The following is a 72,089-nucleotide window of genomic DNA, read 5'->3' on the forward strand; positions in this document are numbered from 1 at the left end:
GGGCATTTATACACAATGGAGTATTACTCTGCATTAAAAGATGACAAAATCATAGAATTTGCAGGGAAATGGATGGCATTAGAGCAGATTATGCTAAGTGAAGCTAGCCAATCCTTAAAAAACAAATGCCAAATGTATTCTTTGATATAAGGAGAGTAACTAAGAACAGAGTAGGGTCGAAGAGCATGAGAAGAAGATTAACATTAAACAGGGATGAGAGGTGGGAGGGAAAGGGAGAGAGAAGGGAAATTGCATGGAAATGGAAGGAGACCCTCAGGGTTATACAAAAGTACATACAAGAGGTAGTGAGGGGAAAGGGAAAAATAATACAAGGGGGAGAAATGAATGACAGTAGAGGGGGTAGAGAGAGAAGAGGGGAGGGGAGGGGAGGGGAGGGGGGATAGTAGAGGATAGGAAAGGCAGCAGAACACAACAGACACTAGTATGGCAATATGTAAATCAATGGATGTGTAACTGATATGATTCTGCAATCCGTATATGGGGTAAAAATGGGAGTTCATAACCCACTTGAATCAAAGTGTGAAATATGATATATCAAGAACTATGTAATGTTTTGAACAACCAACAATAAAAAATTTAAAAAAAAAAGAGAGAGAGATGTAAGAGGAAGAGGGGAATCCAGGATTGCAGGAACCAAAGATTTGAGACTTGATAAAATGAGGAGTGGAGTTGCTCTTAACCAATTCAGGGAAGATTTGAGGTAGGGAGTTTTGGGGAGAAAGATCAGCAGTTCAGTTTTGAGCATGCTCATTTTAAACTGCCTATGAAAGAAACATCAGGGGAGAGATGTAAAGCAGGCAGTTTTGTATTGAAGTCTAGAATTCAAGAGAGGTCTGCGCTGGAGATCTAAACTTTGGAATCGCGGTTGTGCAGATGACACTTAAAACCCTGAGGCTGGCGGGAGTGTGGATGGAGAAGAGTTATGAGAACTGAGCTTTGGAATCCTCAGAGGAAAATCAATAAGCAAAGAGAAGACTCTGTTTCCAGAGGGAGGCGTCATAAGCTGTGTCACATGCTGCTCACCATTCAAATAGGAGGGGGACTTAAAGTCGAGATGTTTGTAAAGGGGAGCTGAGAAATGAGGTTGTAGCTAGGGGGAAAGTAGGTCAAGATTGTGTCGTTTTGTTGAGGTGGAAGAAATTTCAGCACACTTGAATACTTGACAGGGATAATTCAGTAGAGGGAAGATATTTAATTATGCATGAAAGAGAGGGAACAATTGCTAGGGAAATATCCTAAAATAGGCAAGAAGGGATGGGATCTAGTGTACAGTTGGGGGGAACGAATTTAGGTAGGAGCAAGAATGGTTAGTCCTAGAAGCAAACGGAAGAGAGGGAAGGCAGAGGATATGGACACAAATTCAGTGCGTGGGCAGCAGTGGTGGAGAGAACATATGGACTTTCTCTGCGACTGCTTCCATTTTCCCAGTAAATAAGGAGCAAAGTCATTTGTTAGCTAAGAGTGCGAGGGAATGGGAGGAGTAGAGCAATTGGAGGAGAAAGTGCAAAATTATTCTCTTAGGAGAGGGAAGGGGATTGGATTGGGAAGTGCAATGGGATAGGTAGGCATGACTGGCCCAGATGAGGTTCGTGGACTTGAACATACAACATGAACGGTTGTAGCTTTACCCCCAGCTGTGTTTAGCTATCCAAGGGTACATTCAGAGTTGGGTGAGAGTTGGCTGTACCTAGGGTCGGGTTTTAGTGGAAAGTAGGAAAATAAGAAGGGGCCCAGGCATGGGAGCTGAGGCCCACCAAGGATGATACACCAGGAATGTAAGTTGGATAAGGAGGAAGTAAGGCATGGGAGGTTTACAGGGTAGGTAAAGAACATTGGGACCAGTGGATTGCTTGTCCTGGACTGGTACTGAGGTAGGATGGGGAAAAAAGTGGGTAGAAACGAGAAGAAAGGAAAGACAAGGAAACTATAACTTAGAATATGAAAGCCTTGTGTGACAATTCGTCATCCATTCACTCCCCAGGGCAGTTCTTTGTCCTAAGACTGAAATTTCACAAATTTCTGGGAGATCTACAAACCTTCACTCATGATCTTAAAGTTAGTGGATATTCGCTCACTTGTGAAAATTGTCATATACACTGTTAATTATCCCACTGATATATGTATTTTTAAAGTAGATTAAGCAAAAGGAGATAATGAAGGTGCTTTCTCAACATTATGAATTGACCCAAAATGGAAAAGATGTCAACCTAAGGGTTCTGAGAACTGCCCAAGCCACCAGAGACCATCTTGTGATCACCAGATGAATGTCATCCCTACATACTATTCCATGTCCACCCCTCACCAAGTTTCCTACTTATATTACATTTCAATAACATTTATCAAATCTCCTGATAGATGCAAATTAAGCTTCTGTTTATTCTCCTAATCTCATTTGGCTAAAATCTGCAGAGGTCCTGAATGTGAAGATTGTTATTCTCACATGTATTTTTGTACTTTACCACACATGCATGCATCCAGAAAAAAATACATAATGCTCTTCTGCATCTTTTGAAACATCAGGTAAATGGTGATCTGATTATATCCTTCTTCAACTTGTTTGTTTTGTTCCACATTGTATTTTGTATTATAGGGTCAAGGTATGCATTAGAAAATAAATGATGTGAGAAATTAAAAAAGAAGAACCCAGGAACTCCAAAAGCACTTGCAACTCTTAAAATGGCCTATCTACTCCTTACTTTGCTAAAGAAATCTTTGCTAAAGAAATTTCTTTATCCTTATCTGATACATGCTAAAGTTCTTTCCCATCAGTACATCAGGGACCCTGTTGTCCTGAGTCAAGGTCCCCCTATCGGCACCTCCTTGGACGCCCTCCTGTGACGTCCAAGTGTGAAGAGTTATAGTATTGAGCCTGAAGGAGAGGAGTTGGTAGATCCACCTTCCACGGTGTGATATTTGAAATTGAGTGGGGGGGAATGATAAGGTCCTGGATGATGGTGGGAGTGAGTGACTGAGGTTGGGTGGGGCACAGGTCAATGGAAGAGAGAAAGAAAGTTAAAGATGTCAGGCAGTGGAAAGCCATCAGGAATTGTGACAGAAGTAGTACTGGAGAAAGTCACAGTGAATCAAAACTTAAGATCTCCAAAAACAAAAGGGAATGATATATGAGTCTGTAGAAGCCTGTAAGGAGGATGATTATTAGTAAGTGGCAGCCAGGTATTGGGCTGTGTTATGAAGGCGGGTAGGAGGATGGTCTTTAAGTAGAACAGAGCCTTAGTCTAGCTCAGAACTTTGTTCTCTCTCTAAATGCTTTTTATCTTCCCCTACTATAAATAGAAGGTTCTTTTGGGTGAGGAAATAGGGCCACGTTCTACTTTCCGCCAGGCACAGTCAGCATGGAACATGATTTTTGTCACTTGAAAAATATAAAATTGTGGAGGAAAATTTGCTTGAAACCTCAAGCAAACCATTTAATCTTCTGAACCCGTTTCTGTGTCTGTAAATTACGATAATTATACTTCCCCTACTTCATTCAGGATTGTATGTACAATCAAATGACAAGTGAGAACGACATTGTAAGCTATATTTATATAAATGGAAGAGCTTGCTTTCACTAGCACTAACCTTTTTATTCATTTCTAATGAGTTTTGCCCCAAACAGCTTACTAAACGGATGTCTGTAGGATATTTGGGTTCATAATGTTTTTGCCCTTGTCTTCCTGTGAGATTTTTATGTAGCTCTCAGATGAAATCTCTGATGGTACCCCTGTAGCTAGCACTTCTCAAAGGTTAGTTGCACAAGAACAGATTCCATATCGGCCTTATCCCCCATTTTATTTTTAGTGCCCAACAGAATCCTCGACACATGGTAGGTGCCAAGTGAGTATTTATTGATTTACGCAACTCACCAATCAGATGGCCAACCCTTGGAGGAAGACTACCTTCCAGCCTTATTTCTAACTGTTTCCACTTTGAAATCCATGCTCCAGTCACATCAGACTCTGCATTTCCCAGAACATGACACGAGTATTTACTTCTCCATCTTGGACTATACCGCTCTAGCTACTGCAATTTCAGCCCTACTTTTTCAAGTGGCAAAATTCTACTTTTGTTTAAAGGACCAATAATAAAATAATCTGCTGGGCTCGGTGAGCCACACCTGTAATCCCAGTAACTCGGGAGGAAGAGTCAAGAAGATCAAAAATTTGAGGCCAGCCTCGGAAACTTAGTGAGAGCCTGCCTCACAATAAAAAATGTCGGAGGGGAGGGGGCTGGGGATATAGCTCAGTGATGCAGCACATCTGGATTCAATCCCCAGTACCATAAGAATTAATTAATTAATCTCCTTTTTGAAATCTTTTTATTGTCCTCATTAAAAAATCATTCATGGGGCTGGGGCTGTAGCTCAGTGGTAGAGCACTTGCTTAGCTTGTGTGAGGCTCTGGGTTCAATCCTCAGCACCACATAAAAATAAATAAATAGAATAAAGGCATTGTGAAAAAAAACTCTTTTTTTGTGGACAATTTTTAATTTTTTTTTAATTTATATATGATAGCGGCATGCATTACAATTCTTATTACACATATACAGCACAATTTTTCATATCTCTGTTGTATATAAAGTATATTCACACCAATTTGTGTCTTCATATATGTACTTTGAATAATAATGTCCATTAAATTCCACCATCATTTGCCACAGTCCAGCTGCAGCAAAATAACCGGGGGGCGGGGGGGGGGGTGACGAACAACTTGTGTACATTGATACAGCAGGAGTGGGAGCCGTTTGTTGTAGGACAGGAGGGGTATATATACATTACACACAGCTTGTCTTAATTAACATAAACTAGATACAGCAGTCAACCAATAAGGAATTTCCACACTTAACGGCTCGCTGGCGTTACTTCACAAACCACTCCCTTTGGCAAAACGCCAGGTGCCATCTTGTTTATAGACCCTAATAATCATTTCTAACCCCTCCCTTTCCCTCCAATCCCTCTGCCCTATTCCTCCCATGCTCTCCCTCCCTACCCCACCATGAATCAGTCTCCTTATATCAGAGAAAACATTTGGCATTTGGTTTTTTGGGATTGGCTAACTTCACTTAGCATTATCTTCTCCAACTCCTTCCATTTACCTGCAAAAGCCATGATTTTATTCTCTTTTATTGCTGAGTAATATTCAATTGTGTATATATGCTACATTTTTTTCTCCATTCATTCACTAAAGGGCATCTAAGTTGGATCCACATTTTAGTTACTGTGAATTGTGCTGCTATAAACATTGATGTGGCCCTGTCCCTGTAGTGTGCTGATTTTAAGTTCTTTGGGTATGGACTGAGGAGAGGGATAGCTGGGTCAAAAAAAAAAAATCATTCACAGACTGGGACCATAGCTCCGTGGTACAGCACTTGCCTCCCACATGTGATTCTCAGCTCCACATAAAAATAAATACATAAAAAGATATTGTGTCCATGTACAACTAAAAAAATCTTTTTAAAATCATTCACTATTTCTTCTCCATCATGTTATATTATAGTCATGAATATAGGTGTTTTTATTGTTGCTTTATTGGTTCTTAATGAAACAAGGTAAATCTTACTTATTCTTGTGTCCCTAATGGCTATTGCAGTACCTCAAAAATAAAACATGCCCAAGAAATGTTGGTTAGGTATATAGTTTGCAAGAAAGCTCTCTGTTGATTATTTTTCATATATTATCTTTAAAATTTTTGCAGTAGTATCCCATGATGATAATTACTATTATTATCTCTATTTTGCAGATGAGGGGAAAGACTTAAAGAGGTTATTCTTGTCCGAGGTCTTAGTAAGTGGCAGATCCACAGTTTGACCCTAGACAGTCTGACTGCAGAGCTCATACTCCTGAGAGCTTAGCGATTAAAATAAGATTTTAAAATACAGCACTCTCAACTTGAGCATCTCTGGTTCATGTTTCAAGATGCCAACTTTGCAGATCATTTTGTGAAAAACAGGATTTGCTGAAAATGTACCTTCCAGAAGCCTGCCATCTTCTCTCACATAGTACAGTTATTGCTGCCCCTCGACTGTATTTCTTTAGGCAAAATAAAGTCCCTTCTTTTAATCTCTTCTTGAAAACTTAATTTTTCAACTCCCAGAGTTACTGTGCCTCTAGAGAGAGGAGCAAAAAGAAGCAAAGCATGACAGAGGGATTGGATAATTAGAAAGAGTCCTGTATGGCTGGGTCTATTTCTGTATTCATGATTTGGTATGAAGCAGATTATTATTTTGGAAAGACATCATAATATTAACTGATTTAGGTAAGAATATTCAATGGATGCTAAAACCAATGGGTGAGAGTTTGAGGAATACAGGATATTTACGGAGTCTCAAAGCATTTTCCCACGTGGTAATTACAAAGGGTAAAAGAATAACTTCACAATAGAGAAACCTGCTGAAGAGCACCTTAAGCAAATGATGCAGTTGGCTCATGGGATGCATTTGTGTCACGTGCCTTCTGATGCAAAGCTCCAAGAGGAACCCAGCGTCAGTTCTGTGGTCCTCCTGCCAAGAGGGCATAGCTTGAATCTAATCGTGATAAAAGACCTGACAAAACCAAATTGAGAGGCATTCTATAAAACAACTGGCCTGTCCTCTTCAAAAATGACATGGTTGCAAAATATGAAGACCCAAGGACCATTCCAGATTAAAGGAAACTCAAAACGATGTGACGACTAAACCAAACATCATCTCGGATTTTTCTTTTGCCATAAACAACATTGCCAGGGAGATTGGAAAAATCTGAATAAGAGCTCTAATTAGGTAATAGTATTCTATCCTTGTTAATTGTCCTGGTTTTGTAAATTTTACTGTGGTCCTGTAAGAGAAAATTCTTACTTTTAGGAAATACACACCAAAAAATTTAAGGATAAAAAGATCTGTCCATATCTTACCCTTCAAGAGATCAGGGGAGAGAGTACGGAAAAAAAAGAGTGAGGTAAGGAAAGAGATATCTGGATAAAAAGCACCTGAGAATTCTTTGTACTATTCTTGTAGTTTTTTGGTATGTCTTTAATTATGATAATTTTTTTTTCTTTTTTGATACTGGGGATTGAACTCAAGGGCACTCGACCACTGAGCCACATCCCCAGCCCTATTTTGTATTTTATTTAGAGACAGGGTCTCACTGAGTTGCTTATCACCTCACCTTTGCTGAGGCTGGCCTTGAACTCATGATTCTCCTGCCCCAGCCTCCCAGCCGCTGGGATTAGAGGCGTGCGCCCCCCGCGCCTGGCTTATAATTTTGAATGTAAAAAGTGGAAGGCATTTGAGTCATTGAGTTTTCCCTGCTTCCCCTCATTATGAGATAAACAAAGTGACTTCATTGTTTCTAAGCCACTGTGTCTTCACACATTCATTGGGAAGTCCAAGGATGCGTGGGTTTCACTGAAATATTCTAAAAGCTTGTAACAGAGCACTGGATTTGTAACCAAGAAACTAAAATCCGAATCTCACTCCATCTCTGTGAGACCTCTGATACGCCATTTCACTTTTCCTGGCTTCAAATCGTGTCCATAATGGGAAAAGTTTGAACTAAGCAATTCTTCCATCCTTGCAGAACATTCATTTATGGTTCTCTGTTATCTTTGGGGCATTTAAATAACAATCTATTCTTCTGAATAGAATTCATGATGACTTTGTCTTATAGCAAGTTCCCCTTAAAGTAGCTAGCATCAGAGAAATTTCCACTTTTAAAATTTGTTGGTTTGTTGTAATCAAGGAGGAAAAAACCCCTAAAATATTCAACAAAAATATTCAACAAAAAGTCTTAGTGTGTGATTCGGTTTACTGTTCCTCACCTAGGAAGTTTTATAAGTTTAGGTAAACAAACTATATTAATGATGGCTGGGAATAATCGTTTTTCATCTCATAACAAATATGCTTTTCTTTCTTTCCCGAGTTCGGAATGAGCTGGTTTATTTCCAAAAGTTCTGGGCATGTGTTAGCAGCTCTCCGCCTCCCCTGAAGGCTAGAACAAATGGTCGTGTGGAAAAGGCTAGGAACATGGGGATCTCAGCCCGGCAACAGCATCACCCCGCAGCCGCTTTGCTCCTTAATATTTGGTGGAAGGTGGTTCTCAAGTCATTGCCCCCCCTCTTCCTTAAAGAGAGGTAATGAGGCTTGAACTTCTTGCCTCTCAGGAGTGTTACAGTGATGAATGGGAATGCCACTTGCAAACGGCTGGGAATCCTCTGTTGGAGAGAGATTTAAGTAACAAAGCATCCTCATCAGAGAACAGTCAGCTATTGCTACAAAGCCAGCGCCAAGGGACTGAGTCTTTTCCCATTAGCATGATCTAGAACGTGTTGTAGAAAACTTTGCATGATGAAGGAACAGATGACTTCCCTCTCCGACACTAGTTACTGTTGTCTTAGTTTTTATTTTCTTTGTAGCACTTGCAAGCTGTTCTGAACTAGTTATATGACTTATTTATTTATCCAGTTGCCCTTTAAGAACATAAGTTCAAAGAGAGTAAGAACCAAGCTTGTCTTGTTCTTCTGGTGTCCCCTGACATGTAGTAAGGCCCCAATAAAGACCTATTTAGTGATAAATGAATGAACTATAAAATCCATAATACAATCTTGCTATTCCTTTATGGTACAACTTCAATTTGTGGAGATACTTATAATTGCTCATTAGCATTTGAATTTCCAGAGCCAAATAGCAATTTCCCACAAATGTGTGTTGTTGTTTTTTTTTTAAATGTCACCTGTGGACCACAAATAAAGAAGTTTGCACGTGATGCTTAAAAAGTGATATCTCACATCAACGTGAACCTCCTAAGAAACTTCAGTATATTACCTGGTTGCAGTGAAGTGGATAACGAAGACTGTGAATTCTTTTCGGGCTTGGAATGTAATTTATCGTTTTATTTTTCTCGTGAACACCCTCTCACATCTTGTTGGGTTCCACTGCTATAAAAAAGGTATCAGTTTTATGTAAAAAAAAAATGAAATAAATGCTAGAGGCTTATACTACTGAAGGCAGAAAGTGGTCAAAGATAACCTTCACACTTCCTCTGTCTGTAATTGATTTTCATGTCCACAAAAGTTTAAAAGATGAGGCAATTTGTGAGTTACATCTTCAAAGAGCCACCTGTGAGGATTGGGTTCAGCCTCTTTTGTGCCGGAGTGGCACAGTCTGATGATCTGGAGCATTTCCTGAAATGGGTAGGGGGATGGATGGAGTCTCTCTCCTACTGATGGTATCTGTTCTTTAATAAGGTAGCAGAATGTTATAACTTGGATCTGGAATGTCCCCCAAAGGCTCATGTGTTGAAGGCTTGGTCACCAGTACAGCAATGCTCAGAGATGGAGCTTGGGGGAAGTAATTGGATTATTGGGGATTAATACATTGGTGGGTTCATAATTTAAAACACTATTGGGACGTGTTACAAACTATAGGAGAGGGAACCTAGTTGCAGGGAGTGGGTCCTTGGAGCATACTCTTGGGGACTATGTCTTGTCTCCTGACCCCCTTTCTCCCTTTCTCTCTCTTTGCTTCCTTTGGCTGCCATGAGGTGAGTAGCTCTGCTCCACCATGCCTTTTGGCCATGATGCCTGAAAGCAATGGAGTCTGCTAACCACAGACTGAAACCTTTGAAATCACGAGCCAAAATAAATCTTTGCTTCTTTACGTTGTTTTTGCCAGGTCTTTTGTCATAGCCAGAAAAGCTAATATGTGGACACTGGGAAATAGTCTTTGTTCTGGAAAGCTGTGCTTATGTGTGCATATGTATTTTCTGTGAGAATTCTAGGCGAGTATTTCTTTGCTTATGGTCATGGTATTGCTACTTTGACCTTCCTGAAGACTGACATTGATGGTCATCCTCATTATTCAGAATCCTTCCCTGGCACCCCTAATCTTGCAGAATGAAGTCTCAAGCCTTCAAACCAGCACTTACTTTCCCTCATAAACCAATTCCACCACAGCATTGCAGTTTATAAACATAGGTTCTGGGGCTAAATACCTGGTTCTGCATCTTGGGTGACCTTGAACAAACTGCTTAACCTTCTAAGCCTCCTGTTCCCTCCTGTGTAAAATGGAAAAACAAAAACAATGAAATTTGTCTCATGGGCCTATTTTGAAGATTATAAATTAAATTATGCATATAACACACTCACCATTGTGCCTAGGACATTTCTGAGGCTCAATAAAGATTTGTTATTTTTACCACCTCTCTCCTGACCTACCAACGGAGTTATTTACTGTAGTAAGTGCTTTTGCATACTCCATAATTTACATTTCCTTTAGACTTTTTTGCCTTGTGCTCACTCTCCCAAGTTCAATTTTTTTTTCTGTTTTCTGAGGCCCTGCTGCAGTGTTGCCTCATCTATAAATCCTACAAAAATAATTCCTTCCTTTTCTGCTCTCCACAGTTCTAAGTGATTGCTCCTTTCTCTAAATTCCCTGAAGGCTTGTTCTGAGGTGAAAGTGGCAGCCACTTGAACTGAGAACACTCTTCTGGTTGCCCACTTAGGTGGCTGAGATCTGGAGAAGGTTTCACTCTTTCCGATGAATCTCTGGGAGGAGGCGATGTCAACCCCTTTACCCTGCTGCTTGCCCTGACCAATAAACAGAATGACCCGTGATCAGATGCCGCACATAGTAGATGCTCAATAAATATTTATTCAGTGAAAGGACCTTCCTGTGGTTACCACACGTATACCTCCATCAGAAGACCTAGTTTGATTCTAAATTGAAAGTTCTCTGAAAATGTGGATAGTAAGGTTCAAAGGACCCTCTGAGCTTTTTTTTGTCTGGGATGATAAATTCATTATGTGAGATAAATTTTGACAACTTATAAATTGAAGTTGATTTCAGGGATCCTGTATGTGGGAACTGAATCTTTTAAAACCACTAGTTCTCTTGTCCCTGACAGCCATCATTTTCACTTGTGACAGAGATTCAAAATTATTTCATAGGAAGCAGAGTGTTCTGGCATTTGAAAGGATTATGATGGATCATTTCTATCTTGCCATCATCTCCCCTCACAAGATGGCAGGAAAAAGATGAAATATGCCATATTTTGAAAAAATGTCCCTTTCAAGAACAGAAATGGGCTGTTGGGGTGGTGTAACTTGTGGTCCAGAATGATAGATCTCGGCAAGGTGTAGGGAAAGAGAAAGCAGAAAAGAACTTTCCACACACGTCATAGGAACTCACAGCAAGTTCACCGTAGCCAGAATTATATGGGAACACAGATGATTCTCCCTCAGGACTGAGAGGATAATAAGGCTTGAACAATCTTCCTGATGGTGAAGGGTCAGAACATTTGGGGAGAAAGCTTAAGTTTTCCTAGGTCTAAAATTCAAAACCGAGTTCTAGTTTCAGCTTTTCCATTTGGTGGTTGGGAGAGCTTAACCAAGTTGTTCTCTTCCCCTGGCCTCAATTTCTTCCTCTGCAAAAGCATTGTGTTAAACTAAATGATGCATTAAGGTTCTTCTGACTTTTTTGGCCTCAATGAGACACCATACAGTAAGTGAAGAAAGCAGAACTCGCCTCGTACATCATGAAGAGTATGCCACACTCAGGGTTCATAGGGACAGCCAGCGGGGTGTGTCCTTCCAGCCAGGCATCCCATGAGCACAATTATGGACTTCATTGTCCCCCCCACCAATGAAAATCCAGAACCCCCACCTCAGAATGTTTCTGTTATGCCCCTTTTTTAGTATTTTATTTAAAGACAGGGTCTCACTGAGTTGCTTAGATCCTCGCTAAATTGCTGAGGCTGGCTCTGAACTCACCATCCTCCTGCCTCAGCCTCCACAGCCCCTGGAATTACAAGCATGCGCTAATTCACCCACCTGGAAATAGGGTCTTAAATAGCCTCACATGATGGCAATGCAGAGAACAAGCAGCAAAGATGCAGAAATTTTGACTCTACTGAGTTAGAAAAGATAAGCAATTTAATGGTTTTGTTGTTGCTTGTTTTTTGGAGGAACAGGCCAGGAATACAGCTGAGAATTGAATTAGCCAACCATTTCCATGGTGATGTTGGCCACTCCAGACCCTGTTAGCTGTTTGCTGATCTCCTCGATGAATAATCAAGGATGTTCAAACCTACCATAGGAAAATGTCCCAAGTTCATGGACAGAACTTCTACGCTGGGTGTCTCTTTTCGTATTCCCTGGGGAACTAGCCAGGTCAACTTCAAGGAAAATTGCAGGACTGGGGCTCTCAGAGTCCAACCCTCTTCCTCGACCCTTCCCAGGCTGACTTTAAGTTCTTTTCATTCCCCAGTATGGATGTGGCCTAGAGATGAGAACCTACGTGAAGTTAGGAACAATTGTAGGAATTACAGCTTTGCTCACAGAAAATGGGAAAAGGGAAACTGAGACACAAAAGACCCCTTTAAAAGGCTCTTCTTTCAGCAAACTTGCAAGAAGTTGTCATTTCTCAACTCCTACCAGCATCTCTTGTTCTGGGGCTTTTAGGGAAGAGAGAGAGAGAGAGAGATGTCTGCCACTCTACCCTAAGCAATAGTTTCTGCAGCAGTTGCATAGTTTTATTTTCATTTCTCTCCTAATGTCATTATTTTTTTCCAAACTACCTCCCTTCACCTGGCCATTGGTGGTTGTAAGACATCAGAGAGATTGTGTGTTAATTCCTGCTAATCAGCCGCAAACTGCAAGTTTTGTTGGAGTCAAAAAAGGCAGCTGAAGTATTTTGAATAAGGCTTCTAGAGTTTGGGGAATGGTGAGTGTACCCCACAGATCCATAAAGAATACATACTTATCTGCATGGGGACGATGTGTGATGGCCGAATCTATCGGGAGTTGCAATATGCTCAGAAAATGTAAGCCGTTTTGTCATGTGTTCAGAATAGCACCTTGGGGGACGGAACAGAAATCCAAGCAATCCCAGATCATCACAAGTGGTTCAGCCCAAGCAGATGTCCTGGGTTGAATGATTCCTACAAACTTGGAATGAAGGCAAAAATTTCCCAAGCCTCAAAATGGAAGCAAAAAGAAGAAAACTCAAGAAATGCAATCTGTTCCCCAAATCAACCAAATACCAACTTGCTCTCTGCATCAGTCCAAAAATTTATTACCAGACACAACAACATCTAACCAGAAGATACATTTGCTTCTGGCAACAGTTTGTGGTTCACTCTGAAGTCCAAGTTGTGAATAACTTCATTCATTCGACAAACCTCTCTTTAACTTTTGGATGGTCTAGTATTTTTCATTGTCTGCAAAGTGCCTGATTCAATTTAGGTGGCTAATGGGAAGGTAACTATAATTTATGTTGTCTGTCTGGTGACTTGGACTGTAATTAAGATATCTGTAGGATGGTCATTTGGATCTTTCACCAGACAGAAGTAATAATTCAGAGCATGGGTAGGTGGAATCTGAAAACAGGTTTGGACAAATCTCCCAGAGATAAAAATACCGTGGAGTGTTAGGTCCACAATGCAAACTGGTTAAGAGTTGACCTGGGGAAGAGAGAGAGAGAGATTTCTGTCAATCTCTGCTTGCTGTCATAAATTTGTTACCAGGAATTAATCTAATATAAAAATCCAAAGAAAATCCCTGCAGGGACACCAAGACAATCAAGTTTGTATTCAGAACTATTAGTTTGTGCTACAAGGCCTTCAATTTGTTCTTTTGGAAAAGGGAGTGCAAAATATAAGTTTGGGGGTAGCTATACTCCAGTATGGCTTTCCCAGTTAAAGGTCTTGTTGATTACAATGCTTTTGTTTTTTTAAGTTTTGTCTAAGCAAGTGAACTGGAACTTATATTTAGTAGTCAAAGGAGTCAAATAGTTAATTTGGGTTTAAAACTCCACATTATCAATATTGATTTTCCAAAGATGCACTTCCTAATTTCTCAACACCAGACACCAGAGGAAACCTAGACTAACTTCAAGCCACTGACTGGGATAGACTGAGGCAATTAGGGCCATCTCACATCTGTTTATTGCTTGTGTCTTACATATAACCACAGCTGAGATTCCATATTGAGTCCCCCCAGGCTCAGAAAGGTTTATCAAGCGGCTCATGCAAGCTTCTCTTATCTCACCAGGAAAGCACTCCACCAGTGATTATGTTGAATAGCTTTTAAAAAAAAATTAAATTGGAAGGAAAACTTTATCTGGGACCATGGATGCCTCATTTCACCTGGCTCTCTTGCTCATCTTTACACAAGAACTTGCTAAAACTTCTATCTCAGCTTCTTCTTCAGTGATTCTGTTTTTAATAGCCCCTTCCCCTTCTGCAAAATGCTTTCTCAATCCCCAGGTCTTCTTGGAGGCCCTCTTTCGTGCCCTTGGAAACCCTATGATCAGTGTTGACATGGATCCTAAATGTTCCACACAGGTCCGTAAGGTAAAGGCTTGGTCACCACCCATGGTGCCATAGGGAGGTAAAGGAACCTCTGAGAGGTCAGGCCTCATGGAAGAAAGCTAGGTGACTGGAGGCATGCCCTTGAAGGGGAAATCCAGACCCTGGCCTGGTCCTCTCTCCCTTGATTCCTGGCTGCCACGAGGTGAGCAGTTTTGCTTCTTCACTTGCTCCCTGCCTTGATGTTCTTCTGCCTCATCACAGGCCCAAAACAACAGAGCCAAGTGACTTCGGACTCAATAGAATCTTTGCAACTGTGAACCTCTCCTCCTCATAAGTAACCCATCTCTCAGGTATTTTGTCACAGTCATGGAAAGCTGACACATAAGGGTAATTTGTTCCCTCTGCCTAGATACCCTCCCTCTGTGCATTTCCTTGTGGAACTTTTACCTTATCTTTTAATTCTGAGCTCAAGTAATAAGATTTGATCTCTGACCACCCCCAAACCAACCGAGGCTCTCCTTCCTGGTGTCTTCATGTCATTTTATCCTCTTGGTGGATGTCCATCTTCCTCCATGACTGCACCATTGATAATATAAGCAGCATAGGCTTTTATTTATGGCTCCCAGTCTTGACATGGAAGACATATCTCCAAAAGAAGGAGTTGTTTAATGACTGCATATCCATAAGATTGATGACTATATACAGCCTTTAATATCATGCTTTCCAAGAGAATTTAGTGATATAAAAAATGCTTGCTTCTTGCATGATAGAAAAATGTATACAAAACCATATGTACCAGGATTTTAATTCTATATTCATACAGGTGACGTTTTACAATTATGTGTATATACAAATATAAATATGCAGAGGGAGAAAAGACTACACGCAAATCATTTTATTTATTTCTTCTTTTCTTCCTTGTCCTAGAATGAGATGCTATTTTTGTTAATATATACCTTTCTCTGTGCTTTATATATTACTGTTAAAAGAATACATGTTTAAATGAATAGCTGATAGGAACCACCTGATGATACGGGGAACACACTGAAGGCAGTCAGAATAAAATTGGGTGAAGTATTGTTCATGAGGACGTGGCGCTCTAACAAGAGAAGCTCACAGTAGCCTTCTTTTAATAGTTTCATCAGCACACGAGACATTTAAACTAATTTGCCTCCAGAAGATAGAACAGCATATATTTTACAAGTAAGGGCTACTGAGATCACAAAGATGTGGGAGTTAGCCATAAAACTCTTCACTAACAGTTCCCTAGTGAGTTGATGATCCCAGCATCCCAACCCCTGGAATTTTGCAGAGTAGACATGACTTAGGGCCTCAGAACAAGTCTTTGCACCTGATGAGATGATGTGGCATAGCTTCAAAAAGCAGATCAGAGAAATGATTAAAAATGAGACTAACCTTAATGGTTTAAGCAGAAAAAAACAACATAGCATTTCCCCCCTCTTCACTTACCAATGACATTAAATACCACGTTAACAAAACTTCTTGTGAGAAGGCCCCTGAGATCATGGAAACTACTCTTTCCCTGGCTGCCCACTGAAGAAGTAAATCAATATCCTAAAGGAGAGGGCCCGGTTAGCACTCTGGGTGCAACTTTCCAGAGGATTCCACAGGACTATTACCAAGCGTTCTGCACAGCCCTGGTGAATGCCTACTGCTCAATTTATGGAGCCTACTCTTACTCCCACCTACCCATTTTATTTTTATTAATTTCAATCTGATTACTATTTTTTTTCTTCTGCAGCTTCGGTTTCTTCCAATTGTTTGTATGAAGTTGGCATCTCAAGCTTTTTAGAGTTGTCCTTGCTGTGACTTCTATATGCTTGTCACTTGCCTTCACTGGGAATTGGTTCCAGGACCCCTGGGGGATACCAGAGTCTGAAGATACTCAGTTCCCTCACATAAAACGGCCCGCTGTTCACATAGAACCCAGGACATCCCCCTCCACATTAAATCACCTCTAGGTGACTTGTAAAACCTAAAGCAATGCATATGCTATTAAAGAAATGTTTGTTATGTCATGTTGTTTAGGGAACAATGACAAGAAAAGCCGGTATATGTCCTGCACATGTTTTAGTCAGGTTTTTAGCTGCTGTGACAAAAAGACCTGACAAGAGAACTTTTAGAGGAGGAAAAGCTTATTTGGTGCTCATGGTGTTAGAGGTCTCAGTGCACAGACACCCAGCTCCATTGCTCTGGGCCCTAAGTGAGGCAGAACATCATGGTGGAAGACTATGGTGGAGGAAAATGGCTTTGATATGGCAATCAGAAAGCAGAGAGACACTGAAGACTAGGGACAATATATATATATATATACACCCCAAAGGCACACCCCCAGTGATCTCCCTTCTCCAGCCATACACTACCTGCCTACAGTTACCCCCCCCCCCCAGTTAATCACTTTTAGGGGATTAATGTACTGGTTAGGTTAAGACTCTCATAACCCAATCATTTCCTCTAAACTTTTTTTTTTTTTGCTTTGATTCAAACATGAGCTTTTGGGGTGGGGGGACACCTAATATCTAAGCCATAACAGTACAGAAACATTAAAAAAATACAGGTTGATCTTCCCTAATCTAAAAATCTGACCAAAACTGTTTGAGCACTGTATCAGTGCTGAAAAGTGTCATGAGCACTTACATAATGCTCAACAATTTTTGGATTCGGGTACATTTTGGATTCCAGATCAGGGATGTTTAACCAGTAAACAAATTTTCCAAAAATCTAAAAAACAAACAAACAAAAGCTTTGCAACCTGCAACCTTTCTAAGTATTTCCCATTAGCGAGACTGAACCTGTATCTTCAATCCACGGATGGTTCAATCCACAAATACAGAATGAGTGGATGCAGAGGACTCACTGTATTGACCTCAGCTCTGAGTCTTAAATGAGACCCTGGGCTCAGTGCTGGGAAGTGCCCTTCCCCCACTCTCCCTGTCTCAAGTGCTAAATGTGCTTCGGAGATATGCATCCACACTCCTGATCTAGCTGTAGCTCGTGGATCATTCTGTGGTTAAAAATCTGCAAGTCGCAGTCACATGATCTGAGTGTCTGTCCCAGTTCTGTTTCTCACCAGCTGTATGACTCCAGGCATATCGCTCTGCCCTGGGGGGCAGATTACCCACTATTCACTGATGTCGGGACAATACAGGTACCATCTCCTGGAGGAAGTGATGGATCTCCTGGAGGAGTCAGTGTCAGTGACCCAGGGGAAGCTCCTGGCACAGGACTAAATACACAGTACATGTTTCTCTTTTTCTTTCATTAAGTCCTTGCTTAAAAACAACAACAAAAAACCCCAAATCACACAGTCCTGGCAGCAGGGACATGGCTGTCCTTTTTCCTCATGCCACAAGGTCTTCTGTGGACATTGGAGAGACATGCTAATATGCAGGCAGATACATTGAAATGCCACCTTATTAATTCAGGACACCCCCCTTATTAGGGATTCTTGATCACTCTGTCAGGGTCCAGGCTGAAATTCATTTTGTCAGTCTAACCTTATGAGAGAAAGTGAAAGGCCAAGGTGGATGGGGCATAGCTTCAAAAAGCAGATCCGAGAAATGATTAAAATGAGACTAACCTTAATGGTTTAAGAAGAAAAAAAACCCAATTTATGTCCAGAGATACTTTCATGAGGTACATGACACGGGCTTTGCTTCCTCTTAGGCAGCATATAACTGACAAGATGGGGTACATTGCAAGGGCAATTACATTTCCCTTTTAAAATAATCTCCATCATTTTAATGTCTTTTGACAGCTCCGAGACTTCTTTTTTGGTGTGTGTTGGGGGGCATAGGATTGGCTAAAGAGAAATATACCAGCAAACTCCACCAATCCATGATTAGGCAGGAGCCGTTTGGTTGATCTGGGTGTTTCCAGGATGTCAGATACCACCCTTGGAACTGCTCAATTATGTGGGTTTCATATTCTCCTGTTTAAGTTTTGGAGTTTGTCATTAGTTTTATGTAAGTTGTCCCTTTCTCCTAAGGGACAAATGAGTTTTGAATTTCCTCCAATTAAAAAAAAAAAAAGCTTTAAACATTTTAATTTTACAAGTGTGTAACAGGGATGGGCATGGGGCAGTTGAAGAGTAGAATTAAAATTTAGCCTGGTGGAAACCCAGATCTCAGCATAGAGTGTTTCCTAAAGGAGAGAAAAAATTCAAGACAAGAAGAAAGCCTTCAGTGTCCCTCCTGCAACTGTGCATTTGCTCTTTCCCCAGGTGCCTAGTGACCCCCAGTATTTGCCCTTCAATAGAAGCTCCTCCTTCCACCTGGGTGGAGGGAGAGAAAACTGGGAGCTTGGGGATCCCATGATGGACACCTTCTTACAGAGTTGCATGGTGCCAGGCAAATACTTCTATGGGTCTTAGTTTTCTTATCTGTAAGTTGGAAAAGAATAATATACAATTCACCAAACTTTTTCAGGATTAAATTAAACCCCTATTTTCCTCTGAGATATCAGCGGCCCAATGCTATGCACTTTCTATTAGTACTATCAAGTCTCTGAGGTGTTCTACAATGTAAGAAACCCTTTAGTTCCGTTAACCAGCAAGGATAAAAATCATTAGTTCCCCCACCAGCTCCTTATTTTCACCATGTACCTTAAATTCCCAGTTTAACTGATTGAGAGGAGCTGATTATTGGTGGGGGAGAGGCAACGGAGAAATCATTTCCACCCCAGATTAGATCAAGTCCTGCAGAGGTGAGGTTCATTTGAGAGTAACAAATCAAATGGTGATTCTAAATCTGAGCTTGAAAGAAACATTTTCTCCCAGATAATTCCTTTTGAATTAAAAGATTTTTTTTTTAAGGAAAGAATAAAGTCTATTTGCAAGCAGGGTAAGAGTGAAAGAAGTAAGGTGAAGAGAGTAAGGTGAATTTTCAATTGTACTTAGAATTCATCCGAAGGAGTTAAATTCTCCTTTTCAGTGAACAGAAAGACAGAAAGTGGTTTTTCCCAGAAAAGTGTTAGAAGTACAAAATGCTTCCCCCCACCCCATGGTGAAAACAGGAAGAAAAGAAAATGCTTTGAAAAATGAAAAGAGATAGATAGCCAACAGCAAGCAAAGGGGGTAACTGTGGTGTTATTAGCAAATAAATGAATGAATGAATAAATACACAAAATGACAGAAAATATGGATTTTGATATTGCTTGCAAAAGAATTGAAGACGATTCCTTTTTTGCCAGTCACAGAACCCTAAGTAGAAACACTGATAATCATGCATTTTTAAAATTCATGGCATTAATTTGATTTGTCATTAATTAGATGAGCAAATTAGGGAATGCCTGTTTTAGGGAAATGTTCCGAAAATAACCTTGTAAAATCAGGTTAGAGACACACTGTATGCCCTCAGAGCAACGGGGAGTAAGAGGGAAAATGTGAAATTAGAATGTGATCTATAATAGCCACTTCACTGGTAAAGGTGATGGCACCTCCATTATCAATCAGGACCTAGTCTGATGTCTAATTTCACTGCCTGTCTAACTGATCAAATTAAATTACATACAAATGAGGAAATACTCAGCTGGGGGAAAAAGAGCTATGCCATCTTGCTTTCTATTGAGTGAAATCTGACCCATTATCAAGGGCAGGGGGAAAAAGGCTTCAATACTTTTTCAAAGTAAAAAAATAAATAAATAAATAAACAACAACAACAAAAATTTTCCCAACTGACCTGGCAAAGAATATCGTTGGCAAAAACATTTGGAATTCCTTGTGCTTGCTATGTACTCAGAATGGAGCATGGCTGAACTGTTTTACTTCAGTTATTTCACCAAAGTTCCCATGCCCATTCCGTGCCAGGTTCCAATCATTGCTTTGTGGGTAAATGGTGCCTCCTCCTGACAGCTGCAAGCTGCTGTGGGTCTCATTTTCAGTGCTGCTTGCTTTCACCACTTTCAGATGTATCAGAGCTGTTGATAGATGGTTTACTACTCTGCAGATGTTTGAAAACAAGACTCACCCAGCAGGAAATGCTTCCTGGTTGCATCCAAAGCATCTCCACTTCTGTTTCCCACATGTACTTGGCAGTACCAGCAAGGCAGACAGTTCCCTGGTCCTCTGCACTACCCTTTGTGCTGAAAGTCATCCTGAATCAACAGGAATTGAGGGTGTGCTGCATTTTTAAAGCAGGGGCAGCACAGGTTGTTCAGAGCTGAGGAGCCCTGCACAGGAGTCTACAAGGCTGCTGGGCCTGAAGCAATCAGTGGGGTACAGAGTTCTCAAAGGGCAGGAGGACCTGACCTGGATCAGGGGCAAACCCTCCTTGGGCCTCAGTTTTTCTTATCAACAGACGAAGGCTGTGGGAAAGGATGCTTCTAGCTCAGGTACTCACTGTTTTCCTGTTGCAGCTTGCTTGTTTCAGCATCTGAAGTTCCCTCCCCACTTCTTTTAGAAATATAAAGAAATGACTCCCCCCTTACCCCCCACCCCTAGGATTGAACCCAGGGCCTGGTGCATGCTAGGTAAATGCACTACCACTGAGCTACACCCCCAGCTCCCTAATATTTATATATATTTTTTAATGATTCACAAAACAAAGAACTTGGCAAAGACCGGAGGCTCTCAGCCTGCCTCATCTGGACTTTCTTTCTGCCCCCTTGTCCTTTCTCTGGCCCCTCTGGCACCTGCTTCATCTTGGTCCCTTTTGACAGTCTCATCACTCCTGATGTGACAGTGTGTCCGTGTCAGAGCTGCCATCTGGGATAGCCTTTCTTTATGTCTCTGCCTCGTCCATTTCAATTTTCAAATGGCTCTTTTGTCCTCTACCTATGCTTTCAAATTCCCTTCCCCGCTCCTCCCTTCCTGGCCTTCCTCCTAAACCTAGCTCCTGTTCTCAGCTTCACACTGGCGTTTCCTGGGTGATCTTGACACACTCAACTCTGCCCAACTATATATGTGTGTATTGGATGAAAAATGTCCACCGTACAGAAGTTGTTCTGTTTTCTCTCCATCATTTACTTGTCTCAGCAGATATCGCCACACTGATTCACAGACTCATGTGAGTCTAAGCATACAGATGGCTGTTAAGAGGGATACAGAAATACACTTGAAAGAGTCCATGGCTCCATGCTTCACACTTGGAAGGAGAATGTGGAGACTGTAAAAAATAAATCAGGTCTTAACCCTTACAGAAAAGGAATGACAAATCCAAAGTATCCGTGTGTGTGTGTGTGTGTGTGTGTGAGAGAGAGAGAGAGAGAGAGAGAGAGAGAGAGAGAGAGATTGTTTAGGTATGCATGGGGTATAGTAATACAGCTTCTTTCTTTAATATGAACACCTTCCCATTTGATTCTGGTCAGTAATATTTAAAATATAGAAACACTTATCATTAGAATATCTGAATTAAAATAGTTATTTCTTCATGTACAAAAAGAATTCAAAACATTTTAGGGCCTAGCTTTTTAAGAGACATCATGTGACAGCTGATTTATTTCATTTGTTGTTTCATGGATGTGAAAAATATATCATTACCACTGTGGCTGGTAAGAACTATAAACGATACGTTATTGCAAGTGTTCTAAAAAATCAGAACAAAACTAATTTATTATAGTTCTGTCTTCATTTGTACACCACAGGTTGGTGAGTTCAACACAACAAAATTATCTCTTCTTTTAAAAGTGTCTACTAAAGATAAAAAGAATAAGGTAACAATTAACATGTAGTTTGTTACATTAAAAAATCTGATATACATATTTCTATTGCCTGTTAGCTTTTTCTAAGCCTCTTTAACTATTACAAAAAAAAAAGAGGAAAAATGAAAGAGAAGTGGTCGTTGAAAGGCAAACATTCAATTCAGTTGATACAACATTACAGTACAGTCAACTAAAGTCATTCAAGGAAGGTAGCGAGTCTAGTCAGCTTCTTGGGTTAAAGTCTGTAAACCAGATTGCTACAAAAGGTTCAATGCTGCTTCAAAACTGTATATTAATTACCTTTTTTTGAAGGATGCGGAACTTCCTACTGATGGCTTCAGAAGAAGGGGTCATGCTATTGGTCAAAGCACAGGGGAACCCCGACCTGTCATTAATCATTTTATTGAGCACTGTAGTTAGGATAGCATTATTGAGTTTAGCACAACAACTAAAATAAAATAATAATAATAATAATAATATAATAATAATAATCATAATAATGATAAGAATAAAAACCAAACACAAACTGGAAGCCGAGAGTTGCTGCCAGCCGTGTGGAACCCTTGCGATACGCTATACTAAAAAAATTTGAAATATCCACCTGTCCTCTCCACTCTGCCACAAACTAGCAAAGTCAAAAATACAAAAGTCTTCAACTGGTTACTTTTGCAGAATAAAGCAAAAACGTCTTTGTGCTCCTTACTACCAGAAGCAAAATATCCACTGAGTTACCACATGTAGTAGCTTCTGGATGTGTCGACCTGGGTTGGCTTGGCCTCTGCCGAACCGTCCTTGTCTTTCTCGCTGTCACCTTCCCAGAGGTTAATGAGCGGTGGGTACAGCTCGTTCAGGGGGATGGAAGAGGTTTTTTGCATATACTTTTTTAGGGAATGGTGGTAGTTTTTCCTCTTAAATCTCTTGGCGATGTACACAGCCATGGATGCGAGGCTAATGACGGCGAACATGGACCCCATGACCGCGGCGAGGGCTGTGCTGGTTTCTTGGTCAGAGATGTCCAGGGCAAAGGCAGCAGTTTTGGTTGTGACGTTGACACATGACTTTTGAGTCTGCTGGTGAATGTTGGACACGGTGAGGCATACTTCATAATCGGTAGATGGCTGCAGATGGGTCAGGTTGTATTCATGAACATCTACCGGGACCCTGGCCGTGTATGTGATGTGGGGGTTGTCGATCTTCATGGTGGCTGACGACCATTTTAAATTTGATGTCATGACATTGGAGTTGACCTTCCAAGACACTAAGATGGAATGAGATTCCGTCTGCTTGACATAGATTTTCAGCACCTGGGTACCATCCAGAAGGGTTCCGTTGACCTTGATGGTGGCCACCCGAGTGTCTGCCCCTTGGACATTCTGGGCAACACACGTGTATCTTCCTGAGTCTTCGATCTGTATATTAGCTATCTCCAAGGTACCTTCACTGCTTAGCTTGTACTTTTCCGAAAGCGTATCCACCGTTATTTTATTTCCAATGGGAGTGACCCAGTAGATTTCAGGTTCTGGCTCAGCCATGGCCCGACAGTCTAGAAAAACTGTAGTGCCAATCTCCATGTTTAAATGATTTGGGAATGTGTCGTGAGAGATCATTGGCAGGCACTGTTCACTTGAATCCTGGATTAAAACTTCCTTCACCTGCTGCCCTCTGTATTCGGGGGGCATGGCACAGAACATGGATAAAGGCTCCATGAAGCGGATGTTGGTTTTGTTGGAGTTAATCCAGTGGATGACACAGTCACACCTCAAGGGATTGCTGTGGATACTGATCTCCCGCAGATTGGGAAGGGACTCTACCGTCTTTTGGTAAACGGCATTCAAAGCATTGTTGTTCAGCATCAAGCTTTCCAGGGCGGGAACGCTTCGGAAAGCCAAGCGGTGGATGTAAGACAATTTGGGGTTATTGGTGGCTTCTAGCTTTGTGAGTTCTGGTAGGTTATCCAGGGCATAGCGGTCCATGGAAACAAGTTCCCCCATATTGTTTATCCCTAGTTCTTTTAACCGGAGCATGTTTTTGAAGTCCCCTTCTTGGATTTTGTGGATGGGATTTTTGTTGAGGTCTAAGAATTTCAAATTGGGGACTTTTTGCAGGGCGAGTTGAGGGACTTTGACCAGTTTGTTATCATAAAAAGACAGGCTCTCGAGGCTATCCAGGCCCACCAAGGCGTTTCCAGGGATATCCGTGAGATACATTCCTGCCAAAACTAAGCTTCTCAAGTTTGAGAGGGGTTTAAAGTTCATATCCAAAATTCCAATCACAGGGTTTTCCCCAATCATCAGAATTTCCAGGTTAGGTGTCGAATCAAACCAGCGACTATCAATGACCTTCAACTTGTTGGAATTCAGGTGGAGCCTTAGAAGATTTTTTAAGCCTGAAAAGGCGTTAGCAGAGATAGTGCTGATCTGGTTGTGGTTGATGTAGAGTTCCTGGAGGTTGCTGAGGTCTTGCAGACAGTAATCAGTCATCTCTGTGATCTGATTTTCCTCCAAATGCAGAGTAGTGAGCTGAGTCAAGTTCGCCAGCCCTACCTCCTTAATATTGGTAAAGTTGTTTTGGGAGAAATCTAGCTCAGTCAAGTTGAACAGCTGTTGAAGTTCATCTACCGTCTTCGCGATGTTATTGCTCTGTAAGAGAAGCACTTGTGTGTCACTAGAAAGGTTGCTAGGAATCCTCGTGAGGCGGAGATCATTACAGTCGACGGTGGTGGCTTCTCTGTAGGTGGACTGCGGGGTAAACCAGGGACGAATTTCACAGACACAGAGCTGTGGACACTCACTATTCTGTACGGAAGACTCCGTGAAGGATGTCACTAGCAAGCCCAGCACCAGTTGGCAAGCAGCTGCTACCAGGCTCACCCCAGCCATGCTGGCTTGCCGAACAAGCTCAAGTCTCAGCACTGGGGAGTGAGTTTTAACAAAATGGGAACTCTATCTGTTGACACGGAGCAGAAAATGTAAACATTCGAGCAGTCTCGGTTGAGATGTAGAGAATGCCAGAGTCCAAAGGGATGATGTTCTGGACTTTTCAAAAGGCAGAAAGCAATTTGGAGTCTTTCAGCTGTGTCTCTCAATTCCAGGCATGCGCACAGCTTCACATCCAAGTGACTTCAGCCAAGAGTCTGGAACTGTGTCTGAAAAGTAGATTAGGAAAGGTGTTATGCTTGTTCCACTACTTTCTGCATTAGAGCCTTCCTTTTATTTACTAAAAAGGCATAGTCACAATTCTAATAAGAAGAAATGTTTAAATGCTTTCAAATAGGCAAATAAGCTTTAAAACATCAGGATACTCACTATATCCCTCTCACTATACTAAAAGCAGTTAATGTTCCTTCACTTTTACAATTGGGAGTGCATGTACTACTGGACCAAATTGTTAAACACACACACACACACACCACACACACACACACACTGATTCAGAATACCTAGAAAAGCTTGTAGATGTCATTTCTTTTAAAATAAAAGATGACTTTAGAAATTGCATATATTTAGGGCTCTAAAAAGCAAAAAGTTCATCCCTACTAAAAGCGAAATACAAATGGCAGTTTATTAGAGACTCAATGCATTTTTAATTAATTACAGCTTAATTAATACCTCATTTGTTTCCAGAAATTTTCTTTTTTAAGTGGTACACTCTGTAGAAAGGTACCAGTCAAAACTTTTCTAGATCAATTTATTTTTATGTAAAAAGTTAATCTAACACAACTATGAAAGGAAGATATTAGTTTTTTTTTTTTTTTAACATTCTAATAGTCACATTGGATTGTGACTGAGTAAATAAAAAGAACTCTATGGTCCCATACTACTAGTCTTCATTAAAAACACAAATATTGAGCCAAGGATGGTGGTGCATGCTTGAAATCCCAGTGGCTCAGAAAGCTGAGGCAGGAAGACTTCAAGTTCGAGGCCAGCTTCTGCAATTTAGCAAGATGCTATCTCAAAATCAGAACATAATAAAAAGGGGGGGGGGCTGGAGATATAGTTCAGTGGTAGAGCAGATGTGGGTTCAATCCCCAGACCACCCTATACAAAAACAAACAAAAAACAAAAAATCTTCCACAAATATTACATTTATACATAAAAATATTATCTCAGATGCACAGTTTTATTAATCTCATGAAAATGTCACTGGCCATATGATATTTGTGGACCATGAATATATTACTCAATATTTTGAAGTCTTAGTTTCTTCAATTTATATAGTAGGGTTGATCATAAAAGTACCTCTCTCATAGGATTACTGAGAGAATTAAAGAATCTATGTCAAGCTTTTAGCACGGTGACTGGCACATAGTAAATGCTCACTGAAGTTAACTACATTCATTATTTATTACCATATTATTTATCTTATCCATTTTGGTTTTTGGTAAGTAGTAATTGTCAAAGGACAAGTAAGAGAAGAAAAGCCAAGGACACGTGATCTATTGACCATCATCTATTGGTTTTAATAAGATCTTCTGAGATCAGATATATATGCTGACTGGCTTATACAGATGATATTACTGGTTGATGGTTCCAGTTTTCTGGATTCTACTCAGGTATAAAAAGCTATTATGGATTTCATGTTAGTCTTCCTTTCCTAAGATTCAGCCCATTACTTGCTAATTATTAAAAGTAGGGTTATATATGTTTCCTTATACTTCTCATAATCAACCTCAGCTTTGAGTACTGAGGGAATTTCAGTGACTAGTGGTTTCTAGAAATTCAATAAGACAGTGCAAATATTGTGCTTCAAGCCTGGTGTTCAACACAGAGTGGACTCTCAGTTCACGTTAGCACTTCATGTTATATCGGTTTACTTTTAAAATCATAGTTATTCTTGTGATTGTCCAAAAAAATGTAATAATACAAAGAGTGAGTACTGAAAGATATATCCTACAAACTTTTTGTTGCTTTACGGAATATAGAAACCATGTTCCTGGTCTCACAAAATCAAATCACTCAATCCGGGTTCTGGCAAGTATGAGGTAAGATGAATGTTTAGCAGGATGCTGGAAGCCTGCTAATCTCTGGGAAAGAAATGCATTTGGCATCCCTGTCTCTCCCCATGTCACCCCCAATACTTTGCCATTTATTGTGCATTTGCAAAACTTCTCAATATACAACTACCCAATTCTGACTTGTATGGGGAAATGCTACAAAATGAAAACATACCTCAGAGAATAACATTTTCCAAATATCATTAACTCCACAAATTTATTCCACTCTTGTTTCTATTTAGACTAACCCCAAAACAAGTACAAGGGCCACGGTAAACATGAAGAAAATTTCTGCCACAGGTTATTCTTCAATCTTCATTCGAAACAGAAAGCCAAAAGAAAAAAAAATGCATCTTTCATAACTCTAAGATGGAATTTCAACTAATTTTTATGTTTCAATTGAATTTAAGGAAATGTATTAGGAATTAAGATATGTATTAAAGTTGTTGTATGAGAGACTCCCCCAAACAGTTTATTACTATTTAAAAAATAGCTTTTGTGGTGCAGTAGCTTGAATACCATGGGCATTGCTCCATTATAGTTTAAATGCTATGATTTGAGATGATTATATTGAAATATTCAAATTAGTCTTTCACACATACACACACCTCAACAAACCAACCAAAGAACTACAGAAGCCCAGAATGTCAGCTCTCCCATCAAATATAGAAGAAAGGCATTTTGTTCTCCTAAACCTGAATTTGATTCCTTTGGAAACAGAGAATGACCATCCATAATACAAAAGAAGGTGCTTAAGACACACAGACCAGTGGAACAGAAAACCCAGAAATAAACCCTTCCGTATATTGATCTTTGTTAAGATTATGTTTGACAAGGCTGCCAAGACGACAGAATGGGAAAAGGACAGTCTTTTCAATCAACTCTGTTGGGAAAACTGTACATTCACATGCAGAAGGATGAAAGGGACCTGTAACTTACATATAAAAACTAACTCAAGATGCATTAAAGACCTAAAAATCCTAAAAGAAAACATAAGGGAAGAACATCACGACATTGGATTTGGCAAAGATATTTTGGACATGAGATCAAAAACACGAACAACAAAAAAGCCAACAAATGGGCTAATTTCAAACTTAGGACTATGTCTGCACAACAAAGTGAGACATAGTCCCAAGTGAAAGATGTTTTCAAATCATGTATCTGGTAAGGGGATGATAGCCAGGATATATTGGGATGTCTTATAATTCAACAGCAACAAAATAACGTAAATAAAAATGGGTGAAGGACTTTAAAATACATAATTCCCAAAGAAGATACACAAATGACCAATAAGCATATAAAAAAATGTTCAACGTTGCCAATTATAAGAGAAATGCATGGCCTAAGAATGGTCGCACACGCCTGTAATCCCAGCAACTCACTGAGGCAGGAGGACTATAAGTTGAAGGTCAGCCTGGGCAGCCTGTCTCAAAATTTATATTAAAAAAAAATTAAATGGTTGAGTTTATATCTCAGTGGTAAAGTGCCCCTGGGTTCAATCCCATATCAAAGGAGAGAGAGAAATGCACACTAAAAAAAACCTCAGTGAGTTATCATTTTATATCAGAATGGCCACCATCGTAAGAATAAAAAATTTAATAAAAGTTGGCAAGGATAGAGAAATTGGAACCCGTGTGCAGTGTTCTGCACGTGAAATGGTGAAACTGTTCTGGAAAACAATATGGAGGTTTCTCAAAAAAGTCACCATATGATCCAGCAATCCCATTTTTGGTTTTATATCCAAAGTAACTCAAGGCAGGACTCCAAAGTGAGATTCACCACCCGCCATGTTCATTGCAATGTTATTCACAAGAACCATGAGGGGGAAAGCCACCCAGACTTCCATCCCTAGATGAATGGATAAAGAAAATGTGGTTTATAGAGTTGGCCCTCAGTATCCATGGGGATACCCAAATCTGCAGATCCCACGAACTGTGGTGAAGATACTCAGGCAAAAAAAAAAAAAAATCATGTCTATAGGACACATGTATAGATGTTGTTTTCTTGTAATTAACATTACAGTATAACAACTATTTATATAGAAAATTTATATTGCATTAGGAAGTATGAGTAATCTAGAGATGACTTACAAGTATACAGGAAGATGTGCATAGATTATATGCAAACATTGCACCGTTTTATATTTGTGGATTTTAGTATCTGAGAGGGTGCCTGTAAGAAACAATTTCATCAAGATACTGAGGGACAAATACATATATTAAGTATACATAGTATATATTATATTTATTATATTATACACACACACATTTTTAAGAAAGAAGGAAATCTTGTTGTGTTCCAGCTAGGATATGGATGAATCTTGAGGACATTATGAAATAAGCTGGTCACAGCAGGACATAGACTGTACGATTCCATTCTCACAAAGGATATAAAGTTGTCAAAATCATAGAAAGTAAATAAAAATTGAGGTTGCCAAGAGTTGAAGGGAGAGGGAATTACTGTCTAATGGGTGTAGAGTTTTCAGTTTTGAAAGGTGAAAAAGTTCTAGACATCCGCTGCACAGAATACACTTAACATAATTGAATTACAAACTTCAAAATCAGAGATGGTGAAATTAATATCATGCATTTTTTTAACCGCAGTAAAAAGGTAAATCCATTATGATTCAGGCCAACGTTTATCATCCATACAAATTAATTATCCTAAATACTGCAACAAATAAAAAATGGCTGGCATTGATTTTTTTTAAAAAAGTAAAATGGCTTTTTTCGAGGGCTGACTGGCTAAATCTGTCCAATGTGAAAATAAAATGTCCTGCTAATTAGCAGAATGATGTTCCACAAACAAGTCTGGCAGTTTAAAGAAACAATCCCTTCAATAACAAACCATGGTTTTAAAGGCCCAGAATTGGCAAGGGACACATTTCAAAAGAGGCCCACAATTATACAATTACATTAGATGCTTCTCTTTTTTTCCAGCCAGATATGTTTGGGACACTCTGCTCCGAATATAAAATTTCCAAAGGAGAAGGAATGCGTGCTCACCACCATTCATGAACTTGGCTCTCACTCTGGCTTTCCCCACAGACTTGTTTCAGATGGGGTGTTAGTTTAACAAAATCACGACACTTGATAGGACTTCAGGCTGGGGTCTGTGTGCATGAAATTCTTATGGAGTTGGGCAAAAAGAAATATGCATTTATAATGACATGATGGTTTTGTGAATTCTTGTTACCATTAAAAAAAAAAAAAATCAGGCAGCTCTGGGATTGCAGAATAAACTCTCCCAGAGGAAACAGTTTGGTGATCTGAATCCAAACTCTGATTTATTGGATGGGTTATCTTGTGCAAACTACTTAAATTCTTTGCATCTCATTTTCCATAGCTAAAAATAAGGCCAATTATACCTTCTTAATCCATGAAAATTGTGATAATAAAAGCAACCTATGTGAAAGTAATCAGCCTAGGGTCTGGGAAAGAGACTGGCCCATAGTGGACCCTCAATTGTTTTTTAAATCTCTGGAAGTTCATCAGGGTTGTGGTTACATGGCATTCTCACCCTGCTGTTGGAAGGTAATGAATGAGCAAATCTCCTGAAGGCTCTTGGGCACAGCAGGTGTTTGGGAGAGTCATTATTATTACTTATCTTTTCCATTATATTTTCAACTAGTATTATTAGAATTAATAGGGTTAGAAATCCAGAGACCAAATACTGCATCAGAGTCCAACTAATAACCTAAGTGAGCAAGCAAATTATATGGGCACAGATCTTGGGCTGAGGGTGTAGCACATTGCCTGCCTTGTATGTGTGAGGCCCTGGGTTCAATCCCCAGTACTGGGGAGGGAAAATAAAACAGAACAAAACTCCACAAAGCTCCAACCTCATAGACAGTGTAGTCACAACAATGAAGAACCTAATTTTTTATCCAATGAAGAAAAATGCCTTCTTAAGTCATCATTTACTTTTATACACATGCACAAATTTCTAGCAGATAGAAAATGTTCTGAAAAATCATTCTTTGAGCTCTCTCAGTCTCCAAATAGACCTAGAACTAATGCAACATTCAAATTTGGTGTTTTTCTTTTGGGGGGGGATGATTTCAATGATGGAGAAGTGGGATTTTGTTCAACCCAGTTTTACTCCTGGCCTTATAAGGATTTAAAAAAAAAATGCATAAGCTCAGCCCAAGCTCTCCGTGTAGCCAGTCCCCTCAAGGGCGACACAGAACCAGACAGGACTCTGTGGACTGACCTTGTGCTTGAGGGCCACCCTGACTTCTGCAGATACAAGTGCTGATTGTTAGTGCTTGCAGGGACCTTAAGCCTTTTGAAGCAGGAGGACAGCTTAGAGTTAAGAGTAGCTTCTGGAGAGACAGAACTGGCTTCAAATTCTGCTCTGTGACCTTGGACAAGTAATTGAAACTTTCTGAGTCTCAATTTCCTTTTTTTTTTTGGACAATGGAGATCATAAAACCTACTTTGCAAGAGTGGTGAGAGAATTAGAATGAGATATTAAATGTGAAGCTTTTGGCAGAGGGCCTGGCACACAGCAAGTGCCCAAAAGATGTTAGCTGTTATTATTTACAGGTCTGATGTCTCATATTGAATCTGGGTCTTTTTTATGGGTATTGAGAATAAAAGGAAGTACTGGGTAGTCGAAATCGGTGGAGATTGCCTTTTGTGGCACAATCAGCTACAAGCTCTGAACCTAAATGTCGGTGGCTGCTGCAGGTGGAGCCAGAGATTCTTTACGGAGGGCAGGTTTTATTTCCCGTGGGAGGCCTTGCGAATGCATCCCAAGCACTGAATCTGCATAGGCTATTCTTAAAGGCATTAGTTTCTCTGACTTTCGTCTGGCCTTTGACCCTGACTCTTGATTTCTTTGTCTAACCATTTTCCAAAATTATATTCCTGGCTCACAAATCATCCCAAGCAAACACCCTGTTGGGTGTGCTCGTGATGGCAGATGGAAGTTCGTATGGGAAAACAGGCTCCATAATGCATTAAGGAAACAATCAAGTGCATCCCTTTGCAAGGGCACAAGGGAGCTGTTCCTGACAGGCCACCCAGTTCATCAGTAAGCTTCAAACCCGTGCACCTGAGGCCAAGCAGCAGCCAGGATGTCCACCCGGGAAGAGAGTCTTAATTTTGGCTTCACCACAAACTTTCTGGGTGACCTTGGACAAGTCCTGCAACTTGGTGTCCTCTTTTACTTATTTCAAAGTAAGTGGGTTGAGAGGGAAAGGAGCCCTGGCGTCCCCGGCCCAAAGGAAGCTCAAGAGTCATCTTCTCTACACATTGCCCAGGTGTCATGGCAAACTACACTTTCAGCCATTTTCAGAGGAGGAGTTCTTCCTTCCTACCCCCTCTGGATCCCCTTCTTCCATCTTTGTGATTAGGATATCTTGGAGGGATGGCAGGATCTCACACTCAGTGCCTTCAAGCCAGGTAAGTCAAGGCAGTTGAGGCTAACACAGCAGGAGGCAGAGGTCACGGTAAAAGCTGGAGACCGCATGTGCTCCAGAAGGCAGCCAGGAATGTTGAGCTGTGCAGGGCAAATAAAACCCCGTCTGCCTTCTGAAGTCTTTAGAGCCCGTGGCCACAGTTTGCAACCTCTGAATTATATAATTATACCTCTGGATTATATAATACGATCGCCTATAATGCTGAGCTAAAGGGAAAATTTGATAACTAGGTGCTTAGATGTGAATTTTAAATGTTATTGGCAAATACTCCATAGGTGTGAACCTATAATCATGAACTCAGTTCATTAAGGTGCGGATCTTTGCTCTGAAGAAAAGTTCATTAGTGCTTTTCTTAAAAAAAAAAAAAAAAGCATCACATTTACAAAATTCATTTTACTCTCCTTGCTTTTGGAAGACCTATTTTTAAAAGCAGACAGAACCTTAGAGGATCCCTAGGTGATCCAAACTGACCCAGTTAACTGGCAGAGAAACAAAATAAATCCCAAGTGCTTTCGTCCCCAAAGTTCATCATTTCCTAATCCCACTTTAAATTTGTGTAGTGGCTTTTTTTTTTCTTCTCAGTCCCAAAGAAAAATTGGATTGCCTTTTCCCTTGTTTCACTATCTTCAAGCTGTATTGGTTATTATAATTATTATTTAATAGAGACTCCCCAATTCTCTGGTGTGCTGGGGTAGGATAAAAGTCCCAGTGTGCGAAGAGGATGGACAACAAGTGATCTTTTGATTCCTGCTCGCTTGCTTTCCTTCCTCTTTCAGGCCAGGGCAAATCCATCACGTCGCAGGTGCAGTCTCGGCCAACATCTCCGGGAAAAGCCCAAAGGCGCAGCTGGTCTCCAAGCTGAGCATAAAAAACGGGGGTCACCATTCATTTAGCTCCCAAGAGGAACTGGGCATGGCCAGGACATTAGCCCTTTCAGAGGGGTTTGGCCAGGCATGGTAAACAGGGCGGGGCTGGACTGGGTAGACTGAGGAATTACCAAAGAAAATTAAGAAAAAAAAAGAAAAGAAAAATGAAAAGCCAAAAGCCTAGCACTAGCTGGCATGAATCCAAATCCAAGTAGTTGGCTTGGTGTGGTTGGGGAGAGCACCTGTGGAAGAACCCCCAGGGGAATAGGGCCAACTTCAGACTCTGATGGGGTTTCAACTGATCCCAGGCAAGCAGGCTAGCCTTCTTGAAATGTGAAATGTGCTAAAGCCCACAGGTGAAGAAGGTGGAGAGACGACCGGACACATGGAAAACAACCTCTCATTTAACAGAGGACACCTCGGAGAGCTGAGGTCAGACATTTGGAGGCCCACCTTGACTCCATTCCCAGTCTCAACCACGTTTTATCCCTTACAGAACCCCATGCTGCTTCACTTACCCCAGGGTTACCTTAAATCTGTATTCTTTATCATTTAGGTAGAGTTGAAAGCTCTGAAGGACATTGGATTCTCTTAATCAACCATTTATTATGGCCTAGGAAAACATTCAGGATAGGGATAGGACAGTAGCTTGCTTTCTGTAATAACCTCCATCCTGACCTTTGTTTTGACAAATCAGGGGTAGGGTAGGGAGTTCAATCAATCCTGCTAGTGGCCAACTTATTCCAAAAAATTAGTCAACTCAGCTAAATAATGTTCATTGATTTTTTTTTTTTAACATGGCAGTGAATTGATCATAAGGGTTGATCTGTTCTACATAAGCCTGGCCAAACTGCAAGTTTAATTTGCAAAATGCATAAATTAACTTTTTTTTTTAAATTCGGTGACAGATCATGTGTTGCAAACTGTATAAGGATATAGAAACTCAAGTGAAAGAAGTGTAAAGAGGATTTGAAAAACGAGGAGGCGTTGGAAGCTGGCACTCAAGATAGGAGAGGCCTCGTGAATCATCATAATAACAATAACAACATGAATGGAGCACACTTCAATAGGTGACTTAAATAGAAGACTTTCTACACATTAATCACGAGACGGCAGGCCTTACATGCAAAGAGTTTCAAGTATTTGCTAGGGTTTGGAAGAGGTTGTGCCACCAAAGGGTTGTGTGTTAGTAGCTTAATCCAGGGGTGCTGACGTTGGAAGGTGATGTAGAACATTTAGGAGGTAAGGCCAAGTGAGAGTTTCTTAGGTACTGGGGACACTGACCTCAGAAGGGAGCACTGGCCTCCTGGACTTGTCATTAAAGCCCTAGAATATAGTAGGACCCATGCCCTACCTGTGAATCCTGTTTGGTTCTCAGGTCGTTTGAGAAACATTTTTGTGGCAGAGACTGGAATACTGGACCAAGAGTTAGGGGACCCAAGTCCGTACCTCTAGTGATGCCTCTATGTCAGGGCACACAAGCCTAAGATGATGATGTGGAAGAGTCTAGAAACTGAATGCTTCTTTCTCAGATTTCTATTCTTAAAGAAACCCATGTACGCAGGACTCCTTGTGACTGGGAGCAAAACTCCCGTTCCTGGCTTCTTAAGAGGAATCATGATTGTGTTAGTGTGTGTGTTTTTAAGGCACAAGTCTCAAGAAACAGGCAGAGCAGGGTCCATATCCTGGAATTACCAACGGCACCTGAGAGAAACCACTCCACTTCTCTGGGCCGTGGCTTCCTCCTCTGTTAGAAGGACAATGTTACATCTACCTCAGATGCATGTTGGAGAATTAAAGGAAAGGACGTGTCCTGAGCAGCACCTGGTACCTAGGATCCCGACACACATGTATGTCCTTTGGAATCTCCTACTTAGGAAATGAGAGCCAGGTGCTGACACCTAAGTTAAATTGTAACTCTTCTGACAAGGATATTAATGTGTTGCCTGAAAATTATCTGGAAGAGTTTTCTTCTTCCTCTTTTGTCAGTCTAACACTTCTTGGTGTTTACTTTGTTCCTCACAATATCCCCGGGAGCTAGGCACTGTGATTGTCTCCTTTAACATGAAAAAATGGATGCATGGAGATGTTAAGGAATCTGCTCAAGAGGCATTGCTAGAAAATCACGGAAGCAGGATTCAAACTGAGTAATCCTAACCCTGAGATCCAATATCTAAACTTCACCTCATACAGGTCACACGATTCTCCAAAGAACCCCTGGGTTTGAGTCAGATGAATGGAACTATCATCTTAAAGCATCAGAAATGGGGACAGGCTGCCTAGGATCATCTGTAGCTCCTGAAGGCAATACATATTCTTAACAAATCACAGTCAAGGCCTAGGGATGATTCATCTGTTTACAAAATAGTTTGGTTACCTCAGAGACACCCTCTATCCCTAGAGTAGATTTCTAGAGTACTAGAAAGATTTTTTTTTTTTTTAAAGCAAAGACAGTTTAGTTGTCATGGAACCTTATAGGAGGGTATGGCACCAAGACAGACTGATGCACAAAGCACTTCTCCATGCATGATTTTCTTGCAAGTAGTAGTGTTCCAAGTTAAATCCTTCACCAAATCAAACCAAACAAAGAAGAATGAAAAAGGAAAAATAAGAAATAAAAAAAGAAGAAGAAATTTTTAAAAAACTATCCAAACATTTATTTATATATCCATCTCGGCTATTCTGGATGCCAAGATATAAACAGTAAACTAAGGGAATGAAGCAGGTAGACCAAGAAAAGCAGGAAGAAATTGTTTTGAAACAATGGAGAATTTTTTCCAATTTTTTATTGGTGCATGATGATTACACCTAATGGTGGGATTCATCGTTATACATTCATATGTGCACCTGGCATAACAATATAATTTTGGCCAATATCATTCCCCTTTCCCTCCCCTCCTGTTTCCTGTACTCAAATGATCTCCCTGCAGTTTTCATGAGATCTGCCCCCACCACCTTTCTTTTCTTTCTCCTCTCTAGCTTCCCCATATGAGAGAAAACATGTGGCCTTTGACTTTCTGAGTTTGGCTGACTTTGCCGAACATAATGCTCTCAAGTAATAAGAGAGTATTTTCTAACCTTGTAGACACCTCCCATTTTCTACATCATAACATTCACTGCAGAGTAGTTCTGGCTGAGCAGTAGTTGCAAAAATAATAGGAATTAATACTCATTAAGCTCTTATTATGCAGCATGCACTACACTGAGCTTTACATGATTTTTTTTTTCCTTAATGGTACCAGTATGTTTCTTATCTTTATGGAGATTTAGAAAATTGAAATAATGGCTGAAGTCTAGTGGTGGAAGTTCTATGTGAATTCAGACATTGGAGGCCAGAGCCCAAATTGTACCCCTGTTCTTTCCCAACTCGCCCATGCAGGTAAGAGTCCTTGCCAACATTTCAAGCTGTCCGCATGAGCTTGAGTCTCATGAAATAAGCACTGTGCTTCTGTCTTCTTCACAATGAGTCACCCCAGGTCCGGTGCCGGGCCTGACATCTACTAGGTGGCACTCAAAAAGCAAGCAAATAATGGAACCATTAAAATGTGCTTTCCAGGTCTCTAAAATAAACAAATGTTTAAGCCTGCAAATATTCACAGTCTTGCCGTGTCTCTTCTGCATTTGCAGTGATATAAACCCTGAGCTCTTAAAAGCCTTACTCTTAAAAAAAAAAAAAATCCTTGCAATTTAGCATTAATCTGCTCCGCATCCATACTAATATCTGATATTGAGTCAAACCTACTCTCGGATCCATCCTTTTCTCTAGACTCTGCTGAAATCTGGAGTTAGTCCACATTGCAAGAGATCCAGTAAGATGGCGCTGAATGAATCAGATGAGTTTAAAAGATCCTCATTAACTGTTCCCTGTCATGGGGCCAGGAAGACCAGACCCTGCCCTTAAAGAGGTTATCTCCTTATGGGGTGACAATGAGACAAGTACCCAAGTGACTGTAAAAGAAGACACATGACAGAGGGGCGAGGAAAGGAAGGAGACATGAGAGCTGCCCACCTGTGCTGCTCTCCAGTACGACGGGAAGGTTCTGTCCCCCCCGCTCTCAGTGCATTAGATCTTCAGTGGCCCCTTCACACTTGAAATGTGGCTGGTGGGAGCAGAAATGGAATCTTCACAATTTATTTTTTTTATTTCAATTAAATCCAAAGAGCCAGATGTGACCAGGAGCTACCGTGTCAGGCCGCACAGCCAGAGATCTCCACACACCGTTCTTCATTAACACAGGGATCTTTAGAGGAATGCAGATTCTTGTGCCTCGTGGAGATTTACATGAAGTGGGTCTGGGTTGGGGTCTGGGAGTATTTGTATATTTTTAGAAGTCCCACAGAGGGCTGCAATGCAGACCAAACTCCAGACTTCATCCATCCTGGTGGGGCCATACCTGCCACCACTCACAAGCTCAGAGGGCCTTAGCAGGCAGGTCGGCTGGGGCCTGGTAACTGCAAAGACATAGCTAGACCTGGCTTTGTCCTAAGCCACTGTGTTTCCAGTCTCCACTCAGAGGTGCCCTAACCTCTGTGCTCATATACAATAACTGAGGCCTACGGTTCAGCTTTATTTATCTTAGTAGGCACTGCAGTGAGCACAGTGACTACTCTGCAAGGGCTCAGGGGACAGTCGCTGAAACAAACAAAGCATAAGATGAGAGAGACTCAGTCTCATTTACTGGGCTTCTCTCTGCTACCCCAGAGAGGACAAAGACTGCTGGAAACTGGTGTGTGGACACTGGGAGCACAAAACAGCAGATCAGGAAAACCAATGTACTCTTGGAAATGAACCAACTGAATTAGAAGAAAACCCATGAAGAATTCTTTTGCCCACATTCTCAGGATGAGGCCAACAAAAATTTTCATCAGAATAGAGCTCTTAGGTTCAAGTCAAGGATCATAGCATTCCTTGCTATGGTATTTCAAAGTAATAATTGGCCAAGAGCACTCAGCATAGAAAATAACCTAAACAACAACAACAAAAAAATGTGTAACCTTCTGCCAGATGCCATGGTTTCTGTTTCCTAAAGGAAAGGCTGATGTTCAGAAATTAAGAGTTTTGGAGGCCGGGTGCTGTAGTGTATGCCTGTAATCCCAGGGGCTTAGAAGGCTGGGACAAGAGTATCGCGAGTTCAAAGCCAGCCTCAGCAAAAGTGAGGCGCTAAGCAACTCAGTGAGACCCTGTCTCTAAATAAAATACAAAATAGGGCTAGGGAGGTGGCTCAGTGGTGGAGTGCCCCTGAGTTTAATCCCTGGTACCCTGCCCCATGCAAAAAAAAAAAAAAAAAAAAAAGTTTTGGATGGAAAGTTTAATGAGGGGACCTAGCAAAATGCTGTGCACAGATTAGGCACCCAAAAATGGCAGCTTAGCCTTCTTAGGTGATGGTGCACCTATTTGTTTTTTGTGTTAGGCATTTTAGTCACCTCCCATTAAAAACATTTATCATTTCTGTATAATATCCTTGCACTGGATAATTGAAGAAGACACGAGATAAAAGTAATTCTAAAAACTAGCAGGGCAAAGTATGTGTAAAATGCCTAGGACATTTAACCGAGAGTCCCATCATCTAGAACAAAGGGCTTATTTTCAATTGAATTGTCTTCCCCAAACTAGATATGTTCAAGTCCCAATCTCAAGGTCCCCAGATGGTGACCTTTGTTGGAAATCAGGTTGTTGCAGATGTAATGAGTTAAGAGGAAGTCAGACTGGAGGAGGCTGGGCCCCTACTCAGTTAGGACTGGTGCTCTTAAAAGAATGGGGAAGAGGATTTGAAGACAGGTACACACACACTAGGAGGCGGCCTTGTGACAATGTAGGCAGAGACTGGAGTCAGGTGGCTGTAAGCCAGACCACACCTGAGTTTGCCAGGCAATCTCCAGAAGTTAGGAAGAGGCAAAGGATACCATCATCTAGAACTTCAAACCTCCACAACTGTCTGTTGCTTTAAGCCACCCAGTTTGTGGTACTTTGTTACAGTAGCTCTCAAAGACCAAAATAGTATATGGTTTTAATATACATATTAACTACTTTAAAATCATGTGAATGATCTTCATGTGCATGCTTACTTTATTAAATACTTACAGCACTGACTATCCTTACCCTTCTCCACACTGCACCCCTAACACTCCTAAGTGATTATGAAAGCAGGTTTTCTGCTCCCACTACCTACAAATCTTATGCGTAGAGATAGAGCTGTTCCTTAATTTCAAAAGCTGTGATAAATTCGATGATCTTTGCAGCTTCTTCTTTGAGGAGCTAGCAAGCCAGACTAATTATTATTCATGAACTATCTCAGCTCTATGCCAAAATCATTTTTCCTCCAATGTTTTGAAACTCACACACCAGATACAGTTTGAAAAATTCTTGAACCTTTGGTTTTTTTCAAATCCCTTTTAAACTTGAGATTCTATGATAGGCAAAGGAAGGAGGACAAGGGGGAAAAAAAGATTTTTTTCTCTTGTTTAATTCACTGGTAAGATCAAGAAAGATTTTTTTTTCTTTAAAAGAAATGGGCCTTTTGCATAGCTGGAATCATAAAGTAGCAATTTAACATTATTGAATTGAGAAACTGACAGGAAGCTAAACAGAATAAAATATCAACCAACAACTAGGCTATTTTTATTGCCTCTTTTTAACACCAGCAAGTGCAATGATATAAAAACTACCATGAAATCAATTAATTTTAGTCTTTTACAGATCATTTTAATTCTCTTCTTGTAATATGTCTATATGAAATAATTGCTTTGTAATTAGCAGCATGATTAAATGTTAAATAAATGCTAAGTCTTTAGTTTGGCAGCCTTACTATGCCTAGAAGGCCCAGTTTCATGACTTATTTTTAAGTACTTCACAGCATATTGCTTAGTGTCCTCACTTTGGACATGGATTTCACTGTTCTATGTTAATAAATTGCAGAGGAGCTGCTAGGTGCAATGGTTCTGGATTGTACACCTCACACTACAGATGTACCAATGAAAAAAACAGATTTGTCATGGCTGGTACCGAAAATGCCAGTGTGTAGGCTGCTAATACCAAGCCATAGATTTTTGGATGCTAACCAAGCTAAGCAATTCCATTAGACTCTATCAGATTTGATTTTGCTCCCAGACTCTTTTAAAGTTTAGTTTGTAATAGTGAAAATAACTCTCCTTATCAACATATGCCAAACATTTTCACATCTATTTCAGAACACTCACTGCATTTTTCTTTGTTTGACTAGGGCCCCATGCTATTTTTTTTTTGTTATACTTTTAATCTAATAATAAAATTTATTAACTATCTGACATTTTTACAACATTTTGTTTTATTTAAAAAAATTTAAAAAAAAATCCATGTCCTTAAGATGGAAGCCTATCTCTCTGATCTAGTGATATTTCTCTAAAGAATCTGACTGCTTGGAATTGGTCAATTAGAAGACTAAGTGCTGTTTAAACTTTAGACAAAGAAAATGTCAAGAACATATCCCTTCCACATTAAAATGTTCCTTTAAAATTTGAAGACAGAGAGGTAAAGTGTACATCTCTTTACCGTAAAATTTCCTGCTAGTCAAGGGTAAAGACAGCAGTATTCAGGTGAATGACAGAATGTGTCCTTTGACTTGCCAGAACTCAAGCACATTGAATGCTATATGTTTTAAAAAGCAAAATAAAGCCATCTGTCCCTGAACTCTTCAAATAAACTTGGTTTTAAATCCCGTTCCTAAACTATTTTTATAACTATTTATTTTAATAAGAACTTGAAGAACTTGATATTCTTAATCATTGCAAGAAAATAAAGTAAAAGGTATACCTGCCTGTAAGACTTGGACCCCCAGTGGCTCTATAGGGAAGGTCACTCTAACCAAAGACTAGGATGGGGAGCAGGTTATAGCACAAAAACTGTGGAAGGTGCTTTACTTATATTCTTGAAACACTGGGACTGAACACTGGCTGTCCAGGTTTTCCAGCTCACATATGGTGGAAGGACTTCTCATCCTTCATGATCACATGAGGCAATTCCCATAATAAACATGTTCTTCTATATCCATCCATCCATCCATCCATCCGTCCATCCGTCTGTCCATCCATCCATTCATCCATCCTACCTTCCTGCCCATCTTCCTACCTACATAACCTGCATATCTCTCTGTCTACTCTGTTGGTTATGTTTCTTTGAAGAACCATGACTAATACACGTGACTTGTCAGAATTCCCATAGCTATTAGGTGGAAGAGCTGAGGTTAAATCCAAGTTCATTGGACTCTGAAGTTAGGACCTTTTCTGCAATGCCACCTGCCTCAGTGGTCTAATTGGATCTCCATATTCCTGTGTGCCTTGCCACATGCCTGAGCCTGTTCTTATGGTTAACCAAGGTTTTAGCCTATAGATTAGTTTTCTTTTATGTATCTAAGAGAATGCTAACTTTAATACTTACTTTCTTGCCTTTGATAAGGGTGTTATTTTTTAAGCATACTTTTCTTCAAGTCATTGATAATGAGCTCATATTGGAATTGTTTTTTTTTTTTTTAATCTAAAGCCTTGGTTATTAACTTATTTTCTTCCAATTTTCTCTTTTCTCCTAAAAGTAGACTCAAGGGGGGGGGGGGGAATCTAGTTAATTAGGATTTCTGTTAATCAGGTTTTTAAATTGTTTGGGTAAATGACAATCCGGTGAACACTACCTCCCTGAATTTGAAATAGTTTCTTATTATAGAGCCTCCTTGATGCCAGGGGGGGTCTCCTATCTTAGTATGCATTTGAAACTAATGGTCCAATACTCCAAAGTGCTCAGAGCGCTGATGACCCGCGCACCATAAATCCATTGGTGCACATTAGTAGGATGGTCCTTAATTACACAGTTTAGGCCTTGTGTAATCAAATGGTGCCAGAGAACAGCTGATAACATTAAAATGCCAGCAGCCATTATAAATCATAGTGCCTTGTATAGTTTCTCTTCAATTCATGTGTTTTATTAAGTTAAAAGCAAAAATAATTTTAGTGGAATAGCCATATTGTCATTCACAACCCTTAAAATATAAACTAATCCAATGCTATTATGAGATCATCTTTATTCATACTTACCTTTTGGTTTTCAAATTGAAATAGCTCCATTTTGTACATTTAGTAAAGGAGTTATTTTTTTTAATGAAACAATATAAAAGTTATCTCTTAGAAAGACTGACTAAATAAAAGGGTTCCTTCTTATCAGAACACAATTTGGAATAAACTGCAGATCTCTCTGTCCTGTTCTCTGCCATCATGGTGTATGCAGTCGGCTGTATGCAGTTGGCTCCATTCCTTCTATGTTTTCTCATGAAACTTTTGGGATCAAACTATTCCCAGGTAAAAAAAACGAAAACTAAATGTCCCATCCCCCAGCAGATCTGCATGAAGCTGGTAATAAAATCAGATTCAATTCTAAGAGGAGACTATTAAGAGGTTCAATTCTAAGAGGAGACTTCCCTATTGGGGAACCACCCAATAGGGTCTCTAAGGAATCGTGCATGAGATGGCACACAGATTTATGCTGCATCAAGGTCACCGTAATCTTACCATAGAAAGCTGAAAACATCGGCACTATTTAAACAGTTGGACATGTTTTACCAGGAAAATGATTTTTCTCTTTGTTTTTATCCTCTGTGCTAGTAGGTTAGTTCAGTAGTAAATATGTGAGATATTTTGTTTGGAAAGAAAGAGAATAAATTGCAGCATAATCTTCTCTATTTAGGACTAGCATGCACCTTAGAAGTTTTCTAAAGAATTTTAGGTTCAAGGGGACATAGATAAAAAAATATATTGTAATGATGGCTTATTATTATTTAATGTTATATTTAAATGAGGACAACAACAACATAATTTGTAAACAAGACCAGAAAATAGGTTATCATCTTGGAGAATTATGCAACTTTCATAAGTAAGCTTCAGTATCTTGGCATAAAACGTGAGCAAGTAGCTTATTTTCACTTCAAGGATTTTAAGTCTCAAAAACCTAACTGGCACCTACGTTAGCACAATATTTCTGGACTGATGAAGCCATCAACATGTGGCTGGTAATTAGGGTCCGAACTATTCCAAATGCCCCCAGGGGTGATAGAAACGAAGGACAATAGTTTATGAGCAACTCTTCTGTGTGCTGCACAAAAGGGGTGGGGGGGAGGTGGAGGTGGAGGGGCTGCTGTTACCCAGGTGGGGGGGAAGCCGCAGGCAAAGCAAAGCGTTGCTTTCCAAATGCAAGTTCAGAGGCATGTCATGTTGGTAGTTTAAAACTGGTCCTGTCCTACAAACCAGGACTTTGTCTTTGCAGAGCCAGATGATAACCCCTTACCAGCAGCAGACCTGGAATAGCTACATGGTAGGTAGGGAACTACGTCACTTCCATGGGGTTCAAGTCTATGCCAACAATAGAAATCAAGAGAGAAAGGTAGGACTGTGTTCAACATCCAGGGCCTTTCATGTTTCCCTAAGGAGGTTTCTCTCACTTCTTAATCTTGTCAAAGACCTGGAAGAAAACAGCTGGTATATTCAAAAGGGAGCGAATAAAGAAAGGTTTTCAAAAGGGACCATTTACAAAGTGTATCGGTCCATTCCTGTGGCCATTAACAAAACACTCAAGACTGGGTAATTTGTAGAATTCTGTTTTGAGAAAACAGAATTTCCTGAAAGTGCTGGTGGTAGGAAATCCAAAAATCAAGGCATCAGAAGGTAGTGTCTGGCGAGGGCTTCTCTTTATTTCCAGAGAGTGCTGCCTGGCTGTGTCCTCACGTGGTGGGAGAGATGAAAGGGCATCAGAGAGAGGAGTACCTCCTTCAGCCTCCTCATCCATCCTGAGGGCAGAGTCTCCCGACTTATCACATCCCCAGGGGCCTCACCTCTTCATACCATGGGAGGGGGGCGGGGGATTAAGTGCCAGCACATGAGTTTTGGATGGACAAATTACTTTCAAACCAGAGAACAGGGATGGGCAAGGTTCAGGTGAACTCCCAAAGGAGAGTGGACACCTGTGAGCTAGCTACACCACAGCACAGAAGGCTGGAAGAAACCACAGGGCAAGGGCCCAGCTGTGAATCCAGTCCACATGTGCCTGATCCCCAGGGCAGAGGGAGGAGAGGGCACTGAGTGGTTGTGGAGGGGCGCTGACACTATCCAGCACAACCCACAGTCGGCGGAGACCCCCACATGCCTTTTACAGGGGAACCACAGGACGGTTTCTGTAATAGATAAAGCTTAATCCACTAGCCGTGTGGAGGGCAGGGAAACCAGCTCAGAAGCGCTTCAATAATTGCTGAATAAAGGGTGATCAGAGCCGGAATCCAGGTGGTTGTTATAGGAACAATAAAACGGCCACGTTAGGGAACATGCAACTATTAGATACTCCCGTTACCCAGACACGGAGACGGAAAGGAAGCCAAGGCTGGGGTCGAGCGACTGTGACAACAGCACACCCCAAAGTAAGAGGGTCAGGAAGAGCAAGAGTTCACTTTGGAAGGGGATGTGTTTCCATCCAGGTGTAGAGCATGGGGGGGGAGAGGGGTAGGAGACCTTCTCTCCTGGCTTCCTCCCTGCTGGGCCACCTGGCGGTGGCTTCTTTCCCCTGTAGAAGACAGCGGTTTCCTCTGACACAGGCACTGTCCATTCTGCGTCTACTGCTTCCCCTGGTCCCCTCAGTGATGTTGTTATTCTCAGGGTGAAAATATCCAGGAAGCATTTGGAAAGATAGGACTGGCCTGAGGGAGCGAAAAGATGGCCGGAGAGAGATGTGGGAGTTTTCCTCATGAAAATCTAGTAAAGATTTCTTAAAACCTCAAAGGGCATAGACAGAAAAGAAGGTTATTGACAAAATGAGGCAGAGGAACCAGAGATTTACTGCCTTTACTAAAACGTGGTAAGAGGCAGGAGGAGCCCAAGTTCAAGGGCAGCCTGGGCTACTTAGTGAGACTCTGTCTAAAAAAAAAAAAGATGGGGATGTAGCTTAGTGATAACTTAGTGTAGCTCAGCATCTGTGAGACCTTGGGTTCAGTCTCCAGTACTGCAACAATAAAAATAAATAAAAAATGGAGTGGGGTGATACAAAAAAGAGTAAAAGTATGCTTCAATCTTGCTGAAAAATAACTAACTCCATCAGCTCCTTGGGTCACTATTTGGTGATAGTGTCTGAATTTAGTTATATGTCAATACAAAGATGTAAAAAAAAAAAAATCATTACAGGAGCAAAATGCTACAAACTCAGTGTTGAAATGACCTCTATATTATTAGCCATAATAATTGAGATCAGGCAGAAAAGAACATCTCTCCAGTGAGGACACATCAATTAAGACTAAGTGACCGATCCAACATGTAAGATCTTACACACTCAGCACTGATCTCTTCTTCCATGTTCGCACCAGCCAGATGTAGTCAAATACCTTTTACATAACCGAGATCATGAGCAAGAATGACCTTTTACACACGAGCCATGGGCTGGTCAAGCAAGAGAAACTGTTCAGGTATCCCTGAATTGATTTAAACAAAGGTTCATTTATGGGCAACCCAGGTGACGGGGTGTCAGTTAACTAGTGTCTTAATCAGAAGTTCATCTACAATAAAAGGAAATTGTATTACAAGGGGGAGAAGGCAATGGAAGACAAACATTACAAGATGAGCTAACTTACTTACAAAATGAGCTTACAGAACTTACTAGGTACTGTGTGCCATTTTTACATTGCATCTTTCCATTCTCACAATCCTCTGATGTTATTTAAATTTTTTTTAAACAATCAAGACTCAGATCTAAGTTAGTTCACATGTACAAGGTCACACAGAGATGAGGGAAAGAATTTCTTCCAGGAATGTCCTTTTGTCCTTGAAGCCTAGCATATGCCAGATCAAACATGTCACTCAAAGAACTGCTCGCCTGACTTGCCTCTCCAGGAATTCAGAATTTCTTCTGTCTTTCCCCCAGAACGGCAACCAGCACATCTCTTCTGTATATAACTAAAACTCTCCTTTTTTGCTGAACTTCCTCCAAATTTGGCCTTTTCTAACTCCAAGTGTGTTTTGGAAGCAGAGGGAAGAGAGTCCCCCCTTTTTTCTATCCTGCGCCACCCCTGTCTTCTCTGTTCTCAAACCCACCAGGCACCTTCTGACCACATCCTTCCCCTGGTTAACTCTTGCTTGCTCTTGAGATTTGGGTTTAAAGGTGGCTTCTTTAGGAGGTCTTCTCGTGGAAGCCTCCGTGGTATATTCTCCTGGTCTCGATGGCTTCTCTTCCACTGGGCTCACTTGACACAGCCGTCATTTCCCATTCACACGTGTGTGTGATAAGTGGAGTCATCACACATAGATGGCAAGTTCCAAGTGGGGAGTACCCACCAAGTGCTTTGCTCACCACCATATCCCCAGTCCATAGAAAATGATCTGCACACAAGTGGAAATATTTGCCAAATGACTGAACCAAATGACCATCGTATTCTCAGAACTGGACCCAATGCCTTCCATATGTCGTCATGACAACCCTGTGAGTAGATATCATTCTTTCAATGTCTAGAGGAGAGAGTTAAGATCAACACATTGAATCTCTTATCCAAGAGTGCATTGCTAGCATGTGATGTGGTAGAGCTGCAAAGCAGGAATTGTCCGGGTGGAACCCCTGTTTTTTTCCTGCTTTGTTGTGGAATTTCTATAGATGATCACTGGCCTGTTTTGTCTTATCTCTATTCACTTTCTCTCTCCAATGAGTTTGGAAGCTCATCTGGGACGGAAATAATACCATGTACATTGTTGTCACCTCCCACATCACCCTTCTAAGATATTCTACATGCATATAGTCAATATCTTTTGATGAATAACACTTGCTTGGCAATAATATCATTAAAAACTTCCCCAAAGGAGTTTTAATTTCTATAATAAACTTAGAAAGTTTAATAAACACCAACATGAGTATAATACATCTTTATGAACTACTCATTTTCTACTTAACGGCAGAGAAAATAACTTTGTAAAAATTGTTTTAAAGACGCAGCGTTGGCAAAACGAAAACAGACATATGATATGGAAATTCTGTCACTCACTGAATATTTGCTAAGTGCATTTTCACGTGCCAAGTGCTATGACAGGTGCCAGGGACCTAAGACCAAGTCATAGTTTTTTTTTTCCCTTAAGGAGCTGTTTGGTGGTGATGGCATTACAGTGACTTGAATAAATAATCCTATATTAAGATGGCATATCCTATACTTGAAGCAAGGGCAAGGAGATACAGGGAACTCAGGGATAGTGTTCCCAAGGCAGCCTGAAGGAAAACCAGGAGCCAGAGTACCTGCTCCTACATATGTACTACTACCTGAAAGGCGTTGGGCAAGTTCCTTGCCTCAGGTTTTTCCACATCTTTAAAATGGGGAAAAGACCTCTCGGGGTTTCTATGTGCTCCTCTCAGCACTCAGAAGATTCCATCCATTGGCCTGCAAGGGTAGCCAGGTGGCCAAAAGACTTCAGAGCTGAAAGTATGGAAATCTCCAATGGCCAACCAATGCAACCACCTATCCAATGGGAAGCACTGGTTATGAAGATTAAACAAGACAATGAAGTTCTCCGTAAATAATTATTATTTCTACATCATGAAGAATTCAAAGAGGATGTTCTTGATTCACCCTTCCATATGCAAATGAAAATCTGTGAGCTGAAATGGGGCAGGGGGCTGTGGAGGATAAGCCACAGCAATCTGCCCCTGTCAGTCCATCTGGGATCCCTCTAAGAGGTCACATCTGATCTGGCTCCCCTGGTGACCTCCTCTTGCTTCTTGACTGACTCTGCCCTGGAGCATTCTAATCCAACCAGGAGCTTCGGAGTTGGGTCAATAAGATGACGACGTGTGGAGATGATGATACCAAGAACTAACGATAACAAGGAGTTGCTTATTGAGCACTCCCAAGATGCTTAGCAATGTTTGAGTTTCACATGCCCAATGATTTTATGATCACAGTGGATACAGAGAGGTGAAGCTCTTGCATCTATGAGTTATACCAACTTCAGTTCCTATCCTCTTTATGGAACATCTCTGAATGTAACCTTTTGTCTCTGGCTATAAAGTGGGATTCTGTGAATTACAATTTAGGGTCTGCTGCGGTCTAGATGTTTGTCTGCCAAAGGTTACTGTGTTGGAAGTTTAGTCCCAGTGTGGTGGTATGAGGTAGTGGATCCTTTAAGAGGTGGTGTCTAGTGGGAAATGGTCAGGTTATGGGGGCACCACAACTGGAAGAGACTAATCTACTTGTAGCAGAAATTGAGTAGTTTCTGGGAGAAATGGGTTGTTAGAGTCTGTAAACAAGTCAAAAATAACACCTGGCATTTTGCCAGGGGAATGTTAGAGTTCGTAAACAAGTCTGGATGGTGCCTGGCAAAATGCCTGAGGGAGTGGTTTGAGAAGTAACAAAAACAAGCCATTAAGTGTGGAGATTCCTTATTGGTTGACTGATGTATCTAGTTTATGCTAATTAGATAAGCTGTGTGGAATGTATAAATACTGCTCCTGTCCTGCAATAAAGGGCTCCTACTCCTGCTGTATCAACATACACAAGTTATTCGTCACCCCCCGGTTATTTTGCTGCAGCCAGCCGGACTGCGGCAATGGGTTGTTACAAAGTAAGCTCAGCTTTCCTTGGCTCATGTTTTTCCTTCTTCATACAGGTGCCCCTTCTACATGTAGCCAGTTCCCTGTCACCTTTTGTAACATATTGTAACACAGCTAAGAGGCCCTCACCAGACTCTGGTCTCATGTTTATGATTTTGTAGCCACGAGAATTATAAGCTAAGTATGCATCTTTTCTTTATAAAGTAAACAGCCTCGGGTATTTTGTTATAGCAACAGAGAGAAAACAGACTAAGAAGGGGCATTGTAATATTTTCTGAAAGGGAACAGAGAAAGTAGAAACAGAACAGAATGTAGAAACAAAGAAAAGTGTTCTAACATATTCATCTGTGTGCCAGTCCATTAAAAATACATTAGCTGACAGGATTTCTTGCATGTCTGGACAAATATAAAGCTCTCTTACCCACAAAAGGAGACAATCGTGTGAACTTCTGACTGCATGAAACCTCTAGTCTGAATCTTCTTGTCCCTGAACACTGCTCCATTTGCCTCAGAATTAGCATCCTCAGAATGCAGACACAGTAGCAGGCAGAAGTGTCAGAAAATATAATGATACAATTTCTCCCAGTTGTACTATTTACTTTCTAAGTACTTGCTTTGGTCTAAGAACTATTCTAGGAGACTTAGATGATTGAACAAGTGATTCTGGAATTGCAGGTTCTGTTAATATCCTCACTTTGCAGATGAGGACATCGAGGCTTACAGCACAGAGCTGAGATGCACGCTTTTAAAATTTTTTTTTCTTTTTTTAGTTGTAGATAGACACAGTACTTTTATTTTATTTATTTACTTTTATGTGGTGCTGAGGTTTGAACCAGTACCTCACATAGTAGGTAAGTGCTCTACCACTGAGCCACGACTCCAGCCCTGAGATGTGCTTTTGAAACTAAGTCTTCCCGACTCTAAGACCTGCCTTGTTACCCATTCTTTTCCCCCTGCTTAGGGCTACACATCCTGTAACACCACCGCAATGAGTGACACATTGTTCTGACACGTCACTTGCATGTCAGAAGGATACCTTAAAGCAAAGCAAGCTTTAGAAACAGATTTCAGATGGTAGATTTTAACAATCCTGGGAGCTTGAAGCTCTTAATAAAAATTATTGGGTACTTTTCTTAAGATTCAACAATTTACCTATCTCTGATAATATTAACAGGAATTTTTCTAAATAAAAATTCTGTGTAACAGGAAGATGCTTTTCAATTTTTAGAAACTTCTAAATTTAGAAAGCAATGATACAACTTAATATGCAGTGTGATGGTAATGGTTAGAAGGATGTAATCTTTAAATATGCATTTTTCTCCATGTAAAAATTATTTATCCTAAATAGGGTTTAAAAACATGTTCTGTTAATAACTCCAATATAATTTTAAAGGATAATTCAGTGATGATGAGTTAAATAGATTTCAAAATTAAAAGCAGTGAAAAATGGTTTTATTTTACATAAACATTATTTTTATATGGAATTATATAACTTTGTGGAATATGGATGGGCTAGAAGAGCTAATCTAATCGAGCCTTTTTGTTTTATAGCTGCAATTAAAGAGGAAGAAACATAGCCAAGTTCTTTAACAGGGCAGGTTTAGAGTCACACAGACCCAAGTTCATGTCCCTGCTCGGCCTCTTAGCAGGTCTTCAGGTGCCATTCATGGGTCACAGAGGCAATTCTTTCTTTCTTTTTCTTTTTTTAAAAATATTTTTTAGTTGTAGATGGACACAACACCTTTATTTATTTATCTTTATGTGGTGCTGAGGATCGAACCCAGGACCTCACACGTGCTAGGCGAGCGCCCTACCACTGAGCCACAACCCCAGCCCTATAGAGGCGATTCTTAAAAGTGCCCTGCTTACAAAGCAGGAATGCTATAAATTGCGACTATAAATAAAGGACTCTACGACCTGGGAGCCCTGTGTAATATTTTCCTCCCACTTACTAAAGCATCTCATTTGCACGGGGCTCACCTTTCATCCCACTTGCTCAATCCTCCTCGTGAAGCCTTGGGAACTTCTGCACTACAGTTCCATTTTGACAGTGCTACCCTTTACACATGCAGAGAAAGGTATCCCCACGACATCTGCCCACATACTACGTGTTTTCCCTTCAGATGTCTTTAAAATGACCCAAGTTTTTCATCCGACCTCCCAGTTGGGAAATAACGAGAGTTTCTGCTTACATGGCTCTGCGTGTCCCCATAGAACACAGCAAAGCTAACTGGTCCTTTGGGGGTGCTAAACCTTACTTGTCATCCTCACTGCTCGGAACCCTCAGCTGCAATAACAAGCCAAAGAAATCCAGTAAATTGCTACTCTGCTGTTCTCGGTGTTTCTGTTATGGGCCGACGACTTAATGGGTAGGTAGATTCCATAACTCATGTTCAAGGAGTGAATGTAGATTCCACGAGTGTCCTGGAGACTCTCAGGATGTGGCTGAAGCCCCGCGTAACTCTCACTCATGATCCTGGAAATCACTGAGGATGAAAAGATTCTTGAGCAGAGCCAGGCACTGTGGTGCATGCCTGTCATCCCACAAGGCAGGAGGGTCGTAAGTTCAAGGTCAGCCAGGAACTTAGTGACTATCTCAAAATACAATTAAAAAGGTCTGGGCGTGTGGCTCAGGGGTAGAAGACCATAGTCCAATTCCCAGTGTTGCGAAAACAAACAAGAAACCTTGAGTAGTGCTGTAGCTTCTCAGTTTTCCTTCCCCTAAGAAAACACTCCACTAGGCAGGAGAAATGAGAGGTCAACACACCCTTTAGGCCTTAAGAGAAGGCTCTCTCCAAAACTGAAGTTGATGTGCAAGTTTCGTTACAGAAACAAACAAGCACACACTCAACAGTATGCAATCTCTCTGTTTTATGTTTGTACACATGCGTGTGCATGCGTCTATACCCTGGTTGTCCTTCTCTGGTAGGAACATTAAATACCTCTGCCAAAGCAAAATGGAGAACAGAGAACGGTGACACTGTTGCATCTTTTCCGAATTCATTCTTTCCGCATGTTCTGGGTCTTCTCGTTTTCTAACCCTAGCATCATATGAAAGTTTCTTCCAGGTTGAGCATTTTATTAATGCTGCTCAGATCAGCTTAACACCCAAGATGGAGGACCTGATCTGTCGGGGAACCCAGCTTAAATTTCCCTGCTTGCTACTTTTTAATGGCTGCCTGCCAGGTCCTTGCTGTCTCTGGTAACCCAGAAGCTACAAGGCTGAATCACTGTCATCTTCTGTTCTGCTCGGACTCCACAGTCCAGGAGGCAGCCCCAGCTCCAGTCTTTTACTTAGATGTGTGAACTAGAAAAGTTCAACTTTTTTTTTTTTTTTGGTATTAGGGATTGAACTCAGGTACACTCAACCACTGAGTCCCATCCCCAGCCCGATTTTGTATTTTATTTAGAGACAGGATCTCACTGAGTTGCTTAGCACCTCACCATGGCTGAGGCTGGCTTTGAACTCTTGATCCTCCTGTCTCAGCCTCCCAAGTCGCTGGGATGACAGGCATGTGCCACCGTACCTGGTACCATCCTTCAACCTTAATCAATAAACTGTGACTTGTTCATGGTCAGTTTGACCTTCTTCATGACCCTGGTCCCTTATTAGAAGAAACAGTGATAATCCTGGTATCTCAGAATATTGCAGATCAAATGAGATACTTAAGACTTTTACAAAGCTTAAAGTTCTGAGACCTGAGACGTCTGTAGCTAAGTCAACTTAGCCTCATTTTCCCATTATGCGGCTTGTGCTGTCCTCTCCTCTTCACTCAAGGCCCACTGAATTCAGACCGAGTCCTACGAGCAATGAACAACTCTGACCCAGGTTTATAGTTGTGTGTGGTGGTGGTGGTGGGCGGGAGCTGGTACTGGGCATTTAACTCAAGAGCACTCTACCACTAAGCCACACCCCAAAGCCTTTTTATTTATTTAGATATAGGTTCTCCCTAAGTGGCCAAAGTGTAGCCTCAAACTTGAAATCCCTGGTTCAAATCCTCTGTTCACATCAGCTTGGGAGGTTGAGACAGGAGGATCACAGAGTCCAAAGCCAGCCTCAGGAAAAGCAAGGTGCTAAGCCACTCAGTGAGACCCTGTCTCTAAATAAAATTCAAAATAGGGCTGGGGAGGTGGCTCAGTGGTTGAGTGCCCCTGAGTTCAATCCCTGGTACCCCCAACCCCTCCACTCAAATATCTTCTGTTGAGAGTACCTTTTTTTATTCTGCACACTCAATAAATATTTGTAAAAGAACACACGGATTGGGGAAACAAATGCTTATGGTGGATTTAATTACAAGCTGCAGAAAAATCAAGCCAACTTTAGTTTTAGTGCCTTCTCTAATGCCTAGCACATAGCAGGTGGCGTTCAATATATATTTATTGGGTGAACAAATGTTTAGTGAGCATAAATAGCTTCCTGTATCCCCAGAAAAGTTCTTTCCCCCGGGAGGGCCCAGATGAGGTGGTAGGGAACTGTCAATATTAGGGAGAGAACATTTTAAAAAGAGCAACAACAAAATCTCTTAGCTGCAGAACTAGAAAGGAGAAAAATCACCTTGCAGAAAAGGTGGGGGTTGTCCCCTGGACCTTTAAGCTCTCTATGCAATCATAACGTTAGGACAAAAATCAAATTCTTTGCAACGGTAATGTTAGAAACATCTACCAACTTTCCTGGACCCTTCACGACTCAACTCTGATAGGAACAGGAAGCCTCAGGAGGGTTGCAGGACATCTGGAAGGTCACACATTCAGTCATTAGTGTCAGAGCTGGGAACAGCCTGAACATCCCTGACTCTCTGTACAGGGCTTGATTACAATGAGTATTAGGGATGCAAATTAAGACTTATTACTATTGTGAAATAACAATGCAGGTTAATGATATTCTTTATTGCCATGCTAACATATTTTTTTTCCTAGAGGAGAAAATTATAGGCATGAAACCAATTAAGCCACCTTTCTTTCTTTGTAAAGCTTTTTCAATATTCCTAAATGAAGATTCTCTCATTGTGCTTACTGCTTAATAGGACAAACTGATTTTTGTTTCGGGGGGTGGGGAGGTCTCCTAGGTCTCACTGAGATAGATGCTGTTCAGGTCTCCCTGTCTGAATTGAAAATGACTCTGCTAATCCATTATCCCACAAAGGACAGTCATAAACAGTAAGAGCAAATATTTTGAAATGAATATTTAATGGACATTCTCCTGCAGAGGTTAGGCATTGTTGGAAATACCTCCCTTGGAAATCTCTGTTAGGCAAAGGCTGGTGATTGCCCTTTCCTGGATGCTCCTGGAGGAAGATTCTCCTCCCATAATTGAGAAGGTAGCTCCAGAACAATGGCACATTCATCGCTGTGCTCTTCCAACTTTCAGTAGTTGTACTTTTCACTCCCAGGTCGACTAAATTTCTGCCACATAAAAACCTTTCACACAGGAAGATGTCATGTCACATGTACATTGTAAATGTAGCTATGGTAACCGAAAAATGCCACCAGTGTGTCTGCTTCATACACAAATGAGGGGACAGCTGTGGAGACCACATGTCTGCCAGCGGTATAATAGATGTGAGCTAGGACAGCCCGGGTCACCAAATTACAACTCATTTATATTAATCAGAGCTTTCAAATAACATTCCAACCTCTGAGCTATAAAGAGTGCAAATGGAAGGCAATAAGCCACTATAAAAGCAGTTTTCACCGCACAGCTTTCTAAACCGAGTGTCTCACGCTAATATAGTGGCATCTTTAGAGGGGACTCTGAAGTCGAGGTGGACAGGGCCTTTGGTGTGTATCATTGTAAACCTCTCTCCTTTACATTTCAGGGATGATTTTCAGTATATTTGATGTGATGTTCATGTCAGTTGTAGTACTGGAGGTAGTGCTTCTATAAACCTTCTAGCAATCTGCTTATGGTAGTCAGTTAGTCCTTCCAACCTTATTAGCCCATGCCTACTGGGTTATAATTGAGAAATCTGAAGGCTGGCAATTCAGAAAATGATCCAAGTTCTATGACTAGGTAATATAGCTTGCTTACCAACCAAATAAAATTGCAAATAACATCCTTATTTTGCTAGAGCTTTTGAAAACATATAAAAAGTTAAAAATAGAGGAGCATGCAATCCTGCATAGTATTTCCTTTAAAAAACACTGAAACATATTATTATATATATTATACACACGTGTGTGTATACACACACACACACACACACACACATATATCCATGGATTATAATGCAATGTCAATAACCACTTGTGACCTTATCTGTTTTTAGAAATGTGGAGGCTATAGCCTAACATATCCATTAAGTAGATAATTGGTTATATTCTGAAACAAGAAAAATTTAAAAGAAAACTTCACTTTAGAATACCTTTTAGAAGAAATGATTCCTTTGGTCACTAAAATATTGAGTTTTACAGCTAGAGTTTTAAGTTTAGTCTCTCTTCTGAACTTTGGCCAAAACAAGAGAGAATACATGTTTTCTGACTTCGTCTATATAATTATAATTTCATCCTGAATAAAATATTAATCAAAGCTCTATTCATGAGTTAAAGATACTTCCATTGTTCCCAGAAACCAAAATATGCTTCTAAAATGGAATTTGCTTTATCTTCGGATTGGCTTAACCCAAAATAGAAGATCTGCATAATAACTCTAAAAAATTAAATACAATATTTGAGCAACCTTACATTAGTGCTCAAATGAATCACCCAGATAACTATTATTTTGCAGCTTAAAAATGAACTTAAAGAAAGCATTGTAGAAATCTCGTAAAAATGACATTCAAATCCTATAATTTGCCATATTTTATTTGTAGCTTATGGCTTATTTAAGGTGGTATTAAAAACCTACAGTTCTGATTATTTATAATTTCTTATAGTCAGTTGGCTTGGGGAAAGTAGCAATATAACTCTGTAGAGGCAGATTTTTAGAAAATATTTGATGTACTCCCTTGTGTATTTCTGCTAAAGAATATATGGTGATTCTCTGGCCATTCAAGTCAAGAATTCAGGGTTAGCAGCGTCTGACCAGAGACAGATGAATGGTGGCGTTTCCCCTTGCTTTATTTTAGAATTTCAAACACTAACCAGAGCCACCTGTGATTATGCTTCAGAGGCACAGGCTGCAGTTGGATCTGGCCTGAGATTCCTTTATGTAGCAGAGTGATTCTTTCTAATAATTAACTACTTTTATTGACCAAGGAATGAACTCCCTAATCTTTCCTTTCATTCGACTTCCACAATAAAGATCTCACAAAGACAGGATAATAGCCAAAGACAAAGATTCACAAATATGAAGCTTTGGTATTTTGTTTCAAGAAAATACCTAGATGATAACTTTACAACAAAAAGGTATGCAGTCTTAGTTTAGAAATGCTGTTTTTATTTTATAGTTATCCTTCAACTCCATCAGGAAGACAGAATCCCAGGTTTAAGAGTCACATAAGAGTTTATTACAATGATTTGTTACTTTCTGACTTCTATATAGCTCCAAGACAGAAAATGCAAACTTGGCTATAACATTTTCTTACTGAAATGAGACTCAATTCATTTTCTTTTTCCCTCATGGCACATCCTGCATTATGTGTTAAAGGCACTGAACCAGCAAAAATAACTTCAGGAAATACAAAATAGAAGACCAACATCTGTTGTCCACCCCTCCTCCCAATCACTGAGCCCTCCAAAACAATGTTATCTTTTTTTTTTTTTTTGGTGGTATTTTAATGTCCCTTTCAGTGAATATATAGAAAACAGGGGCAAATGCTGTTCAGTGAATAGGGTCTTTTTCCCTTCAACAGTGTTTGAGACTGACAAAAGAAGAGGCCACTGGTGCTGGTGTGTCAGGAGGTAGAATTGCTGGCCTCACGTGTGGCCCACAGGGCCTTTTGTTCCTGGGTCACACAATGCCAGGAGGTGAACTGTGCAGTGTGGTTGGTTGATCAGCTAAGGTTAGATCAGGCAGGAAGGCCCTTGCTTTGGGGGTTCATTGCATGATTGCCTCCCTATTTGTTGTTCTCTGCTGTGACCCCAAATCCACTCCTGTTACTAGGAACGGCACTCGTACAAGTTTAGTGCCTTAAGGACCCAAATTGTGACAGAACAGCAGACACTGTAGTGAGACCTTCCTGTTGGTTGGTCTGGGACAACTATCTTCTCTTCAACTACTTATCTCTGAGGATGGGGAACAAGTATGAGCACAAAGTCCTATTTTTCAAAGAAAAGGAAAAGAAACTCCAAAAGTTGAAAAGTCAATTCAAGAATCACTTCAAAGCCACCGAAAGTGGATTCAAGTTATTCTCTGCTTCATGGAAACAATTTCCTTAACTAGCTCAGAATATCCAGCTCGAATGTTGGACAAATACATACAGCCAGGTAAAGAGCAAACAGACTTTGGGCTTTCCAAAATAATACCACTCAAAGAATTTGGCTCTAACATAAAGGTGTCAACAAGCCATGGAATTCCCAAACAGAAAAATTCACACTGCCCCTTTATACCATTTTCTTAAGGTCTATTGTTAACTGAAGGCTCCTTGTCTGTTCAAATTCCTTCGTGTGAATGGATGAGGCCAGACATCTGCCAGGATCTGCTCACATTTGCATGCAAATCAGAGACTTGGGGACACACATGGCCCTGGAGCCAATAACACCACTTTTCCCTCTAGATTTATAAGGATCAAAGTATGAATCTTCCTGAACTTTCCACTCCTCTGCTCCTAGCTTTGACAATGATTAATGATCATATCTGAGTAATAATCATCATCATCCAGACTCTGGTGGCAAAGCAAATTAACAAAACAAAACAACAACATATTGTCCCGCAGGAAAGCCTACACGCAAAAACTCAAGTCCTCAGTACCTGCTCCCTTGCCTAATTTGAATTCCGGTTTTATTATTCGGGTCAAGGAATGAAAATACTAATGATGGGATAGGATATAGAGTCCATATTCCGGATTTTTTGCACTTTGCCTGTGTGGTTCCAGGGTCTCAAAGCCATTTCTCTTCCTCCTCTCACTCACTCGCACTGTTCTTGGCGCTGGGGCTACAGAGGTGAATATGGCAAACAAGGATCTCCCCAAGTCTGTGGGTCCTAGTATCCACGCCTGCTCTCTCGCAGCCGTCCCAGGACAGACTTTCCCACCTGCCCTGGGTGCGGGGCGCCCTTTAAGCTGCTGGACTTTTCCACCCAGCCCCAGCTTGCTAGGCAGGAACTCCCTCCGCAGGAGGCGGTCACCGCGGGATCCTAGGAAGCGCGGCGTGAGTCCAGCGGCTGCCCACACCCCTCTGCACGCAGCACAAAGGACACTCGCTGGCAAACTTTCCCCGCTTCTGACCCTGACCGAGCCGGGAACCCCGCGCCGGTTCCGATCCTGGAGGGGACCAGGACTTCCCTGACATTTCAGCATCCCTGGCGAGCTTCCTGAGGCTGCCACCCCTTCTGGACTCAGAATGTACAGGGGGAGGGTTTTCCCCCGTTAGATTGCCGGGTAGTTGAGCACCTTCTTCCTAACGCTGACTTCAATACCCCAACTGCTTTGTGAATGACGCCCCTTGCCCCTTTCTCACAGCGACAAGGACATCGCAAGACCTCTTTCCTCTTGTCTTTACCCATGATCAGCCACCTTCCTTTCCCTTCTCTTGGCCCCCTTTCCGCGCTCCGCTCGGGTCCCAGCTGCCTTCCCCAATTCACACCCCAATTCCATTCCTCCTCCTTCCCATTCCCGGGCACCACCCTCCCCCCGGCGGGTCCCCGAAATCCACCGGTTGGGCTCCGGCCACCGCCTTTTGCCCATTTCAGTCTGGCCTCGCTACCCCGGGTTTCGCTGTTGGTGATGTTCGGTTTTGTTTTAGGAGGGGAAAATAACTAGAATCTCGTTTCCCGACTTCGTCATTTTCCATATCTCCACGAGCCGCGCCCCCTCATCCCCCTTAGGCCCGCGATCTTATCCCAGGGTCCCCCAGACCTTCTGGGGTCCGCCACGCTGACAAGTTTGCCCCGACTTCCCCCCGGCTGCCTCCCACACCTCCCGCTGCGGCCCGGTTGGGTAGTGCACTTACCCCAAGGCCCGGCCGGCGGGGGTGTTGGGGTGCGCACGGGCCGGGCACCCACGGCGACAGCAGCAGCGGCAGGAGGAGAAAGAGGAGGCGGATCCGCTGAGCGGCGCCTCCCTCCCAGCCCGCAGCGCGCACCGGCTCCTCGGGGGACCCCCGGCAGAGCACCGAGACCCGAGGCGAGGCAGCTACGGGAGCAACAGCTGCTGCGCGGGGCTGGGCTAAATCCGGCTCTTGGGGGGCCGGGGTAGGAGCGAGCGGGGTTGGGAAGGAACGCGAGAGAACTGGGTGCAGAGGGCAGGGTGGCGAGCGGGCTGGTCCGAGGAGGGCGCCCCAGGCGCCTAGGGATGCCGCCGCCCGGGCTGACGCCGCCGGCCTCTCTCCCCGCCCGGCAGGCGCTGCAGCCGCGGGCGCACGGGCCTCGCCTCGCTCACCGGCTCGCTGCCGGCGCCCTCGGTGCGCCGCGCTTTGTGCTCCCCGCAGCCGGCGTGCACCTGGTGTAAGCAAAAGCGGTCAGCTGATGGGCTGTGCGCCGATTGGCTGCTCTGCCGAGTCCTCCCCTCCTTCCCGACCCCCTTCCCGGCCTCCCACACCCGCCCTCGGCTCAGCCCCGTGCTGGGGCACCATCTGTAGCCGGCCCAACAAAGGCGCAGCGCGACCGGCCTCGGGTGGCCGGGCTGCGCGCTGTGCAGCCGCCGCCACCGCGGCTGCAGGGAGCCACGGGCTGCCGCATTTTGTCTAGGGGACGACAGGCTGCGACCGGGTTAGGGAAGCGAACGAAGCACACTGCCGTTTCTTAGCAAAAAGGGGGAAAAAATGTAGAGAAAATGAGCGTGTAAAAAGGCCAGCCGGGCACCATGGGGCTACTACCTCTCTGCACAACGTCGAACTCGGGCTCAGGGGCTGAGAGGCAGACCAAATTTCAGCCCGAGATAGAGTCAAGTTTCAATATAAAATCAGACCCTTCGTTTTAAAATGTGGGGTGATTCCGTGGGCAGGGTGTACAAGCCCGGGTGGGGCGTGCCTGCGGTGGTGGACCTGGTCCTTGTCCTTGTCGCGGAAAGTAGTATTTGGACACTTAATGTGAATGGTGAATCCACTTCCCATTTAAGGAGGCTTTCAGCAAACGTATATGAAACTTCGAAATTGCAGCTTTCTGATTTGTGATGTATGAAAGTTGTGTTCAAATTCACCGGGGGAATAAAAATGCAGCGAGAGGTGTCTGAGATCAAGGGTGGGAGGAAAGGATGCAAATAGGTCTGTGGAGACAGAGCTATCCACGTGAGTCTCAACTTCAAAGTGGCAGCGCAGAGCCCAGCTCAAGAGAAACCCTTGATACACAGTATTGGGGGAATCAACTTTAAGCTAGAGCATCATTAGCCCTTCAGTACTGAATAACTTTGGACAAGAGAATGGGATTCCATTTCCTCATGATATCTGAGCAGAGAACTTCTGGGGAATTTGGAAGAATACGTTATTACAGAATCAACTTTTGAATTCTTTGAAGCCGCAGGATAAATTCAATAACAATAATCTTAGGTTCTTGATTCCTGTAGCATTTCTTGGTGTCTTGCCTAGAAATCTAATACATATTTGATTCCCTTCTGTGTTCATCTGCTCCATGATATCCTGCAAATGTCACGTAGATAACAACAGGCCACACGGTGCCCCTTAGGAGGCTCTGTGGAAAGATAATGATCCTATTCAGGTTAGAAGATAGGTGAAGAAGAGAGAGAGATAGCTAGACAAAAAGAACCATTGCTGCCTATAAATAATAAGATGTAAGAACTTTCAAAGTCAGTTGAGCCTAGAACTTTACCCAAGTGTCATTACACGCCTATTATTTCTTGCCATTCTTGGTGCAGATATAGTTTGGAATTTGCCTGAAAGACAGTGGACCAATTGTGGAAATACTGAATTGAATCTGATCATTCAAAAAGACTAGGGAGCCTCCTTCATGTTTTCCAGTTTGTCTACCTGGAACTGCAAGAGAGAAGAGATGATGTTTCTGTATGTGGAATTTTATACAGTAGGTCTTGCGATAGAAGGCAGCCAAAGCTAAGAAACGATGGTGAGGAGTTAGTCCTAGGAGGCTAGATTGGTAATCGCTTCTGAGTTTTGGAAGAGATTTCTTGAGAATGGTAGGAGGCAGACACCAGTGTGTGAGCCTTGAAATCAGGCCAGCATTGCTTTAAATCCCAGCACTGCAATTTATGAGCTGGGTCCCTGTGGGCAAGTCACTTTACCTCTTTAAGCCTTAGTTTTCTTGGCTCTAGAGTGGGATTAATAACAGTACCTATCCCAGAGGATTGTGCTAGTTAAGTGAGGGTAGGAAAAATGCTTAGGGAAGAGCTTGGTATACAGTAAACACTTGACAAATGTAAACACTAGACATTATCAGGCAGGTTTGAAGATTAAAACAAGACATCAGGTCAGGCAGGTGGCATGGGGATTCTAACAACTGACTCATGTGACTGAATATCTTACAGGCACTCTCAGCTCCCGTGACAGAAATGGCCTCAGTCTCCCTGCTGTTCAATTCATTCCTTTTTAAATCAGCTTATCATTTATTTAAGCTAATTCCCCTCTTCCCCCAAGCAAGAGTGTGAAAGGGAGCTCTGCTTATTTCTACTTGATCCTGCATTTATTTGGCTCCTGGTAGAAGGAGCATTAGGAAGATGTGTGTGTGTGTGTGTGTGTGTGTGTGTTTGGTGTGGGGGATGTCTCCGTACTGGAAAAGATAGCTGTAAGAGAAGAGGACAGATTCTCAAGGGGACTATGGGGGAATGCACAGGGGTTTGGAGCATCCCAACACAGAGGGATGAGGCCTAGCAAGGTAAGAGTCTGAAATTTGATCTAGTTATTGGAGATTTGATGAACTGTCTTCATAGTTAACTGGTTTGAATTTTAGAAACTGCCATTTTCAAATTTGGGAAGGGATTTGGGGAGTGTTTTATGAACTGCTACTTTATAGCCCTTTGCCACCTGGGTGAATACAGAGGAGATACCCCATGAACCAACATAACAACCACATTTGCTTGTTTCTTGCTTTGAGTCCTCAAATCCGTCTGAATTATTCCTAGTGAGCTCACTCAGTCCTGGGGTCCTGAATTTATTAATGAGTAAAAAAAAAGGTTGTTGTCTTACAATTTATTTCTTTAAGGCATGGTAGAAGACCTTGGGGTCTTTGAAGGAGAATGGAATTGGAGGGAAGGGCCCAGGAGTTCCCAGGAGAGCAAGGTGTTACTGTTGAAGAGTTGGCTGTGTTGGGATGCTCCAAAGCCCTGTGCATTCCCCTACAATCCCCTTGAGAATCTGAAGCATTGACTTGAAGGAACATTATAATTGGTACTGACCTCTGTGGTAAATGAGGGGAAAAAAAGAAAGATGAAACTTTAGAGGGTGATCATATTTGAATAATCTTTAAAAGAACACTGTATTTTGAGAACCAAATTATAATATGCCATTTAAAACCACAATTTTCAGAAGTTAAAAATATGTCTCTCTCTCTCACTGAAATATTAAGAGTGCTGGTAGTCGGTGTTCCTTCCAGTCTCTGAACTAATATTCTAGTTTTAAAACAACCACCTCCAAGCTCTTAAGAAGTTGATAAGTATGCAACTTGTAATTATGTGAGTGGTATGTTGTGAGTTATTAACCTTCATGCCAAATGTGTTGTTTCTCTAAACATTTTTGACAATTGAGTGGGTTTACTACTTACACATAGTCCCTGTTCTTCTAGCTTTATACTGCATATGAGATCCTTCCAACACAAAAAAGGCATTAATTAAGGTTTCTATAATTAAAAATAATATTACATCTTAAGCCTAATAACTTGACATGGAACTGAGGTGACCATCCATCTGAGTTTTCCTAGGACCCTGGGTTTTAATCCAAAGTGTCCCCACATCTCAGGAAATAACTCAGTCTCAGGAATGTAGAGATGGTTGGTTACTTTATTTCTGGTACCAGGGATTGAACTCAGGGCACTCGACTACTGAGCCACCTCTCCATCCCTATTTTGTATTTTATTTAGAGACAGAGTCTCACTGAGTTGCTTAGTGCCTCGCTTTTTTGCTGAGGCTGGCTTTGAACTCACGATCCTCCTGTCTTGGCCTCCCAAGCCACTGGGATTATAAGTGTGTGCCACTGCGCCTGGCTGATTAGCTACTCTACATGAAATTAAGTTAATAGGTTTATGGTACTATGATAATATGCCAAATAAAGTCTTATGCCTTTTTCCTCTTGTAGAACTTAATTGCTACAAGACCTTAACAATACTCTACTCCAACCCCTTGTTGTATAGATAAGGAAACTAAGCCCTAGGAAAGGAATTCTCTCCCTGTCTGTTGAGAATGCCTGCCCTGAAGAGCTAGACCATCAACTCTTTGGTGGCAAGGACTATGTGGCCAGCTCCTAGCCCAGTCAGTACCCAGCATGGAATCAGTACTCAGTAGACATTTTCTGAATTAGTGAATTCACCCAATTAATAAACAAATGACATGTAATTGAATCACATTACATCATGAACATTTTTTTTCATATCACTAGAAAGTCTTTGGAGCTATCATGCTTAATGGCCATATAATTCCACTCATCTTTTGTTGGTGAGAAATAAGGAGTTTGGCAGTTATTTGCTATTACATATAACAAACATACTCATTAGAAATGCCATTTTGGTTATTAAACTATAGATATTAACTATATTTTGGATCATCAAATCAATGTATTTAGCTTTCCTGATATTCATTATTTTTTTCTTCGGCCCACAGACTTAAAAATACAAGGTTGTTTTAATATTCTAAAGATTTTAGTCGATAAGAGGATTTTAGAATCAAGTTTGCTTTCAACTATTTACATTCTTGTGATTTTTCTTTTGTCTGTAAAATAGTAGCTAACATAAATCAAGGACTAACTCTGTACCAGGCACTACACCTAAAACTGTTTCCTTTATTGAGAGCGGCCAATGGGTAAGCGCCAGGACTCTTGATTTGGGCTACCTGGGTTTGTAATCCCACCCAAAACAACTGTGTGGTTTTTGAGGAAGATACTTAAGTTCTCTATATTTGCAATAAATAGAACTTATATCATGGGTTTTGTTAGGATTAAAGAGACGTACCTGCCTTGCAGAGAGAGGGAATACAGGATCACAAGGTAAAACTCTATGGGTCAGGCTAAGAAATGCCTTGCATCATTTCTGTTCTACCCTCAAGAACTGTTACACAGCTACACTAAATTGCAGAAGAAGCTGGAGAATGTGTACTAGAGAAAGAAATTTTGTAACGTATAATAATCTGTACTAGAAATACAGCCATCTCTCCTACCATTGGTCATTATATTCCTAAGTCCCCATAACAAAGGTAAGAGAAAGGAAATGACCAGGTTAGGTTCACACAGGAAGTGAAGGCATATAATTACAGTAAACAAAATGTGTAAGAACAACCACCTAAACAGGACTCCCCAGTTCTCTGCTCCTCTTTAAACTGATCTTGGTTGATTGCTAGCCTAATTAACATCAGCTCATTACCTACCAGAAGTTCCCAGGGACGCCTAGCAGGTAGAGGAGGACTGTCAACTATCCTTGTCTCCATTTATATTCTTTTTTCTTTCAGTAACCATAAAGCTTTAAGGAAGTTCAGAATTGTCCCTCCTAAGAAAATGCTTAGAGACTACGGCACTGGAATTCAGTTCCCCTATTATAATAAATTTAATATCAACACTTACCTTTGAAAGAATTCCCCACGCAAAGACACTTTGCCGGGAGAATTCCAATTTTATTACAAAAAGCAGTGTGCTTATATAGAACTAAGGGGGAGATGGTAGGGTTTAGATAAATGGCAGGCAACCCGTTTATTGGCAAGTTCTTTCAGATATCAGCTCCGGAGCCCAGGAATTAGTTCTCATTGGGGCTAAGGTTCCCCGCCAGCGAGATTTGAAATTGGCGCCGGCGGGAGAGTTCACACGGGCGGGAACTTTTCGCGCCACTGCAGAAAAGAAGAAGGTAGGAAGAAGAGGTGCTTAGGCGCCATGTTGGGGTTTTTTCTCTGGGGTATGGCTGCCATTTATACTTTTCCCAACAACCTTTAGTCCTAGGGGCCTACGAGGCTATAAAAGAAAGATTGGCAGATAGAGTAGATAATCTGGTTTATATACATTTTACAGAAACACGGAAGCTCCCAGAATCTCCTCTACATTTCATCTGGTACCTTAGTCTGTCAAGTTGGTCTCCGTTTTGCATACTTTGTTCTATTTTTGTAACAGAGGACTTTCATACTTTTTGAACAGTCTCTTCTGAGTCCAACCTTGTCCATATCCCATTGTCATGGATAACAGGTACTCATCCACCAGACTAGTCATCTGTTGAAATCCCAATTCTCTTGCAATCGGTTCACGCTTTGCGCCTGGAGTCTATATCCTTGCCCAAACCCTGCCATTACTTACAAGCTCTCTTTTGGAAACCAGACTCAGCATTTGAGTTTCATCAGTGTGGAGAAAGAAAGCTAGAGATAGACATGTGATATATAAATGGTGATTCTTCTAGCTTTTCAAAGCAAGGTCATTGCAATTCAACTCAGCAAGTACCAGAGGATTTTAGAGCTGAAAAGAGCCTCAGAGATGATCTGCCTCAACCCTTTCGTTTTACAGATGAGCAAACTGAAGTATCAAGAAGGCTAATGCTTCCATGAACTTCAGAGCATCTGAGAACCTTGATGGGATTTAACCTTTATTCAAGGTGCCACTGCTGGTTAACAGCAGAACTAGACCCAAAACCTGGTTCTCTTAATTTTCAGAACGAAGGTCTTTGTCATATGTTGTAGTAACTTTAACTGGGATCCTCAGATCTTCCCAAAGTTTGTGCATACACTTTCCTAAGCGTCTTCTGGGTCACTCTCCATGAACTTAAAAGCACAGGCTGTTGAGAGCCACAGCCCAGTCAGAATGATGCCTGGCATTTGCCAGAGGGAATGGTTGAAAGGTGACAGCCAGCGAACCATTGAGATGATGATTTGAGTTAAGCTGTATATAATTGCTGTGATGCTGGATTGATTGTATTGTATATTTGACCTTTACTGTCGGGCAATGGGGTGGCTCTTGCTGCCTTGGGCGCCTGCTACTTTGGAGTTCCCGTGAGTTCTCTGGGAGATTGAACAGAGCCCGGTGGAGGGAGTGTGTTCCTGGGTGGTGTGCGCAGTGCCGGTGAGAGTTGGGGAATAAAGAGTTGCTGTTTGAATCTACAAGGCTTTGTGGCGGCTTGGTTATTTGTGCCCAGCCAGACTGCGGCAACAGGCAACAAATGCAAAAAATAGACAAACAGGGCAGCATTTATAGCAGCCCAATTCACAACAGCTAAACTGCAGAACCAACCTAGATGCCCTTCAGTGGATGAATGGATTAAAAGAATGTGGTATATACACAATGGAATATTAATAAAAGCAATAAAAGAGAATAAAATCATGGCATTTGCAGGCAAATGGATGGAGTTGGAGAAGATAATGCTAAGTGAAGTTAGCCAATCCCCCAAAACCAAATACCAAATGTTTTCTCTGATATAAGGAGGCTGATTCATAGTGGGGTAGGGGGAGGGAACATGGGAGGAATAACTCTAGGAAGGGCAGAGGGATGGGAGGGGAAAGGAGGGGGCATGGGGTTAAAAATGATGGTGGAATGTGATGGACATTATTATCCAAAGTACAGGTATGAAGACATGAATGGTGTGAATATACTTTGTATTCAACAAAAGATATGAAAAATTGTGCTCTATATGTGTAATTAGAATTGTAATGCATTCTGCTGTCATATATAGATTTTAAAAATTAATGAGAAATAAATTAATAAAAATAAATAAATAAGCTTGTGCTCAGCTAAGGAAACCATCAATAGCATGAACAGAAAACCTACCGGAAGGGGGGGAAATATACACCTAATAGATACCATACACTGATAAGGGATTAATACCAAAATACAAAAAACTCAGATATCTCAGTAGTAAGAAAAAAATAACTTGATTAAAAAGGGAGCAAAGGGTCTAAATAGATGTTTTCCAAACGAAGACATTCAGTTGACCAACAGCTGTGTTTAAAAATGCTCTTAATCACTAATTATCAGAGAAATGCAAATTAAAACCAGGAAATACCACCTCACATCTGTTAGATAGGCCATCATTAGGAAAGACAAAGAATGTTGGCAAGAATGTGGTGGGAAGGGAACCCTTGCACATTGTTGGTGGGAATGTCACTTATGATAGCCATTATGGAATACAGTATGGAGGTCCCTCAAGAAATTAAAAAAAATAGAACTGCCATGTGATAGAGCAGTGCTGCCCTGGGTATGTGTAGAGAACTTTTAATTAGTTATGATTCCATTAATAATATGAAGAATCCGTAGGAGCATATTCTGAATTACCAGGGTGACCTTATCACTGAAGGCATATAAATGACCTATAGTGCCTGAGTCTTTGCTTGTATTTGTGATGATGTCAATGCCAAACAGTACCACACAAGGTGTTTGGAGCAAATGAGGGAAAAGTGTGGTTTCGATGTATAAATGACATCTTCTCCCAGGAAAGCTGCATGAGGTGTCAAAGAATTTTAAGAAAGAAAATTCCACAGAGAAGTCACAAATGGAAAACGATGAGAGAAAAGAAGGTGTGGGGGCTGGGGGCTGGGAGAACTGAGTACTTTAAGCATGGGGGGGGGGGAGAATGTGAATTGGTATCAGCCCTATATGCGCACTTCAAGAGGTCACTTTACTTCAAGAGGTCTTAAGTTTAGAAAAAAAATGGGGAAAAGTTCATCATTCCGTACACACAATAAGTGGTTGAATTGGAGTTTAGCTGATTTAGTCGTGTTGGGTCTTTGGGTCCTGAATAACTTTATTCAGTAATAATCACTGTTACGAATTTAATTATGTCCCTCACAAATTCATGTGTTGCAGTCCTAACCTCCTGGACCTCAGAACGTAAACTAATTTGGAAACGGTGCCATTGCAGATGTAATTAGTTAAGATAGGGTATTTGTCAGAGTAGGGAAGGCCCCTGATCCAAGTCGACTGGTGTCCTTTATGAGAAAAGGGAGCTGGAGAGAGGTACACACGCAGGGAGAATGTCATGTGAAGATGAGAACAGAGCTCACGGTGACGCTTCTGCAAACCAAGGAACAGCCAAGGTTGCCAAAAAACCAGCGGGAGCCAAGAGGGAGGCACAGAACAGATTCTGTCTGAGCCTCAGAAAGAACCTACCCTGCTGATACCTTGACCTTGGACTTCTAGGTCCCAGAGTAATGAGGAACTGAAGTTCTGCTGTGTCACTACTCAGCTCGAGGTTGCTCTCTGACACCATCACCACACCATAAACTGCACATATTTAAAGTTATAGCGGGGATCCCCATTCACCCCTATAGCCATCATCACTATCAAAGTAATGAACACATCTAACACCCTCCAAAGTTTGTTTCTTGGTGCCTTTTTTGGAATCTACCTAGCCCCATGTTCTCCCACTTACTGCCTATCCTTAGGCTTAGTAAACTCCCTTCCTTTCTGTCACTATAGATAGATTCCTATTTTCTAGACTATCTTCCACTGAATGAAATAATTGTTTCGAGATTCATCCATATTGTGTGTAATTACAGTTTATTGCGGAGTCTGACTTTATTATAGGGAGATACCACAATACGTTTATGTAGTTACCTGTGAAGGGACATCTGGATCATGTCCAGTTTTTGCCTAATATATATAATTCCTCTTGGAAGGTTACGTTCAAGTCTTATGATTTCACTTCTCTTGGGTGAATACCCAAGCATGAAATGACTGGATCGTGTGGCAGGTGTTTCACAGTTTACAAAAGTGCCGAACTTTGTAAAAGTGCCGTTTTTGATTCCCACCCTGACTGTGAGAGAGTGCCCACTGGCCTGCATGTTGAAACTCTTTGGATGTGAATGCCTTTAGGTAGGTGGGACTTCCCTGGTCTCAGTCACCATGGGGCCTGTTGCCTTAAATCACACTTGTTACACATTTAGCTTTGAGTTTGTAATCTCTGATTTACAAGTTGATTCACAAATGACTCTCCAGGTCTGGGGTGTACTTAGTGGGCAGAGTGCTTCCCTAGCATGCAAGCCCCTCAGTTTGAGCCCCAGAATGGCAAAAAAAGAAAAGAGGGAGGGGGAGGAAGAGGAAGAGAAAGAAGAAGAAAAGAAATGATTATCCACCTCTGTCTACATAGGCTTTGTCCCCAGCTTGGTGCTATTGGGAGCTTTTAAAGGTGAGGCTGAGCAGGTGGTCTTAGAGGTTGTGGGCAAGCCCTGTGCCCTTCTTCGTCTGCTTTTTCATATCCTAGATGTGAGGTGAATGGCATTGCTTCACCACATACCTGTTATAATGTGGCACCACAATCCCAAAGCAATGGGGCTAATTGATCATGGACTGCAACCTCCAAAACTGTGAGCCAAAATAAATCTTTTCTCTTTATAAGTTAATTATCTCAGGTATTTGTTAACAGTAATGAGAAACTGACTGACACAGTCACACATTCTGAATACACAAATCTCCAAAGTGTCCTTGGGCCAAAGTCAGAAGATTGGAGTGTACCATTGCCTAGCCACGCCCCTCTTAGTGTGCTGTCAACTATCTCCCAGTTTCATGTGCCCCCTGAAAAGTCTGAGTAAAAATCTGCCCAGCCTGCTTCCATACAAATTTCCCAAAGATCATTGGCAGCCTGAAGGATTAGAATGACGTCTAACAGACAGGGCACTGGTTCCTGGGCAGAAGATAATCTACCACTAGACCTTGGGACAAACAAATAAATGTTCCCTAGAACCGTTCCTCCAGAAGTTGGGAAGGAAGGCAGGAAACACTTTCTGGTGGGATTTTACCCATCACAGGTAAGATTTCGTTTTAATAACAACAGGAATAATAATAGTGGGTAGCACTTATCAACACTAGTACTGTGTGCTAGGACGGTCCAGTATTTGCATGAATCCTGTATAATCCTTACACCAATCCCATCAGATAGTTAGGTATTATTCTCACTCTCATTTTTCAGCCAAGGTAACTGAGACCTTAAGGAGGTCAGATAACTTGCTCAAGATCACAAGTCTGATATCAGAGCTCCGGCTTTTAACCATGATATGATCTGTAGTCTCTGATCCTATCTATGCTATAACACTGTCATCGAAAAGACCGGCTCCATTTTGAGCGTATTACAGATACTCCACCCATTGGGGAAAATATTTACAAATTCAAAAACCAAGCAGGTGGAAGTAATGTCTAAGGAGCTGTCCTCACCTGAATTCTTTCTGGAAGAAAGAACGTGAGGAATATTGCTTAGACTTCATTAGGATAAGATTTGAAAGTCTACATCGGGGGATTTGAGAATTTTTGAAAATGTGAAAGGCTATGAAATTTCCATTTGTAACACTGTAGCTTTGGGGCTGGTGTATGTGAGGGTCAGCCATGGGCCTCGCCGGTGACTCTTGAGGGGCTGAGCAGTTATATGGGATATGCTTTGCCAAGGCCACTTCCTGGAATGTCACCTGTCAGCCTGTAGTGAGAACTGGATTCTAGACTCACCTTTACCACTAATGGCTTCACTGGGCTGACCCCCAAGTCCTTGCATCAAACGAGGCAGTTGATGGAATCAGTGGTATTTCCTACTGTCCTTTCCCCCAGAACTCTGTGGTTAAATTATGTCATAAGGAAATGCCATATCAAGACACCCCAGAGCTCAGGATGCATGTTGGCCCACCACCCAAGCAGCTGGAGGAAATGCCCACCCCACCATGTGCCTGCTGTGGCTGGGAACATTGTCACTGTCATCCTATCACACTGGTCTGGTCCTCAGAAACTACACTCCTCTCCCAGACGAGGCTGGCACTGTCCCTTTCAGAAGATATAAGCCCCCAGCTGGTGGCTGCCCTGCCATGTAGCTCACTTATACCTCCGTGTTGCTTGACCAAACCTAGGTCCTGTGCAGAACAGGAAGCCAACTAGAACGGAGTAGACTGGGTACTGGGTACGCTGACTCACAGTACTCCATCTGTGCTCCTAGAAACAGCAGGAGCAGGGGTCCCTACTCAGGTCACCCTTGACACTGCTTAGCAGTGATGATAGGGTCTTCATGTCTGGGCACTCAGCAAACAGTCCCCCAAACCCTGGCCTTTGGTCCCCTGGGGGCCCAGATGGTCTTGACAGCTGAGCAGGTAAAGTTAGAAAAAACCACTAAACTGGATTATTTCTAAGATCCCCTCTGGTGCTCAGATTCCTTGATTCTATGTGTTTTCAAGGTTAACTGAATACAGAGGTGTTTCAACAAGCATCCTCCTGTAGGTCCTGACTAATTCCCGTATATTCTCTCTAATTATCAGCAGTTAAGAATATTCATGCAAGAAGTATGACTTTATCTCCCCGTACATTTTGCTTGAATTCCTCATTTAGGCCTATCAGTGCAAGAACATCCAATTCACAGAGAAGGAGAGGAGAGGGAGGGTGTGGAGGAAAAGGAGGAACGTTTGACAAAGATGTTCTACGGGATTTCTTTTCAGAGGGGGGTTATTTTGGGCCTTTCAGGGGAAGCATTTTTAAGTTGAGAGTACTTGCAGATGCAGTTATAGGAAAACTGCTTACAGTGTTGGCACGGGTTCAGATTTATAAGTCCCAAGCACAAAACTCCAAAAAATCAAAAGAAAGAGCAGACAAATTCCAGCTACCTTATGTTCTGGAGAGATCTGTTTGCTTAAATTCTTTTTTTCACTCTCTAATGTCTCTAAAGTATCAGAAATAACCCTTTAAGTTATTATCAAAGCACCAAAGAAGGACATGAGAGACCAGTGAGGGACCATCCTCTTAGGCCTCCTGGTTCTGTCAATTGTGTATGCAAACTTGGGATGCACTCTGTCACTGTGTCTGCAAGCTTGGGCTCCAGATTCAGTCCCCTGACCTCTTGAAGCGTTACTTAATTTACCCAGAAAGTGGAAATAATAACAGATACCGCATCGCATCACGATGTTGCAAGGATTAAATGAGATAACGTGTGAAATTAGTAACACGTTGCCTGTGACATCATGAGTGCTCTCATACAGTCATTGGGGCACTTTTGGTCAGCTTGGAGTTACTACAAAAAAAAAAATAATAATAATAATGCTGAAGAAGAATGTCACCTTATAAAAGGAAGAGATTATTTTGGCACAGTTTTGGAGGCCCCAGCCCATGGCTGGTGGGCCTTACTGCTTTTA

General features: G+C 41.5%; 1 protein-coding gene across 1 annotated transcript; it reads right to left on the minus strand.

Moving 5' to 3' along the window:
- Window positions 1–21,571: 21,571 nt before the first annotated feature.
- Window positions 21,572–59,310, minus strand: Lrrn1 (leucine rich repeat neuronal 1). Its single transcript, XM_046425491.2, has 2 exons — window positions 58,873–59,310; window positions 21,572–25,106 (listed from the first exon to the last, which is right to left on the minus strand). Exon 2 carries the CDS (start codon window positions 24,838–24,840, stop codon window positions 22,690–22,692), a length of 2,151 nt encoding a protein of 716 aa, XP_046281447.1. The 5' UTR covers window positions 24,841–25,106; window positions 58,873–59,310; the 3' UTR covers window positions 21,572–22,689.
- Window positions 59,311–72,089: the final 12,779 nt, after the last annotated feature.

The sequence above is a fragment of the Marmota monax genome, unplaced genomic scaffold, assembly GCF_021218885.2.
Source record: "Marmota monax isolate L192 unplaced genomic scaffold, Marmota_monax_Labrador192_F-V1.1 WCK01_AAM20220418_F8-fsc00028, whole genome shotgun sequence".
NCBI lineage: Eukaryota > Metazoa > Chordata > Mammalia > Rodentia > Sciuridae > Marmota > Marmota monax.

Bases quoted from the DNA above. Each gene is read 5' to 3' on its own strand.
- Lrrn1 (XM_046425491.2), bottom strand. From the start codon at position 24,840: ATGGCTGGGGTGAGCCTGGTAGCAGCTGCTTGCCAACTGGTGCTGGGC.